This window comes from Mytilus galloprovincialis, chromosome 3 (genome assembly GCF_965363235.1).
Source record: "Mytilus galloprovincialis chromosome 3, xbMytGall1.hap1.1, whole genome shotgun sequence".
Classification (NCBI taxonomy): Eukaryota; Metazoa; Mollusca; class Bivalvia; order Mytilida; family Mytilidae; genus Mytilus; species Mytilus galloprovincialis.
In genome coordinates this window covers 31,715,393-31,775,326 of record NC_134840.1, presented here as the reverse complement: position 1 = coordinate 31,775,326, position 59,934 = coordinate 31,715,393, and the positions used below count along the sequence as shown (strand labels likewise).

The following is a 59,934-nucleotide window of genomic DNA, read 5'->3' as shown; positions in this document are numbered from 1 at the left end:
CTTTTTGTACTGTATTGAGTGCCCTTTTCTTTTCTTTCAGATTTCACACACCAAACTTGTTCGACAACTTTATTACATTTAGATTGCAATATTATGCTTTGAATAAATCCTACTTCTTTATATTTTCTTTTTGTAGATATAAGTATGAACAGTTGAGATGTATACTATGATGCATGATGTATGGACTTTAATATTCAATTGGTTTATTTTGAAAAAAAATTGTTAAATTAAAACTGTTTGTTGTGTATCTCCTGCCGTATTAGTCTTTGTTGTTTCTTTATATAGAATCAGAAATAATTTATGTTCCGACAAGCAAAGCGAGGTAGAAAATAAATTCATCTACATATTATGTCCTAATAAACTATGTTTTGGGAAATTCTGTTGTGTGGATCAGAGGAGTTATGATCTGTTGCAGTGGCATATTTAGGCCAAAACTTTGTAACCGGTATGTGGGGTATAAATATGTTAAGCTACAAAGCTATGAACATTCACTGTCCTTGATTTTGTTGATACCTGCATTGTGGCTTTGCACAAGATCATGTTTTTCTCAGAATTTTTACTGGATGTGCACTGATTGATATTTTAATTGGAAGTAATTGGCTTGAACTAACTTTCAGTAATTGTCAGTACTCTCAGATCCAATTTTTGTGTCTTTATAGTGTTCTTTTTTGTTGTTGTTCGTTTTTGTGCTTTATCTGATTAGTTTTTATAGTTTTTTCTTGGGCTCTTACAATACTGTTCCAGGTTTAGAGGTGTGTCAGGCACCCACAAACATGTTTATCGTAGCCACATTCTGTATGTGCTTGTCTCATGTTAGAAGTCTGTAATTAGTGGTTTCAGAATGAGTTTAGCTCATGGTTGAAGGCTGAACAGTGACCTCTAGGTGTTAACTTCTACATCATTTGATCTTTGGTGAGAATGAAATGTAATAATTCTATTGAAATGCAAAAGGTAGCAATATAGCTCAACTGGTACCATCATTAATTTTTTCCATCAAAAGTTAGTATGTCTTTTTAAAAATAGATGCAAATCTGAATAGAAACATCATACGGCTCAATTTCAAAATTTGGTTCAGACAGAACCACTCATGTGTGGGAAAGGAATTTTTCAATGTGTTTTTGCTTTGGTGAGCTCAGCAGATTTTTTTTTATGACTTTGATCATATGAATATAAGACATGCCTATCATGGTCAAAATCAACAAATTTCCCAAAGTTTTCATTAGTAGATGAACCATTACACAAAAGTATTACATAGGGATATGATCTGTACAAAAATGCTGTAATTTTTTCAGTCCTATCTTTAAATAATTTAATGTGTATTCAAAGTATACTAAAACTTTTTTCTGTGAAAGTTTTCATAAAAATTGTGAGCCACCTTGAGAAAATCTGCTGTCTAATTTCTGTGATTTTTTAATGATGGCTTTTCTCTGTGCATCATCAAATTTATTCACTTGTAGATCTGTTTCTCTGTCAAATGGTCTTCTTTCTGTTGGTTTGTCCTCAGTCTTTTTCTAGATAGAAATAAGATAAATGTAAAGAATAAGCAGCTGAAACTTGGACAACCTTATATAAAGGCAACAGTAGTATACCGCTGTTCAAAACTCATAAATCCATGGACAAAAAACAAAATCGGGGTAACAAACCAAAACCGAGCGAAACGCATTAAATATAAGAGGAGAACAACGACACAACATCGAAACGCAACACACACAGAAACAGACCAATCATCAGACAAAACACCACGAGAATAACAAATGTAACATGAAAACCAAATACATGAATTTGGGATAGACAAGTACCGTGCCACGTCTTATCTCAATATCTCAAAAATAAGAGAAAACACAAACGACTCAACGTTAAAATGCAACACAAAGAGAAACGAACAATATATAACAATGACCATCTTCCTGACTTGGTACAGGACACTTTTCAGTCCTATCTTTAAATAATTTAATGTGTATTCAAAGTATACTAAAACTCAATATAACATGTACAGACCATTGGATACAGATAGTTGCCCTCTGTAATCATTTTTTAATTTATTAGCGTAAATCAGGTCATTAGTTTTTCTCGTTTAATTGTTTCACATTTCGTCATCCTTGTGGCTTATATAACTTACTGTATGGTTTAAATTATGCTCATAGTCAAAGGTCATATGATAACCTGCAGTTGTTAAAATTCACTCCTTTGGTCTTGGAGGTCATTTGTCTCATTGACAATATAACATATAATATAATTTATATATTATGTAAGGTCTGTTAAAATTATCATTAATTGTCATGCTATCATTCAATATTTTCATACTTGTTCAATGTATAACAATTTTTCTTTAAACTGGACTCACATTCCATATTCTAATGTGAAGGTTACATTTAACTCATAAATTATATTTTTTCATTCAATGGTATAAATTGTAAAAAAAAAAATAATTAAAGAATTAACTAAAGTTAATGTGATATTTAAAATTGAACCTAAAAATGTAATAATCAAAGGATAATAAAAACTTATTAGTGACAAAATGTAGCTAGACTCGTTTGCATCTTTAAACAGTAACCAGCTATTGGTAATAAATAACAGGTTTCATAAAGTGGTATTACATTAAAAATAAAGTCAACTATACCTTGTTCTTCTTTAATTCTTTTTGATGCAATTCTAACAATGACTCTGGCCTATTTGACTTCTGTAAATTAAAACAATATTTGTAAAAAGTCATAATTCAGGATTTTACATATTTCCTTATCAAGAATAATTCATTGGAACTAGAATTTATACTGATTTTATCACTGGTTGGCCATGTATGCAAAAGTTATTTTAAATGATTGATGTCATCAAAACCATGTTGCATTGAATCAACTTGTATACTCCTTCATTAAAGCCTAAGACTAGGGAGTATGATTGGAACAATTTAAACAATTTTACAATATATACATATTGAATATTTTTAAAAATCTATCTGGCAAAAGAAATTAGTGTATTGCCCTTATGTTTTTTTAGACAATGGGACGTTATAGGTCTTTCAAAATATTGTATTTCTTTCTTCATGGTCAATTTTTTTCTTCTGAATTCACAAGTGAAATCAAAGAAAAGTGAAAAAAAAATGATGTCAAACTGAGACCATGAGAACTTGAAAACTTCTTCAGAAATGTATAAATCAGCTAAAAATTACAAAATAAGATTTACACATAAATAATTATCATATATATCTAAAATCATAATGAACTTTTAAAATATGCCTATCTTTGTTATGCGTACAAATAACAAGCATTACAAAAAGTTCTAGGTCTGCAAGTTACAGTATGAAGTTAAATATACAAACTGCATAGATTTGAGGCAAATCACATTAGTTTTAACAGCTTGTTATTATGATCATACTGTTGTTTAATTTCACAATACTGAATCCGAAACTAATTTCACAAATTGATTCATTTATGAAATTACAGTCTTTATGATAAATGACAAATTGTTCTACAAAAAATGTATTATGCATATATTTAAAAGTATATTCATGTGTTAAAGATCACAAAATCCATGGTATATGTAGGACCTCATAGAATAAATGAACCGGTAGTACAATTTTAAGAATCTTTAAATCAGTCACATCAATGAATGAAAGGATTGTCAAATATAAGTGTTTGACTTCTAACTTGCTGTTAGAGAGATGGGCGGTTTGTTTATATAGCTTACATTATATTTTTTTATTTCTTTAGACCTCTGTTGATCACTTTCTGACTGCCTTACATCTTCATGTGGACGTTTTCTACTTGCTTCTTCCTGGAAATGTACATGTAGTTATAAATTATCATAAAATGTTTCCCATGACTTTGTAGGAAGTGAGAAAAAAATCAACTAGTTATATATATTGAACGACACTTACTTACAGTACTGTCACTGCAAAATATTTTACTATATACATCACTATTAATAAAGCTTGTTACAGTGGGCCCGAGAACACAGTTATTTCGTAGTGCATTTCTTTTAGACAATAAATTCAAATTAAAACAATTGCACCTGCTCTTTCTTAAAAAGATTTTTACAGTGTAGTGTACTACCAGTGAGACAAATAATATCAAAATGGTAGAAACTTCTACCAGCTCTAACTCAAAATATTGATGATTCTGTGTTAAGGGGGTGTAAAATTCAGTTTGACAGCTTCAGACTGATAAAATTTGACCTTTTTACACTGGACCAAATCACTACTTAACATAAAGATTCAGCACCTAAATTTTTTTAACATGTAATTACATCCCCCTACTTAATATTTCATGCAATTAACATCAAGAAATAAATTGGAAAAGTGTATCAAATAAAATATGCAAGTTATAAAATTGAGAATGGAAATGGGGAATGTGCCAAAGAGACAACAACCCGACCATAGAGCAGACAACAGCAGAAGGTCACCAACAGGTCTCCAATGCAACGGGAAATTCTCACACCCGGAGGCGTCCTTCAGCTGGCCCCTAAACAAATATATACTGGTTCAGTGATAATGAACACCATACTAAACTCCAAATTGTACACAAGAAACTAAAAGTTAAAATAATACAAGACTAACAAAGGCCAGAGGCTCCTGACTTGGGACAGGCGCAAAAATGCGGCAGGGTTAAACATGTTTGTGAGATCTCAACCCTCCCCTATACCTCTAGCCAATGCAGAAAAGTAAACGCATAACAATACGCACATTAAAATTCTGTTCAAGAGAAGTCCGAGTCTGATGGCAGAAGATGTAACCAAAGAAAATAAATAAAATGACAATAATACATAAATAACATCAGACTACTAGCAGTTAACTGACATGCCAGCTCCGGACTTCAATTAAACTGATTGAAAAATTATGTCTTCATCATATGAACATCAGGCACAATCCTCCCCGTGAGGGGTTTAGTATCATACCATCATAACATATATGAGAAGAACATAACCCGTGTCATGCCAAATAAGTAAATAAGTTATACACTGTTTACACTAGGGACTATATTTGTAGACAATGAAAACCAAAGAACGATAACTGTGTCCTTGGACCAGTAATAGAAGAATATCATAAAATCTATTTATGTGTCTTAAAAACAAAATACTTGAAAATTTGTAAAATATCAATATTTAACATTTAGTTGTAAAAATGATTCAGCTGTGCTGCAAATATGGGTAAATATAATGAACATATTAGAGAAAATTTAAATGGGAGAACATGTATGTTTATAATAATTAGTATGGCTAGAAGATAACAAAATTTCACAACAAAGCCCCGCCATAAATTAACTCTTCAGAAGTAAAATATGACAGAGACATATATCTATATATACTACTTTTAAATAAATAATGTTACTTGTATCTTTTTTTACTTTTGCTTTCTTTTCCCTGTCTGCTGGAGTATCAGTCCATCCTGATCTATCCGACATATCTGGTCCAGCTTTTGCTCTGAAGGTACGAGCCTGTAAACCTAAACTCTGATTTAGCTCAGCAGACGGTAGCTCTGTCATCCAGGATTCTCGAGATACTTTTTCTTCTGTGTTATTCTAAATTTACAATATCATATGAAATGTCAGTATTTAGTTTAAAACAAACAAAAAAGAAAGTCTTTTCAATCAGTATTTTTTTAAACATTTTTACAATTTTTTGCTTGATAGTACATTGTATCACAGTAAAAAATATCATAATGGGTTAAACAACACCATGTGTCTCATAAAGCATAATGTAGACTGCCCAAAACTAAGTCCCTTTAGCAGCAAAATACTGAAAAAGTGAAAAAAATCAATCTTTTGTCATCAGATGCTATATCTTGGCATGAAGCTTCTGTTAAACATTGAAAAAAATTTGATTAAGTTTTGAAAAAAGTACTAATCTTTTTTCTTTGATTGTTTTGTCATCAATCATTTTCATGTTTGAAGTATTTCAAATTTTGTCTTGTCAGTATCTTTTAAAGCTGACCATATACAGTATGGATTTTGACCTATAGTTGCTCACATCCAATGAATTTGGATACATATTTGCTCATATCCAATTAATTTGGATACATGTAATCAAAGTCTCATTGGCAATAATATCCCATGTTCTTATGTATATATGTACATTGTAAAAGTAAGTTAACAAGGGTCTTGACTCTACCCAATTTCCCAAACTTAATTACAATTTATGTAACTATCACCATGAAAATAAATCAAAAAAGAAAATTCTAACCTTTCCTTCCAGTCTTTCCCTCATTTGTCTTGCTCTTGATTCTATTTCTGCTGCTGTACTTCTACTGGCATCTCCTCTTAACATTTCAGATGGCATTGGTCCGATAACATCTGTATCATCTTCAATATCAGAGTTATTTCCCTTTAAAATGTGTTGAGGACCAGTACTTTGTAATGTTTTGGGTGTTAAATGAGGTGGCAAGCAAGGCCCAATTACTGATAATTTATTTGGAGTATTTCCTTTATTTTTAAGTTGAAAAGGCACTTTTGGACCTATTGAGTCTTCATCCAAAGAGTCACTTTCAGGATTATCAATCTGTGGGGGCATTGCTGGTCCAATTATAACATCCTCATTATGTTGGTCTTTCATCAAATGAGGAGGTAAAGAAGGTCCAATAGGACCTGCCACTGCCTGTGGGAAGCTTGGCCCAATTTCATCTTTAAGATGTGGTGCCAGCTCAGGTCCAGCTACTCTCACACTGTCCTCAGACTTTTGTAATCCTGAAAAAAAATCAACAATATCAATAAATATAGGACTATTTTTTATGCTTACAATTGAGCACATTCTACATGACATCATGCAGAGCCTATTATCACAGCGTCTTGACTGTACAATGATACAGCTTGTCTTGTAAAGACTGGCATGGTACTTATTCCATGCCTATCTTGCTAATGTTTGTGTAGCTAGAACTAAGTTTTGATGATTATTTGGAAAAGTTAAAGCACAAATTAGACAGATTTAGAAAGTAGCTCTTCAATTGTTTCAGTACTTATAAATCCTAGGCTTTCAAATATTTTGCGTTAAGCGTTCCTGATGAAGGTAAATTCAGAAAAGCGCTTCTGGTGCTTGTAATTTTTATAACATGTTGTTTTTCATTTTTTTTTTAAATTGAAGCCAAAAAAAATAGTTTATTGCAGCAAGAAGTTCCTGGGAAAGATTTTCAGTTGTGAAGGGTTAAATTTCAATCCTGAAGCTGTTAGAAAATGGCCCATTCTATAGAGTAAGAACAACCTAGAGTTCTATTTTACAAATGTTTTTCAGTTTGATGACTTAACATCAGGCATGTCAGGACAGCGAGATTGTAAGACTGAAGAAACCTTATACTTGTCAAGAACAACACCAACCAGTAAATGATACATTAAACTAAAGAACAGTTTAATTGAAGCATTCATATTACACAATCCTGGATACAGACACTTCTTATGACACCATAGGAGTTGAACTTAGAAAAGTCCAAGACAAGGAAGAGAAAACACTAAGTTTTGCAAGTGAGGTACATGTACCAGCTCACAGTAAGGTAATACTGAAACTCAAAATAAAAGTCTTTCAAAGAAAGCGGGAACATAAAGCGTTACTAATTGTGTTGTTGCCATTAACCATAATACGTAGTGCATCTATGTAGAAATTTCAACTATGTTTATGCTTATCATATGTTTGAATAGAATATTTAACTGAAAAGTATTGTTTTCATGAAAATCAACCTAGTCTTTTTACAAAGTGAGGTACACGAATCAAAACCTAACATTGGTGCCATGACCAGGATGTCCAGGATTGTGGAAACGTCAAGTGTTTCTATATGTGCCGACACCACTAAAGATATGACATCACATTTCTATGTAGAAATTATAACTTTGTTTATGCTTATGTTTGAATAGAAATTAAAATGTACAGTAATATTTTCTTGTGAGTCAACCTAGTCTTTATATCCAGGTGTAATGATAAGTCGTTATCCTAAGGCTATTTTTTTCTTATTTTTTCTGTACACTTAGCTTTCATTTTTTATTACCATGCATTGTCAAGCTTGGTAACTCATAATTATTTGTCAGTAACTAAATGTACGATGCTGTCCCATACTGAACCTTCTGACCTTGTTTGTTTACATTTAAATTTCAATGGCGTCAAAATCACGTGATGTCAATTCGTTCTACCAAATCAAATTGCTCTACTGTCAATTAGGGGATTTTCCAGTCTACGGCAATTACGTTATTTCTTTGTGGGATATTGCTTCAAAATAGTTTGCAATAATTTTGGGTTTTATTCAACAGGAAAACTCTTTTTTTGCCATCCCTTTTGACATCAGTGGAATTCTGTATGAATATTTATCTACAGTCATGATGGTCAGAATATCGATCTTTTTATAATGAATAAAAAGAAAATTCTATGAAAAATAAATGTAAATTATTTTTCATTAACCTACTCTATATTCCTGTACAAAATTATGGCATGGGCATCGTTTTTTCAATTAGTTTTCCTTTCATTTTGGATGGGCTTTTTTCGCGGGAAAATCGCGAAAGACGTAAGGAGCATGTCATTTTAAAATTCCTAAAAATACGATTTGCTTGACCTGTATTGCCTGCCACAAGATTGATGACGCTGAATGGAATGTACACAAAGCAATGGAGGCCGGAAGTGGGATTTTGTGAAGTTCTAGAATGTTTTTAGACATTCGGAAGTCGGGATTGAAACGGGCATTAGAAATTTGGCATTTTTTAGCAATAATTGAGAACAACAATGAAAAGTTACCTTCAGAAATGTTTTTTTATTCAAAAGTTTAGAAAAAACGTATTCTACATTGTTTTTCTACGCCGGAAGTAGCGTAGTGACGTCAATGCGGAGTTTCCCCGTGTGTTAAGTTCAAACACAAATACCTAACGAACTGACAAGATGAACGATTTTAGACTACGGTAGGATATCACATTGCGAAGTACACAACACAAAACCCAACACAGTCTGAGGCCACCAACGGATCTCCAACACAGCAAGAAAATCCTGCATCATGAGGCAGACTTCATCTGGTCCCTAAACAAAAATGTTGACAAGTTAATGATCAGTGAAAATCTTTTTAAGCATTTGTATTTTTCTATTCTTATTTTTGGGGGCCTATTATTTTCTATTCTGTTTCTTTTTCTGTGGTATTATTCTCTATTTTGTAAATTCAGACTCTGATTTCCTGTACTTGCCTGGTGGTAAAGCTGGACCATATTCACCGCCTGACATTTCTTTATCTCTGGTTCTCTGATCTAGTTTCACTTTGCATCCATCTTGTAAATCAAACCAAGTTTTCTTTGTGTCACAATATTTGATTGGTCAACTGAAAACATTTATCCAATCATATTTTATCTTTCATGTGAATTAGACTTCCTGTTTTGATTTAACACACGTGTTTTGGAAACTGTAAACAAACAAAATATGCCAAAAAATAAAGGTGGCGGAGGAGGGAAGGGTGGTGGGAAAGGAGGAAAGGGGGCAGAAGGTGGTGGAGATGAAGGAAAATCAGCAAAAGGAGGAAACGCTGTCAAAGTATATACTGTTCAGCTTGGGACCAAATTATTCCAATTCCTTGCTTGGACTTAATTAACCGGATTATATTTTAATGTCCCAGAAGGAAGCCAGACAACTGGCGCACAATTACAACACACCTAATCGCCCCATTTTTTCACTAACTCGTTCAAATTTTGAGAAAATCGCCCACTTTTGTTACTTACTCGTCCCACAAAAATAAATCGTCCATACTGTTTAACCAATTCGTCCCACTTATGTAAATGGGTAAACTCCTGATGAATATATATTAAAGATCTAACAACTTGCCTCACTTTAGTCCAAATAATTATGACGTCTTGGAAGGCAATTTTAAATGTTGCTTTGACGCCTCCCTGCGATGAAAGGCGTCAAAGAAAAAATATAATAGCCTCTCATAATTATTTGGACTAGCCTCACTTATGAAAACTAGTACTTCGTTTTGTGTAATCATGCCAGTGCTTGTCATAATTGACTAATTGTGCAAACCTAGCATTTAAGAAAAAATTATATTAACACCATGAGTCTCAACTTCAAAGTTAATAGTCCATATGACTGAGGGGGCGGACCAAATAATCTGAGTCTCTATGGAAATTGAATGTGCCAATGCTACTGCAACTTCATACCTAATATCATTGACTACCACTAGTTTGTTCCCCAGAAACTCACCTAATCACAAACTAATACAGTGTTGACAAATCTGCCACCACTGCTGGAAACGGGATACCTACATGTATGTCATGCTTTTGGACTCCATCAATATGATTAAGGCAAGACAATAAATTGATGCAAATGGACATGAACATGCAATGGTCCTGCACTGAAAATGACTGATACATGACGTCATTGTCAAAAATTTTCGAATATCAAACCCTGTCCTTGATCTAAACAAATATTAGGCAGTAGAATAAAATACAATACTATATGGTATACAATTAGAAATGTAGATCTAAAATTTTCATAAGAAAAAACTCAAATAACAGTTCCATATATGATCTCAAATATATTTATAGCACTATGAAGAATTTCAATTCTAACAATTTAGTTTATCTGCAAAAATTAAGATGATGACCATAAAATGAAAAAGAGATTGATAATACTTGGGTAAAACAACCAGAAAAGTTAAATGTATGTCTGTGCATTTTTCTAAAATTCTGGAGTAAACTATAAATGGTAAAAACATAACATATAATACATCCCAAAACAAACACTTAATAAAGCAGGTAATACATTTGTATGTAACATTGGAATAGATTTATATACATGTATGCCTAAAGTAATGAAAGCCCTAATAATACATGTACATCTGAAAATATAACACAGCGTTATTGTGGTAGAAATTAGATTTTTTTTTGTTTTCTTTCAGGTTAGACACATTCTTTGTGAGAAACAGTCAAAATGTTTAGAGGCCATGGAAAAATTAAAGGGAGGAATGAAGTTCAATGAAGTAGCAGCTACATATAGTGAAGACAAAGCCAGATCTGGGGTAAATAACAAAATATTTTACACACATCAGGGGAAAATTTAGGGCTGGTCGTTCCTCACATATTTGTTGTGATTAACCTTGAATGTCACTCCTTTTTCAATAAAGATAATTTCACATGTTGTGATTACTTTTACTTCAAATCAACAGCAGATCATGTCTTATTTTATAATTCATCAAGGGTAGATACTTATTATAGTAAAACAAGACAAAAAATTTAAGAAAAATTAAAATGTCTACTTGGATACCACATCAATATCACTATTCATTTAGTTTTTGTTGTAGTTTTAGTGGACCCCTTTTCGTCATTTTCATTTTAGCAATGGTATTGTCAGATTTGTTTTTGGTTTAAACAGTATCTTATCCAAACAAATTTGAATTTTGACCCATCTGATTAAATCAGATTCTTTTTTAACTCAGAAATTTTTGGTACCACTACTGTACTAAAGGCAAAATAAAATATATTTTACCTGTTTGCATCTCATGTTTTTTCCTGCACCATTTTTATGCAAATTTTGTCTTAAGTACTAATTTCTCGTTTTAAGTCACAAAAATACAAAAGTACCATGGTGCATTAACAGTCTTATAGATTACAAGAAATGCACCATGACTATACCTTTTAAAAACAAATTCACCTCATAATTAATAGAAGTCTTTATCACCCCTAAAGGTTGGTTAATGTCTGATATATGTTATAAAAGATATCAAAAGATATTAACTGGAAATCAAATTGTCACAAAAACATTAGCCTACCTTATAACCTTTAAGTACCTTGAACTTTGACCAATCTGATTTAATCAGATCTTTTACTCTTACATTGAATGAAACATCAGATGAGTAAAAGTGGTGTAAGAGTTTCAGTTACCATGGTTATTCACAATATGTTTGTACATAAAAATATTTAATGTTTTACTGTTTCTTTTTTGAATATTTTCAGGGTGATTTAGGATGGATGATTAGAGGAAGTATGGTTGGTCCCTTTCAAGATGCAGCTTTCGCTCTTCCAATAAGCTCTCTGGGAAATCCTAATTACACAGACCCACCTGTAAAAACTAAATTTGGATATCATATAATAATGGTGGAAGGCAAGAAATAATGTATCAGTGATTTAGACAACATTCAGCATGAACTCACAATTTGATCTATAAATGTTAACAAATCTGTACCTCAAAATTTACACTTAGTATATCTGTAATTTGGATTAAATATGTTGAAAAATGCCACTTATTAGAATGCTTTTGCAAGTTATACCATTTTCTTGTTAAGAAAAGTTAAGATTATCTAACTATTTTATGTCTGTTATTGATGCATAGATAGCTGAAATGCAGCTCCTCCTCAAACTTTCACAATAAGCATACAACACCAGCAACATAGAAATATTTATTTAAGTGTTAAGTGTAAGAAGTGTAGAAAGGATTTATTGGGTCATACTAAAGTTGTATTTTCATTTAAACAAATCTTGGATACAAATTAAAGATTATTATAATGTATTGTGCAAAATCCTTGATTAAAATGTAGGATTTTGTCATATTGTTGTGTATGGTTGTATGTTCTTGGTTTGTATGTTTTCTATGTTAATACTTATTTGCTATGTATGCATAAATAAAACAGGAAAAATAAAATTGGAAAAACTTTTTTATGAATTATTATTGATTAATAGAGTTTTGTTTAAAAATAATAGACCACTTTCGAGTTCATCCGTCACCGGAAAAAACTCGTCAATTATACACGCCTTTATGACGTCATTTACCAGATAGAGGGGGGTCGCCTGTATCCCTGCACTATTTACGTTCATCAAGCGTCTTAGGGATCGTCATTGTGCAGGATAAACTAGAAATAATGGTTGTTCTGTAGGTACTTAATGACAATTCCCTAATGACAGCAGTGTTGATTTTCAATTTTGAGAACTTAATTTGCCAAATAATTTGTACAATATAGAGTTATAGTTTTCCAACCACTTACTCAACATTGGAATGGATGTGACGACGCCCCTAAACGCACAAATGACATTCACTAAAACCAGAGTTTTTGACGGAAATGCATCGAACTCGAAAGTTGTCTATTGCATTTTTGCCAAGAGTACCATTCTTGCTATAGTTCTATATGTTTTAGGGGTCAGGCCTTCTTTGATCAGATTTAAGGAAATTCCAAATCACATGTTATTGTGTGATTGCAATTTAGCTACTACATGTTAGTGTTTTTCACAAAAAAACTGAATATTGTATAAAACTAAAGGTTCCAAGAATCATGTCACTCAGTTGACTCTTTTTGTATAAAATTGATACAATGAGATACAAGAGTGCACATGCTGTAATGTCTTGCCTGTTGGTCCGATCAATGATTTTATGTTGAAACGTAAAAAAAGAGATAATGGTTCTATTACAAAAAGTCTACAAGTATCACAAACTAATCATATTTAAAGCTCCATAACAATGGGGTCAAGGTCAGATAAATCCTGTCTGACAGACACACCTTACAATTATTCTATATACAAAATATAGTTGACCTACTGTTAAAGTATTTCAAAAACAGACCAAAACAAAAAACTTAAGGGTACCCGCCAGTTGCAAATATACCTTACAATCATTCCATACACCAAATTTAGTAGATGATTGTCTTTAGTATTGAGAAACTGCTTTGACCACGAAAATTTAACCTAGTTCATGGATCCATAAAATGAGGTGGAGAACAAGTGAAATTTTTTGGACAGGCATAAGGACTTTGCAATGGACTTGACCATGAAAAGTTAACCTAGTTCACTGATCAATAAAATGAGGTCAAGGTCAAGAAATCATTTTCTGATCGACATTAGAACTTTACAAGCTACGCACATCCTAATATAGCTATCTTATTACTTATGATAAGAGAAAAATAACATTATAAAAAATTTGAACCTATTTTTTAATTTGTCACTGAATCATGAAAATGAAGTCAAGGACAAGTCATATGACAGACAGAAACTCCACAATCTAATTAAAAACCAATCTCTCATCGCTCCTGTTTCTGATATGTCGCGTGGGAGATCTAACGAAACCCGCTTTGAGGTCACATGTGAGTGACCTCGTAGGTGTGTCTTTTTCGACCAATGAAATTGAGTCTTCCACGATCTTGGAAGTTTAACGTAAGGCAAACGGATGTAACTCATTTTATTTATGACGAAATTGTCAGTCATAATAATTCATAAACTTTTTTGATTGGCTTATTAATAGGTCGTCAACTCATTTGCATATCTTTATAAATTCATGACTTTTAGTTCACTTACATGTGACCTCAAAGCCGGTTTCGTTAGATCTCCCACGCGACATATCAGAAACAGGAGCGATGAGAGATCGGTTTTTAATTAGATTGGAAACTCCACAACATAAGCCATCTATCAACAAAGTAAGAAATACCTATAGCAGGACAAAACATGCCATAGCATGACAAAACATGTCATAGCATAACAAAACATGGCATAGTAGGACAAAACATGTCATAGCAGGACAAAACATGTCATAGCATGACAAAACATGTCCTAGCAGGACAAAGCATGTCATAGCAGGACAAAATATGTCATAGAAGGACAAAACATGTCATAGCAGGACAAAACATGTCATAGCAGAACAAAATATGGCATAGTAGGACAAAAAATGTCATAGCAGGACAAAACATGTAATAGTAGGACAAAACATGTCATAGCAGGACAAAATGTCATAGCAAGACAAAACATGTCACATATCATAGGAGGACAAAACATGTCATAGGAGGACAACACGTAATAGCAGGACAAAAAATGTCATTAGAGGACAAAACATGTCATAGCAGGACAAAACATGTCATAGGAGGACGTAACATGTCAGAGGAGGACGAAACATGTCATAGCATGACAAAATATGGTACAGCAGGACAACACATGTCATAGTATGACAAAACAGGTCAAAGCAGGACAACACGTCATAGTATGACAAAACAGGTCAAAGCAGGACAACACGTCATAGTATGACAAAACAGGTCAAAGCAGGACAAAACATGTCATTGGAGGACAAAATATTGCATAGTAGGACAAAACATGTCATAGCAGGACAAACATAGCAGGACAAAACATGCTATAGCAGGACAAAACATGTCGTACGAGGACAAACATAGCAGGACAAAACATGTCATAGCAGGACAAAACATGCTATAGCAGGACAAACATAGCAGGACAAAACATGTTATAGCAGGACAACATATGTCATAGCAGGACAAAACATGACAAAACATGCTATAGCAGGACAAAACATGTCATAGCAGGACAAAACATGTCAAAGCAGGACAAAACATGTTATAGGACAAAACATGCCATTGGTTAATTTAGGTTATCCATATCCTTGTACATGGAAAATACATTGGTTAATTTATGTTATTCCTGTAACAGGACATTTAATGCTGCTGGCTGCTCCATTGTAGTTTGTAAGATTTTTATTTTTATTTCAAGGTTTGAATTATCTCCCCTTCATCTTTTCCAAAAGTTTACTTTAATATACAAGGAATTTTTTATACAACCCCATAATTGTTTTTAGTTTGCATATTTATAGAATAAATGAATAACTAATGGAAGAATTCAAATAGAGAAAATATTCAACAAGTGACCGAACAACACATTAATTCACAAATGCGCGAAGCGCATGAGTTAATTAGCAGTGTTGTTCGGTCACAAGTTGAATATTTTTCGATATTTCAATTCTTTAATTAGTTATTCTTTTTATTACATTGGCAAATGGTTTTTTTTTAAAAGAAATTAATGTAAAACATGTAAGAAACTATATCTTTTTTCTACGCATTCACAATTTGTTTTGATCCGACGTTATCTACGTCTTGACAACACCTATTGTTGTATGACATCAGAGAGTGAAATAACCACATTTATTTCACATGTGAAATTATCAGTTTTTATTTAACTGGGAAATCAATGTAATTCATTGCAACCCAATGTAATAAAAAAATTTAAATTTAGTTCAAAACTTTCATCTAAAACTCAACAATTAATCTTTTCACACATATGTAAAGTGACTGTGCAAGGCCTTCAAAAATTGGTCCCTGGAGACTTGTGAATGAGCAGTATATGAAGTTAAAAAGTAAATTTTCTATGTCCATGCATTTTAAAGACAACTTTTAAATGATTGACAATAAAACATTCAATAAGAGCAATGTCAATGAATGTAGTCGAAGAGAAATTCAATAAAAGGTAAGACCTTTTTTCAATCTTAAAGTAAACAAAAATTCTGAATGTCTATGGGATATAACTCTGTCTCCAGAATAATTTACATATTACAGTAAATAAGAAAGAGTACACAATCTTAGTTGACCTATTGCTAGCTTATTGTAATTGTAAAACATAACAAAACACTGAAAATGAACATTGACCAATGAACCATGAAAATGAGGTTATCTTCAGATGATACCTGCCAAACAGACGTACACCTTACACCTAGTTTTTGGTGGGGTTCGTGTTGTTAATTTTAGTTTTCTATGTTGTGTCATGTGTACTATTGTTTGTCCTTTTCATTTTTAGCCATGGCGTTATCAGTTTATTTTCGTTCTTCGTTCGATTTATGAGTTTGACTGTCCCTCTGGTATCTTTCGTCCCTCTTTTACAATTATTCAATACACCAAATATAAAATACCTATTGCTATTAGTATTTGACAAAAAGACAAAAATACAAAAACTTAACATTCACCAATGAACCTTGAAATGTAGATCTTGTCCTACTGATCATTTCTGCTATATTTTTGGTTTTTCTCTATTTACTGTCGTTTCTACAAAAAAAACACTTTCCTCCTTCACAGGCAATCACTCAATAAGGAGTCACCTGTCAATTTCAACCTTGTTAACCTATTAGTTGAATGTGTCCTAATGATTATATTTGCTTTCTTTTCCAGATTGATTATTCATTTTCATCTTTGTATTAGAATAGCTCACTTGAGCCTACAGGTAGACTATACTGTAACCTATAGCTGAGTACATCCACATGTTTTGGTCTCTGGTGGATGGTTGTCTCATTGGAAATCATATCACGTCTTTATTTTTATATATTTGAGAATAAGTAGAATCTGTTTCATTTAAATGGAAACAAACAGATCAGATGTGTGTCAAGCCAAAAGACAGAACAAGCATTCATATATTTTTTTATTAAAATATCTAAACAATAAAAATATAAAGAGAAAAACAACATAATTTTATACATTGCTATTTTTTTCAATATTTTCTGCATCAGGAGATTCAACTTTTTTAATTCCATGATCAAATTGTTTCAATGTCAGTTTTGCATTATTAATACAATCATTCACGCTAACTCCTTTATAAGAGCTTCCAACAAGACTTAAAGGTAAACCATTGTCTGATACACATTTGTCTATTGATTCCACAAGTTTACTATGTCCTACAAAGTACTGTGGTATGCAGTTCTACAAATAAAATCATTAAATTAAACATTTAAATTAAAAGTATTTAGGGTATACAATATATCAAACCAAATGACACAAAGAAAACCAATGCCTATTCTAAAGGTGATCACAAAGTTCAACAATATGCATGTGTCTATATAAAATATCAAGCTATAAATAGATAAGGTCTTTGCATCGGAACTAAACACATGTATTCTAAAAACAGTTGTTGGCATGACACGGGTTATGTTCTTCTCATATATGTTATGATGGTATGATACTAAACCCCTAACGGGAAGGATTGTGCCTGATGTTCATATGATGAAATCATAATCTTTCAGTCAGTTTAGTTGAAGTCTGGAGCTGGCATGTCAGTTAACTGCTAGTAGTCTGTTGTTATTTATGTATTATTGTCATTTTGTTTATTTTCTTTGGTTACATCTTCTGACATCAGACTCGGATTTCTCTTGAACTGAATTTTAATGTGCGTATTGTTATGCGTTTACTTTACTACATTGGTTAGAGGTATAGGGGGAGGGTTGAGATCTCACAAACATGTTTAACCCCGCCGCATTTTTGCGCCTGTCCCAAGTCAGAAGCCTCTGGCCTTTGTTAGTCTTGTATTATTTTAATTTTAGTTTCTTGTGTACAATTTGGAAATTAGTATGGCGTTCATTATCACTAGACTAGTATATATTTGTTTAGGGGCCAGCTGAAGGACGCCTCCGGGTGCAGGAATTTCTCGCTACATTGAAGACCTGTTGGTGACCCTCTGCTGTTGTTTTTTATTTGGGCGGGTTGTTGTCTCTTTGACACATTCCCCATTTCCATTCTCAATTTTACTTCATAAATAAATAATACAAAATACCCTATCACTGTTTCAGTCTTAATTGATTGGTTGTTTCACTTGTGTCATTTTTCAATTTTTAACAATTGAACACTTTTTAAGAAAATGATTTCATCTACTTATTTTCACTAGATGTGCCACACTTATCATCTTATAATGTTCATAATTGATACTGTTTATGTATAAAGTATATATTATAAAGCAGTTATAGTTTATAAAAGAAACCCAAGTATTCTGCTATTATAAAATGACACCAGTGTAGAAAGGGTGTATGTGTTTAAACTTATGGTATTTGAATTAGGTTGTCTTATGTATGTCTACCAACCTGTATTTGCTAGGGCAAGAAATGGATGAACAAGAAAAATTCTAAATATCTATCTGGCAGGTATGAAATTGCTTCTTTGTACATGAAGAGTAACTTTTTTCTCAACTTGAAAAAACTTTGAAGGTAATCTGGAGTGATTACATATTTAAAGTTAAAATCTTCATTTTTATGTTGTTTCTTTGTATTTTGACATACCTAATATAAGTTCATATTTTCAAAAGCAAGCACTATATCGTAATCATTTACCAGTACTGTGAATAAAATAGCTACTTTGAACTTTAAACTATTGTAACACAAAATCTATACAGGAATACTATTTCCTGAGATAAATCCTACCTTTTGTATGGTCACTACCACATTAGATGGCTCCGTCTTTATATCTAATTGTTCGCTTAAAACTTTGCATGCGTAATCCTGGATGGTTGATTCCTTTAAGTCACCTAATCTGTCAACAAGTTTATCATACCAAGCACCTCCTAACATCATCTACAAATACAAACTTATCTAATAAATGCATAAGATTTTCATGCCCCATCTACGATAGTACTCTTGTTCCCCATGATATGATCTTTCTAATTTTAATGCCAAATTAAAGTTTTTACCCAAATTTCAGGGTCCACTGAACATATAAAATGATAGTGGAAAGTTCAGGTTAAATTTGGTTAAAGTTTTGAGTCAAGGTAGTTTTCGATGAAGTTGGAAGTCATATCAACTTGAAACTTAGTACACATGTTCCCTATGATATGATCTTTCTAATTCCATATTAAAGTTTTGACCCCAATGACTCCAATGAACATAGAAAACGATAGTGTGAATGGGTCATCTGTGTTCTATGGACACATTCTTGTTTTTTCACTTTTCTTATTGTTTATGAGCATTATTGATATTCAATCCAAGAAATTGACAACCTGTAATTCAGTGGTTATCCTTTAGTGCAGTATATCATTTTTTTTTTCGTTCATTATTTTGTACATAATTCTAATCATAAGTTTTCTTTATTGAATTGTTTTACGTTTGTCATTTTGGGGTCTTAAATAGCTGACTATGCGGTATGGGTTTTACTCATTGTTGAAGGCTGGTGACCTAAAGTTGTTAATTTCTGTGTCATTTGGTCTTTGTGGAGAGTTGTCTCATAAGCAATCATTCCACATCTTGTTGTTTTTATAGGGGCCCTGTGGTCAAAGTAGTTCTTCTACTGTAATCACTAGCCAGTCAACACTGAGGTTGTGAGTTGGAACTAGTCTCCCATCTTAATTGACTAGGATTGTCAGTTTTTCTGTTGAAGGTCAGTGATTTTCTCTGGGCACTCTGGTTTCCTCAACCAATAAAACCCGGCCACCACAAAACAGCCAAAATGTGGCGCTTACAAGTATCGTTAAAACACCGACAATCAATCAATCCATAATATTTTATATATATATTTTATACAATTCTTGTTTACTCTTTGGTATGGTTTATGCAGATGTTCAATATGAGAAATACATATTATGTTACACATGTATACTACCTCATTCTTAAATGTTATGCACAAGCCATATAAAAGAATGAAGATTGTTATCATTGCATTAACTTATTGAAAATAATTATAATTAGACCTTATATATCATTAACTGAGTACTTACTGTATATCTACTAGATACATATTTTTCAGCATCATGTTGTCTGAATGTAGAAGAATCATAAATAACACCTAAAACACATGGATCCTCAGAAGATGGTAGTAAATGTCCAAAGCCCTGTAATGTCACAGTTTTTAAAACAGATATATGAAATATTTAAATGACTGCTATGTGGTGAAATAAACTGAGGTCATACTAATTAAGTACATTTCTTATTTAATAGAACTTTTAAAAGTAAAAGTAAGGCAGTTTACTGAAAATAAACAAGAATACTATATGTTGAAAAAGAACAAACAAAAAAAAACACTTTTTTTCAGAAAAAATTAGAAACACTTATTCTGTTGTTTGTGCATCATTAATAAAATAAAAACGGATAAAAAATAGGCAATGAAGTATAATCAAGACAAAATTGGTCCATTAACCACTGTAAGCATTCTCTAGGTCTTTAATCATCCATTTTGTCTTTCAAATTATAGTTGGGCCTATTTTGCAGACCATTTTTGCCTGACCATTAGTTCTTTAACCATATTTGTTAAATAAAAAGCTTCAGATATTTTGATGTACAAAACAGCTGAGTTATATAAATAAATAATTGAGATTCTCTTAAATAGTTTTCATTGAGACCGGTATTGTCATACTGAAATACTAGTACCTCTATATTAGACATATAATCTTTATATTCTACATTAACAACTATACATGAAACAGCTGTTATCTGATTAAGCAAGTTAGCTAGTTCTTTTTGGGGACTGCCTAGTAATTTGGAAAGATCTACAAAAAAATAAAAATGTTCATAACATTTCAATTGTACAAACAAAATAAATAAACATTTTCATAACATTTCAATTGTAGATAAAGGCAACAGTAGTATACCGCTGTTCAAACTCATAAATCCATGGACAAAAAACAAAATCGGGGTAACAAACTAAAACTGAGGGAAACGCATTAAATATAAGAGGAGAACAACGACACAACACTACAATGTAACACACACAGAAACGAACCAAGCATCAGACAAAATCCCAAAATAACAAAAAAGATGACAAATAGCTAAATCAAGTATTTTCATCCAAAATTATTATGACCTCCAACATGCCATCTGCGATTGGTATTGTATTTTATGGCACTATATACTATTATTTTTTTAGTAATTTCATATGTAAGGTTCTGTGGATTCATTTATATAATTTGATGGATACCAATTTATATGGATTTCATGGGTAAAGGTAAACAATGAAATAAAGTATTTAACAAAGAACAAATTGTTTATAGGCTTGTATGCAGACTTTGTCAAAACCATGTAGTCATAAGTCCATAGAAACACAATTTTTCCTCACTGGAGGAAAATTGGTACCCACAAACATAAATAAATATAATAGACAACTTTCGAGTTCAATGCATTTCCGTCAAAACTTTGGTTTTAGTGAACATTATTCAAGCGTTTAGGGGCGTCGTCACATCCGTTCCAATGCTGAGCAAGTGGTTGGAAAACTATTAAGCTATATTGCACGAATTATTCGGCTAACTGAATTCTCATAATTGTCTTTCAGCACTGTTGTCATTAGGGAATTGGGATTAAGTGTCTACGGAACAAATAGTATTTCTAGTTTATCCTGCACAATGACGATCACTAAGACGCTTGATGAACGTTTATAGTGCAGGGATACAGGCAATCCCCTGATTCTGGTAAATGACGTCAAAAAGGCGCGCATAATTGACCAGTTTTTTCCGGTGACTGACAAACTCAAAAGTGGTCTATTCAAACTAGGACATCTGAGTAACTATAATTTGTATTCGGAAAGTCTTTTTTGTGTAATCCTACAATTTTAAAAGAAAAATTGCAAGAAGAATGCAAAATTATGCAAAGCACTGCTTTCTTTATTTACCTTGAGAAAATATGGAGGATACAACATGATCAGCTGTTATGGATTCTGTATCTGTAATCACCTGTTTAAAATAACAAAGACATGTAGTTCTTAAAATTGTATAGCTTCTTCTATTCTGTTTCTTTTATATAGTTTAAGCCGTAAAATGCATTTAAAGAAGCCAAATGGAAGTTTTTAACGACCTTGACTGGCTATACAGCCCTTGCACGGTCAGTGTTTTAAAGAAGCTCTGGTGTCTTCCTCCATCTTTGATTTTGAAGTAGCTGATAACAGTTGGTCTAGATCTTTAATAAAATGTGCAAATTTTGAGAGTAGTGTGTATTTCAAGTGCAAGACTTTTTATTGTAAATATAGAAAATTGTGAGTTTTATCATATTTACGGCTATAATTTCTAAAAATCAAAACACCATCTTTGTGTTTGATTCAATTTTTTTCAACTTTGCCAAATAAGGGGAGATAAATCAGATAAAGTAATTTTATTACAGAAAGTGTTGTGAAATAACCAATTTTAATATGCAGCAAAAAAACAAAGTAAGGGACCTAAGTTTTTCTTTTTCTTATCTGAAATCATCTTGATTTTATACCCTGAATATTCTACAAATAATTGTTCAGTGGTATTCATTACCTTGACTTGATCACCATTAAATTCTAAACCTCTGCAAGGGGTAGATTTTCTAATTTCTACATTTCCTCGTCTTATTATTACATCTTCTAATCTTTCGGATAGCTGTTGCATTCCTTTCTGAAAGGACCATGTAGACCACCTTTCCTTTGTTGCTCTCATTATATCATTCATTGCATATACTTCATTATCATCATCTACAAAAAATATACTTATAAGTTAAATATCTACCCTTACTCTATAAGCTATAAGTTATTAAAATTAGAGTACAATGTCATACTTAATCTACCATAAGGATAACTAAGGTAGTTCAAGATACAATATGGCTAATAGGATTTATAGTCAGAAATCTCATCATTTTATCATTGTTTAAATCTGTTTTTAACCATTAAAGATTTAAAATGGTTTATTATTGTTCTGGATACTTAAAATTGAGAATGGAAATGGGGAATGTGCCAAAGAGAAAACAACCCGACCATGGAAAAAAACAACAGCAGAAGGTCACCAACAGGTCTTCAATGTAGCGAGAAATTCCTGCACCCGGAGGCGTCCTTCAACTGGCCCCTAAACAAATATATACTAGTTCAGTGATAATGAACGCCATACTAATTTCCAAATTGTACACAAGAAACTAAAATTAAAATAATACAAGACTAACAAAGGCCAGAGGCTCCTGACTTGGGACAGGCGCAAAAATGCGGCGGGGTTAAACATGTTTGTGAGATTTCAACCCTCCCCCTATACCTCTAGCCAATGTAGAAAAGTAAACTTGTATTTTTGTAGTCATTCATAAGGGTATTATAAATTAAGTGCTTTAATGGACTGAATTTTATTTATAAGGTCCTTTATGTTTCTATTATTGTTCCACTGATGCAGCTCAAAAGGATGCTGAGAGCACAAATAATAATGGAAAGGAGTAGGCCCAGTAAGACCTTGTTTTGGCCCCGAAATAGAGAAGTTTTCATTAAGTCATGCTAAATTACTGAAATCTTCAATATTTTAGCATTTTCCTTAATTTTAGACAATTTATTTCTGTCTGAAATAGAAGTGGTGGCACTTGTGTTCATTCTTAATATTTAAATGTAAGTTGTATTTGGTGATAAAACATAATTTATAAAAGGGTTGAGAATGAACAAGGATGCGGTCAGTTCATTTTTTTACAAAAAAACATCTGAAAAGTGACACATTATGGCATATTTGATACATTGTTCATATTTAAGCTTTAATTTGAGCATCTGTTAAGACTAAATCCATTCAAATCTTTCACATAAACTAATTGAATCAACTAAAGTAGACACTTAGTGTTTCAAAAAAGTCCAAAATCTTTCATTTGATAAACCTGAACTTTGAGGCCAGATTCGGCCCTTACCAGACCTACTCCTGTAATCCCTACAAATTTTTGTTTGCCCTTTCCAAGTTCGCCACTAAAAATGAATTTGGTGTTGACAGCGGACTTTTAATAAAATGATAAAGCTTGGTAAAAAGATATTGACAATTATGATGCTGAAACATGTTAAAATTTCTTAAATACAAAATACTTGTAGTACCTTTGTCTTTGCGTCTGATTACTCCTCTCATTAATGATTTGTATTCTTTTTCAACCTTTAAAACATCCATAGGCAGGCATGATTTGACACTTAGCTTAGATATATCACCAGCAAATATCCCACGAAAAACTGGATCAAGAAGATAGTCTGCTACCTAAAAGATTATATATAACTCAGTTTTATATTAAACAGATTTTTCTAGTTAATCCATCATTATATGAACATGCTAAAACATATACATTCAATGATAAAGTATAACATCAAAAATTGTCATTAAAAAGATTAATAAAATTGTTGAATCAATAATCAAGAATGCCTCTTTTTATTCTCATTGGCCCCACATGAAAATCTTTCATAAAAACCTTCTATATATCATTCTGATTCATAATGAGTTTGTCAGATATTCAATTTTGCCTAGTCTTGTAAATAATGAGAAAAAGGTAAAAAAAAAGTTGAATTTCTAAAGAGTTTCTCAGAGAATTGAGTGCCACCAATGCTGTCATGTTTTCCATCAGATCAACAATTTACAAGGATAGTTTATAGAGGGCCTTCAAACCATAAGTCAGGAAAAATGACAGAACCTTTTTTTTTTAAGTTAGCTTATTGGAAACAAAGGTTTCCTCTGGTAACCACTTTTTTCAAATCAGAACCTAATGAGAAACATAACACTCATGCCAAAGTTTGGTTGTAAATTGTCAATGTTGAGCCAGTGCAAATGTTGAAAATACAATTATCTCAGAGAGTTTTATTTTGAACCAATGAATCATGTTTGCCAACCAATCAACATTAAGTAAAGGATTTCCCTGTAAACTTTTTAAAACAATTTGTCTTGTAGTTTGAAATTGGACATTCAGAACCAAACATTGCCTCAGGAAACTTTTACCATTTCTTAGCATCCCCTCTCTTTTTTCCCAATTGTGACCTTCCAAATTACCCTTATCACTGGGTTTGAACTAACATGAGCAAATCAAAGGGAGCCACATGTGGTGCAGGATCTGCATACCCTTCTGGAGCACCTGAGATTGCCCCCAATTTTTGGTGGGGTTTGTGTTGCTCAGTCTATAGTTTTTTTTTATGTTATGTTTTGTGTATAGCTGGTTGTCTGTTTTTCTTTTAATTTTTTAGCCATGATGTTGTCATTTTATTTTTGACTTATGAGTTTGAATTTTCTTAGGTATCTTTTTCCCCTCTGTTAGCATCTAAAAATCTATAGTTCTGATTGTTTATCTGTTTGTGATGACTTCTTAAAGTTGAGAAATTCATGTTCTAATATGAAACTATTCTTTCACATTGTGAACTAAGCCATTTTCTTATTCCAAAAAACATTTGGTGCATGCTAATTAATTCTTAAATAAAAATTACCTCCTGTCCTATTCTTCTAGAGAAAAAACTGTGAATAGATTCATCCTCTACATCATTCACAGGTACTGGTGCTCGTAGCTCATTTATAACCATACTGAACACAGACTGTGAAAAGGGGGGCTGCGGGTAGAATGTATTTTTAAAACCTGTTGAGAAAAAAAGATTTGTTCTACATGTAAACAGTAAATCAATTCAACTGATTAGAAGCCTTAATAAAGTAATAATAATGCAAGTAGACAAAAGAAAGAATTGTTTACATCTAGTAGATGACAACAGCTACAGACATAATACTGTGTTTAACTCTGAGAGATAATTCTTAAGCCATTTCTTGGAAACCACTCACAGTTTTGTTTATCTTTCAGGCAATTATGTGCTTATAAAAAATAAAAGGAAGATTAGTAGTATAGACATTGAGATTGAGGGTTGAACGTTAACAAACATATCACATTTTTAGTTTAAATGTACTTTAATCATTCTAACCATTTACTGTACTTTATTTTGTAATTCATTTGATTGTATAGCTCACATTTTGTGCACCATGATTAGTTAAAATTATATAATCTTATCTATCACATTAGTGCACGTGCCTGTCCAAAGCTGTATGGTTGTCCTTTTTTTCTATCTGTAGTACTAAATAATAAAACTCTTGATTGCCAATTTCCATCCAACTGAGTCTAGATGAAGCAGATTTAAGCAACTACTAAGCCCATGTACAGAAACAGTTAAATGTAAATATATATCAGCCACTTACCACCCCCTATTGCAAGTCTGTTTAATTTTTTGTTCATATAGATATATCTGTTTTTCGTTGATGGATGGTTTCTAGTAACTGCAATGATGTCATTAGATAATCCAAGTTCTGTAGCCTGGTAAACAGAAATTGTCATTTGTTTATTTTTCTCATAACAAAAGTTCTATTCTGAATGATATCAACCTGATTCTATTCATGGCCAGAATTTCTGGTTTTTAAATTTGAAGTTTCATGGATTGAAGCTTCACTAAGCTAAGTAATGTAAATTTTGTATTCTGAGGAATATTTATTTGGTACTTTTCTGGTACTCACATAATTTATAAAAATTCAGTCATGAATGGAAATACTTTGTGCTTCATTCATATGTTTTTTCAGGTAACAAGTTTTTTTTATACAAATTTCCATGATGAATTATGATCATTTATTGCTAAAAAATATCCTTGGAGCCATCATACTCTTGATGCAAGATACATGTATGAGCAGATGAAGAACTTCAAGCAGCTGTCAATATAAAGAACAGTTATAAAACTGTTGATTCTTTAATTCATTGGCTAATTCTTTACAATTCATAGTATGAACAGTTTAATATACATAAACATCATATCATTTATTGCCAAATTTACAAAATCAAATATATCAAGGAAAACAAAAGCAAATGATTTCTATACAAACCAATGACAAAGTGTTTTTTCCTCCTTTTCCTGCTGGACGCAGACTTCTTGGACCATGCTCAAATATAGCACCATTATCAAGTCTGGATGTCTGTATCCAACCCCCAAGTCTATCACTGGCCTCTAATAATATAATCTAAAAATAATATCATAATATCATGAATATAGAGCATTTAATAAATTGTAATACCATTTCTGTTATTACACCATTTTGAATGATAGAGTGAACCAATTAAACAAAGGGAGATCACCCAATAATAGTTGGAAAATTGTAATGTGACAACCTAGTTCTTTTAGCTTCCTTTAATGTCATTATGTAAAGGATCTACATGATATTAGTCAATATATCTTTTTAATAATATTGTAATAACATGTTTGCAGTTTGTTCTTATGTTGTGTTGTAATAACACTGTGCCATGTTATTGGAATGTTGAGTGCTTTTAAACATGTTTAAGTAAAGGCAACAGTAGCATACCGCTGTTCAAAACTCATAAATCCATGGACAAAAAACAAAATCAGGGTAACAAACTAAAACCAAGGGAAACGCCTTAAATATAAGAGGAGAACAACGACACAACACTAAAATGTAACACACACAGAAACGGACCAAGCATCAGACAAAATCCCATGAGAATAACAAATATAACATCAAAACCAAATACATGAATTTGGGATAGACAAGTACCGTGACACATCTTATCGCAATGTGAATTTACACTCAAAAATAAGAGAAAACAAACGACGCAATGTTAAAATGTAACACACACAGAAACGAACAATAATATATCAATGGCCATATTCCTGACTTGGTACAGGACATTTTTAAAGGAAAAAATGGTGGGTTGAACCTGGTTTTGTGGCATGCCAAACCTCGCACTTTAATGGCAATGTTAAATATAACATTGAAATGACAACATAATATTACAGGACTACAATACAAATAAATAGGAGAACGTATTAGACAAAGAAACACCTGATTAATAGATAACAAAAAGCATCAGGTTTAAAATTCAATACGCCATAAACGCGCCTCGTCCACACAAGACTCACCAGTGACGCCCAGATATAAAAGATCGAAAGTGAAAAAAAAGTACAAAGTTGTACAGCACTGAAGATCAAAAGTTGAAAAAGGTTGTGTCAAATACGACTATGTTTTTATGCTTGGGATAAGAACATCCTTATTATTTAGAACAATTAATGCTATTGCAAACAGTAAATTTTATCAAATGAATATAAATGATATATAATTGAACTGAAGTATTAACTAATTACAGAAAACAAAACCCAAATACATAATGCAAAGACCAACACAGAATAGACACACCCAACTCAGTCCAGGCCTCAACGCAATAAATCATAAAAATGATGTCACATACGATGGTGAAAAGGCACAAAAATTACGTCACATTTGAAATTATGAAATTTCTGAAACAGCACAAAAATGACGTCACATATGAAAAACTATATATCTCAAAAGTAAGATAGAATTAGGATTGATTTAAGATTATAATAGAACTAAATACTGATATTACATTTAAACACAATGCATATTGAAATACTTATTAATAGCAATTAATAAGGCCACACCAATTTAATCCCTTGTTCGACACACCCGCCTGCACCTATTTTTTCAAAACAGAATTTTTTTATTTTTTTTATATTCCCGCTTCCCACATCCGGAAATGTAATCATGTCCATTTTTTTGTAAATATTATAAAAAGATATCAACATTTGTTCTTAAAATCACAGTCTAACCTGTATATAACGATTTTAAACCTATAAGCACCCCACCACACTGTGTAAATATCTGTGAGAGTATTTGTTTCAGCATGAAACCAATGTATCCTAAGTGGGAGTGCTCTGTAATAAATATATAACAGCGGAAATACCTGTACATAACCAAAACATTGGTGTCTTTCCCCCTTACTTATATTCCCTATCAAAAAAATGTTCGTTGTTAGAATAAAGTACAAAGAACTTCTGAAGGATTTGCCTTCAACTGCAATTATATTGTATGCTGGCGAAACGAAACTATCTATAGCCGCTGCAAGTTTATGCACTTGTCCTGATTGATTCAGGGGCCTGTTGTTCAGCAGTTATCGTTTGTTGATGTGGTTCATTGGTATTTTTCCGTTTGGATATGATGTATATATATAAATAAGATCGTTGGTTTTCCTGTTCAAATTGTGTACACTAATAATTTTGGGTCCCTTATAGCTTGCTGTTTGGTCTGGATCAAAGCCCTGTGTAAAAGGCTGTACTTTGACCTGTGTTTGTTATTATCAGGTTGGGAACAACCCTCCCTCAGACAAGGGGTCATTGTGTAGAAAAGAAAATAGAAATACCAAGGATTTGTATAGTGCTGCTATACAAAACCTTTGAAAACTTGGAATTTTGTACTCAAACAGAAGAGAAATGCACCATATCTTAAACAATTTTTCTAAAAGAGGGGTCCACTTATTTGGAATAATAAACTGTTATGGTAAATGTGTTAACATGGTTAAAGTCCAGGAATATTACAAAATTCTTGGACATGTTTTGACCATTTAATACCAGATAGATATATATTTCTTTAAGAAAACATGAGAGCCCTTTTGTATTAAAAAGGTTTTTTTTACAAACAAATATATTATAACTTATATTGACCCCTCATAAAAGGGATATTTACAACATAAAGGGGTTGTTCCAAACCTGATTATGACTTGGGTTGAGAATTGTCTCATTGTCAGTCACACATACCTAGACCAGATTTAATTATTCAATTATTTCTTGGTGAACAGGGAAAAAATACTTCATAAATTAAAGAAATGTGAAAGTACAAGTGATATATCAAGTTTTAATATTGTTAAAACCTACTGTTTTATGTTTACAAAAAAAAATTTAATCACTCGCCTTTACTTTTCAAGCTTCACCTCAAAAATTTGCAAATTAAATATTTTTTTATTAAAATTTTCAAATCGCTCGCTCGCCCAAATTTTTGGAGTCCAAAAATCCACAGAACAAGAAATTAAATTGGTGTGGCCTAACCCCCACCGCATTTTTGACATGTTCAATGTACATCTATATGCCTGTCCCATTAAAGTTAAAACCATGTTTTTAAGTGACATAGGAAGGCCTCACAGAAACAAATAAAAAATAGCCTTTTAAGACGTCATAATTATTTGGACTAGTAGAGAGTTGTCATCTTAGCAAACAAACCTCTACTTCTTTTATATGTAGATGGCAATTGTCAATCAAATTTCTGTATGTTTTTTAACCCATTCAAATAAGGCCGATGTAGGGTAGCTAGCCATTAACATAAGTTCTTAAGTTTTTCAAAATTAAATAAATAAAATAATTTTGATTCATATTACAATGGATTTTTAAAAAAAATTTTCTCCAATAATACGATTTTCTACATCTGCTTCCGCCACTTGGTGGCTGCCACAATTTCTAACTATTCTGACACTTAGTCCAGTCAGAGCTTATATTTAAAACTCATATGAGTAAAAATTTCAACAAAGCTCACTCGATCTTTGCTTCTCTGATGAGAATATTTAGTTGATACAGATATTTACTTTTAAAATTATGCTTTTTATCGCTTCCACATCACGACATACATGACAAATTATTACTTGAGACAGATACCACATATTAAATATCTGTTGATATGAACAGTAAATCAAGAAAAAATCAAAACATCTGTTGTTGTGCTCAATTTTGACATTGTGTGCAATACATCATCAGTTCTGGATAGTTGTGAATATATATAGTATGGTAAGCCTGTTTGATATTAATAAAAGATTTAAAATTACGCAAATTGAAAAAAAAGTATCAATTAACTACATGTATCATTTGTCTCTAGAAAACATATTTTTTTTTATGAATTTTAGTCTTATCGATCAATTAACAATTAAGGCATCTTTAACCGACATCATAGGAATTATCACTCAAAGACAAAAATATGTATTTGATATTAATTTTAGATGATTTTAAATTATTGAATTAATTCTTATACATGAATGTTATAAGATGTTGTCACAGCTGATATTAATATTTTACTGTCACAGTAACAATATTTAAGGGCATTTTTTCCGATAATTGAATTGAATCAAATTTTATAGTTCATAAGATATGGCCCAAACTGCGTTCCAATGAATTTTTTTCATAGCCACATCACACCACATCTTACAATTGTGTATTACGTATGTGAAAACGTGCTATTTAGGAAACGAGGGGATGAAGTTGGGGTTGTTTTGGGAATAAGGAAAAGTGGGTTAAAATCGGAAAATATTATTTTTACTATCGTAAAATGTCTGAAAACTTGAAATGTTGAAATAAATGCTTTTAATTATCCATTTTTAGATGGTGACGTTCCCTGTCACCATCTTATGGTGTTTATATATATATCTCAACTTGTACGATTCGCTCGTGTATGTAACAACGTATTAGATTTTAGCTAGAGAAATTTATGTTTTACTGAAAAATTCTTACACCAGGGTTTTCGATATCACAAACTGGTCAAAACATTTACTAAATTTTATCACCGGTATAAGGAAATAATTCGTAAATATAACTCAACATGCAGACATCTTATATGTTCAGGTATTTCACATCCAATCTTTTATGGTAATATTCTTTACAAAGCACAAAAATGTCAGTATTCACCTCAAAAGCTTACAAAACCTTTAAACAGACTTATTAAGAAGGGATATAGTTACGATACTGTTGTCAGTCATTAAAGATTGCATATTTTGGCTTTAATATTGATTCACTTATAGGGTCTTTGCATCGGAACTAAACACATTTATCTTTAAAAAAAAAACAGTTATTGGCATGACACGGGTTATGTTCTTCATATATTTATGATAGTATGATACTAAACCCCTAATGGGAGGGATTGTGCCTGATATTCATATGATGAAGACATAATCTTTCAATCAGGCCAACCTTAAAAATATGTTTGTTTGCAGTTTCCGACTGCACCTTCAGACTGAAGGGTCGGTAGGTAGGGAAAATATTTTATTTTAACAGCCAAAATACAGTTTAAACAAGCAGTTACACTAAACCAAGTTTCTTGTGAAGAAAAAAAAAACATTTTAAAACAACACTGGACATGCGGAAAACCAACATCAAATGAACAGGCATTTTCAGATAAAAAAACTTTTTAACCAAAACTGAAACTTTAACATAGTGTCATTATCCAATTTATGACATAAAATATGGTATAATTATTAAATACTGGAACACTTATAAACAAGGAATGTCATTATGACTAGAACTGTTTTAAAGAAATATATTCAGACATGTATGCTTCTTGACTAGAATGTTTTCATGAGTAGAGTATTTTCATCAGAAAAATGTAGATATTAAAGATTTATAAGACAATGTATTAAAGAGTGTATTTTTAATAAAAAAAAAATAACCATTGAATCTTCCTCAATTGAAAAAAAGGCAACTTGAAAAAAAAGTATTAAGACATTCGACTGTTTTCATATTTCTAACAATATTCAATTATATGTGATAAGGTTATATTTTTGCCAGGCTTTAATGAAAACCAAAGAAATCTAAATTTTGGGGTGAAATCCATAGCACCCCATTAAAAGTAAATGGTCTGTACTGAAATGTTTTTAATGCATAAAAAAAATTGGCAGCATAGCTCCTAAGGACATGTTTTAATTGAATTCACACATGCCACACAGTTTGGGTATATTTAATATTGTAAGAAAGAGAATAATTGCAATGAGTGGGGCAGCCCCCCTTATCCTAAAGGAGCATACTCATTGCAATCGAAGATAGATTTAATATAGAGAGAGTATATTTATTTTTCAAGCTAACCATTCATTTTCTCTACATCTTTGTGTAGTTAGGGTTGCTTCTTATTGATTTGGCATGATCTATATCCATTAAAATTTCAAATGAGCCCTTCCTCCGTACAGGCGTGTTTACAGATATCCATGAAGATTTAAGTCACGGAGGAGTGGTTTCATCTTTGTCGTCTTCACAACGATTTGTAGAAAATATGCCATACTTCAAGCTGCTGTCGAATTATTTAACCACTGAAATTGGTTCCATAAAGTCAGGCTCCACAGATTCTGTACCCGATTTGTTTGAGACAGAATGGTTATCGTGTCAGTTATGAATATCCGCTGCATCATCGTCGATGATATCATCACACATCATTACATGTGCCTGAATCTGTATAAACAGTTTACTAATAAACTTTTTTGTTTGTTATTTGTCTTAAAATTGACACGAGACGACAGCGTAAAGTACTCCTCCGTGACTTCATGGATACCTGTAACTAAACAATTTCCATGTGCTTTATCATTAAATTGTCACATGAACACTTGACGGGAAGCTACGAAAAACCGAACTTGAAATGCGTAATTTGACCCAGACTTTAAATCATTTCCGGAAAGGACCCAAAGTTCCGGATCGCGTCAAGAGAAGTAATATAAAAAATTTCTTCAAATATAAAGCAATAAAATTTTCACAGTCGGGAGGATTTTCAAGGGTCGGTCGGTAAACTGCAAACAAACAATATTTTAATTTAAGCCTCAGTTTAATTGAGGTCTGGAGCTGGCATGTCAGTTATCTGCTTAGTAGTCTGTTGTTATTTATGTATTATTGTCATTTTATTTATTTTCTTTTGTTACATATTTTTACATCAGACTCGGACTTCTCTTGAACTGAATTTTAATGTGCGTATTGTTATGCGTTTACTTTTCTACATTGGCTAGAGGTATAGGGGGAGGGTTGAGATCTCATAAACATGTTTAACCCGCCGCAATTTTGCGCCTGTCCCAAGTCAGGAGCCTCTGGCCTTTGTTAGTCTTGTTTGATTTTTAATTTTAGTTTCTTGTGTATAATTCGGAGTTTAGTATGACGTCCATTATCACTGTACAAGTATACATATTTTTAGGGGCCAGCTGAAGGACACTTACGGGTGCGGGAATTCTCGCTACATTGAAGACCCATTGGTGGCCTTCAACTGTTGTCTGCTTTATGGTCGGGTCATTGTCGCTTTGACACATTCCCCATTTCCTTTCTCAATTTTATTGCTTGAAGCGAGTTTTTAATCTGACCTTGAAATATCGACAAATAGAAAACGTGAGCTATTTCGGGAACAACTTTTATTTCAACCACGCTCATTGCTATCAAGAACTGATTACTATTGAGAATAATAAATAAATAAGCTTTATTTAGAGTCGGCATGGTATATAAAACATAGACAAACATAAGCTCTAATGAGCTTTTAACCGACAGATGACTACACGATACCCAATAATTTAAATATAATTATGATTATTATATAAGTAATTACTAGTAAGTCTATTGGGAGGATGTCGACAAATATCATCTATATTATATGCCACTACCCGCAATGCCGTACTTTTAATAATTCAAAGGAAACTACATGGGGCTTAGTGTGGCATATTCTGAGACTCAGTAACAAAATTATATAATTCTTTCAGATACGACAAGTTTTTTTCTATACGACCTTGATTTCACGTTCAAAGCATCTTGTGTATTTTTATAGCTGTACAAACCCTTTTAAATGGACTAGAGTTTCTGACCAGATAGTAAGCCGAGGCTAAACCACTGACACCACCACCTAAAATTACAGCTGTCATTCCTCCTCACATGTGTCGATTTTTATTTAGAATTATTTCCCCTTTCAATGTTCCTGTTTATTGACGTATGGCGGGAGATATAATAAGGTCTGTCTCCTTGGAGTGAAAACAATCTCAAATACAGCTACTACATGGTACATGTAATATAAATACAGATACATTGTATATTTTCCATTTATATGAAAGTTGAAACAACAGGTATTCGATTTATGACTATTTATTTGTAGAAGCAGAAAAGAGAAAAGGGGGAGGGTCTGGAAGCTTTTGAGACGTTTCGCCCTTTCGACGGTTTCGGCCACGGCACCAGTTCTTCCACAGACGTTTCGGCCACACAACCATTTCGGACACGGAACCAGTTCTTCCACAGACGTTTCGGCCTTTGTCAATCCAACCAGAGACAAATATATGTCTGATTCTGCCATATAATACATCATTTCTGGAATTATTTATGTCTTTCACCGGAAAACATCGTCAATTTTTCATGCCTTTATGATGTCATTTACCAGATTGAAGGCACATTTGTATTCTTGCTCTATTATACAACCGTCATCCATGTATTTTTACTCTGTTAGTTATTATACGACCCTCATTCATTAGGGTTGTCATGCCCTTGACCGTTAATCGTCAAACAGGCATTTTCAGATGTATACCTGTACTGTTAGCATCAAATTGGTTAAAAATTTACAGAGATTAGTCAAAATATACTTATCGTGATTTGTTTCTGAATTTACTTCTTTAACCCTCTTGCTGCCGGAGGGACACATATTTCCATGGTTAAATTTATGCAAGCTTCTCATCAATGCTGTATCTCTTTCAATTAATTAAAAGATCGAAGATTAAACAGTGTTATGCTTTTCTCCAATGGGGTTTCAACATGTCCAAATGTAACGGTCATTATGTCGTGACGTCATATATCAAATGATATTGTTGTTTGGCATGTTACATCACCGATATCGAGCTGTCATATTTTCCGCCATATGAAATGCAACCTTGACAATCAGTCAGCAGCAAGAGGGATAATGTCCCGAAAAAAGCTATCCATGACATCACATTGAACATGTTGAAAGAACTAGATTTTTTCAAATGATTGAAAAAATGATTATAAGTTTGCCAACATAATGTTTTTTAACACTCACAATCAGTAAATTAAAGTTTTTTTTTCAGTTTTTACCTATTCACTGCCATGATGAAAGATTTGAAATATCGTGTGGAGAGACCACAGTATTTACTTATGACATTGGAGGATTGTTCCATGTGCCTGACAAATTTTACCGACCCTGTGTTCTCATCAGTAGCAGTATCTCAAATACAAGCAGGTTTGTTCTACATGTATGATAGATTTCTTGTCAAGACTTTTTTCCATTTACATTCTTCACATTTTTACAACAGTCAAATGTCAAGTTTATGTATGTACCAAAATCACTATGAAATGATTTAGAAAGAACTTAACTTTTAACATGTTTAATTGAATGAACTAAGAAACTGATTTTTTAGATTGTGAAATAGAAGAATTGATGGATGTTCAGTGCAACCAGTTGGAGCTACCAGACTTTTGTCCCATTGAAACAGCCAGTCAGAGTGTGAAATTTGAAGATGCAGTTAAAAATCTGACAGATAGTATTTATTATAGTACTTTTTCGGGTTCTGGTAAAATTCAGTCCCCTAAAATAGAACAATGGTAGGATAAAACTATAGAATTAGAAAGAAATTGTAAGGATTTATACTGTAAACTAATGTTTTCCCTTTATAGTCATGATAGTGATTTTTACTTCAATATGTTAAAGTTTTAAAAAAATAGATACAGATAAAATGAAAATTGCCTTAATCATAATTCCCCCTCTACAAATAATGGAGTATACTGGTATTTCTCTCTCTGTAATACATTTCTATGCCATATTTTTCAGTTCATTATCCCATGCACATAATTTTATACAGATTTTTTCTGAGGAACTGCTAATCATATATGTAGCTTCTTCAAGTTCATGATGACATGACTTTCATCTACTTATGCCATCCTTTGTACACATTTTATTTCCATTGGTTTTACATCCTGCCTAAACTTTTAACTTCAAATTAATGCACACAAACTAGTAACTTTCATCACATTTAAAAAAACAAAAACAATAATGCACAGGGATATAATTTATTGGCAATAACTCGCAGTGCATCTTGTTTTCAACTTGTTTCAAAATTTCTCACCACAAATATTTATTGAATGACTGTAATATTTTTTCTGTCTATGAAGAAATAACATAAAAAATGTGGTGCACACTGAATAAGCGCGTAGCGGTTATTTAACAGTGTGCACCACATTTTTTATGTTATTTCGAAGAGAGAAAAAATAATACAGTCACCATGGTTATTCCTTATAATTTAATTCTAAATTCCATTTTAAAGCGTACAAAACCATGAAGAAACGTTGATGACGTCACGGTCACATGACTAAATTATGTCTATGGGATGATAACAAAATAACGTCAGCCAATCAGAAGATGTGTTACATCCAAAATTAAATTATTTAGAAATAACATGACATATGTCTTTTCTTTGACTGTGTTTACTTCCTTCCCAAAACTCTTGACAAAAGTCATTTATTCTGATTCCACCAATTGCAAGTATTGAATAAGTACTAAAACTGATTTTAAATTAAGGAAAAACACAGACAATGATTTATTCTACCTGTATTCCTTTTTTCAGAAATTCTAATTGAAGAATGATAAATTTGTCTATCAAACAGTATGAAATGTGATCATGATGTTGCTGCATATAACCTACAGTTGCTGTCACTATCATCTCTATGACTTATCATTATATGCTCCATATTACAGGAGATGATTGGGAGGCAAACTGCAATGACCTTGATAACTATCATTTGTCTGTTTTATTTGTCCATCTATCTAATATTGTTACATAAATATATATACTGTTGTAATCATCTTCTGTGAAAAGGGATGATTTGTCATTAGGTCTGTAGCTTTTTAATATTGTGTTATACAGAGTTAGCAATTTTCACATTTGAGGGGAAGTAATTATGTAAAATTGAAGAGTTATACAGAGTTAGCAATTTTCACATTTGAGGGGAAGTAATTTCCTGTTTCATAAAAGTAAATTTTTGTTTTCTAATTTTGTGCTATTTTCACATTTCTTGATTGGTGTGAGAAAAATATTTCTCCTCACTAGTTCAATATCTGTTCTCGGCAAATGATTGGTCTAAAATTTAAATGTGATGTCAAATTTTCTTGGTTTCTTCTGAATTTTCCTATTGTAATGTCATGAAAAAAAGGCAACCAAGCCTGATGACGTCACATAAAAGTACACATCTTTCTTCAAACCTTTGAAAAGAAAGGACAAAACTCATTAAAGAAACAGATTACACCACTATAATTTGTATTACGATAATTCTCCACTCTATATAGTTAAATTTATTTGATTTTTAATTTACATATGTTGATATAGTTGAGTAAAAATCATCACTCAGACAATTCTAAAATCTTACTATAAACACACACCTTGTTCAAAGTGAGATTCACATACATAGATATAGGGAGATGTGGTATGAGTGCCAATGAGACAATTCTCCATCCAAATAACAATTTATAAAAGTAAACCATTATTGGTCAAGGTAGGGCCTTCAACACGGAGCCTAGGCTCAAACCGAACAACAAGCTATAAAAGGGCCCAAATTTACTAGCGTAAAACCATTCAAATGGGAAAACCAACGGTCTAATCTATATAAAAAACGAGAAACACATATAAATTACATAAACAAACGACAACTATTGTACATCAGATTCCTGACTTAGGACAGGTGCAAAAATTTGCAGCAGGAATGATTAAACGTTTTAATGGTACCAAACCTTCTGCCTTTTTCTGACAATAGTATAACATCAGAACATAGAAAAACACATGTATATATGTATACACTAAGTCTTTTGTCTGTTTTGGGTGTTTCAAAATCTTTGTAAGATGTCATTAGCCATTAAAGTGTGAACACTTAGTATCAACATGATGGATTTGGTTTAAAGACTAAAGCAGTTATTCAGTCATTGCTTTTTATCTATTTTTAGGCTGTCTGATAATTTTAAAGAGCATGAAGATAAGAATGTTGCAAGAAGAGAAATGTACAACTACTACTGTGAATGTTGTAAGTTTCACAGAGAAACACCTTGTAACCAGGCTACTTTTGGAAAGATTGTCAGAGTTGTTTTTCCCGGAATAAAGACCAGAAGAATAGGGATCAGAGGTCATTCCAGGTACATGAATGTGTATATTTTTAAACCATGTCCTTCCTGCGATAGTTTCGTGAAGCATTTTGAAAATTGAAATATGGTAATCACATAATGCTTAGTACTAAGTATTTTAGTTCTATTGTTACCATCATCAACAAACAATTCATAACCATTGATAGAAAGGGAAGAAACACAAAATCAAGATCAAAATGCATTTGCAATTGATCCTTATGCACCAAGAAAACAGTAAATGCATTTGTAATTGGCTGTCAGAAAACCTCAAATCTTATTGTAAATTTCTTCAATAATGATGAACTGTAAGTGTTTGCTACTTTTATAGTTTAAAACAAAGCATTATGACGACATTTAAAGATAATTCTATTCTTTAAGTGATATTTTATTTTTATCTTTCACGACACAGGTACCATTATTTTGGTATAGGACCAGTCAATAACAAGGAAAAATTCTCTCCATTTATACCACACAGGTAGGAAAAATAAGCACTTTATTAATATTTTAAAGTGTATATATTTCAACAGTTTCAGAGAAAATACCAACCTAAAATATTTCAAGAACTGATATAAAATAAAGTAAAATGAGATATAGTAATAATGTTTGTTTAAACAATGCCATTTAGGCTACCTTGACATGTATAACTTACTAGTTTTGTTGCTGTTGGAACCTAATATTAACCATTATTGCCTTTTTGCAGAAGGTCTAAAGACCGATGATTTATCAGAAAGGACTTGATTTTGAAGAAACAATTAAATCCTCATGCACCTATACTTTTTTGTAAAACAGAATCAGTGTCTTGCATTTTTTTAAATATCTTTTTGGATTTGCTTTACTGTCATCGTGTATGGCAATTTTGTGTCGTTAAAATAGAGTGCACACATTATTTGTTCTACAGTTCTTTCAAGATCATGTAAAAATATGTGTTTGCTTGACTTTGGTATTGAAAATGAAAACAATTTGATTTAGCATTTCTCAATTTATTCAATTGGAAGTTTAATAGTTATTCCTTTTGCTCAGAATCTTCTATCTGCTGTAGGTCACGTAACAGACTTTGTTTATGAACTGATAGGTGCTCTCTTGCTTGTTTAAATATCAATGTACATTTGTTTATTTAATTGGAGTATCATATTGGTAAACCTTTCTGTATTTGTGATTTGCAACCAGTTGTTTATCTTAATGTGGTAGTTTGTGGTATTAAGACTGGGCTTGTTTACGATGCTCTTTTTTTAATATGGAAACAGCCAGTGTAAAAGAAACTCTAGATTTTAACATTTTCTTCTTCTGGAAGATATATGACAAATTTTTGCTTTACCAGCGCTATAATGCTTTGATTTGGAGGTGTTGTAATTTCAGAAATTATTGAATGCATTTATAATTGCGATTGTTTAAGAATAGACAAAAATGTGAGATTATTTATTGTGATAGTGCAGATAAATCATTAAATGTATCAGATATCAGAATACTATAGGGTTTATATTGCATGAATATTGGGGAATATTGTTCCGAGTAGAATTTTATATTGCACGAGCTTGTGAGTGCAATATATGTTCTACAAGGAACAATATTCCCCAATATTCATGCAATAACCCTTTTATTGTATAGCAATATAATATTTGAAAGTAAAAATTGGTTTAAACTAGATTTTGTCGTTGATGACGTCATGAATTTTGAAGATTTATTGCACTAGAGCAATATTAGAATTTATTGCATGCTAACTTTTGGTTACTTTCTGTATGGAATATTATATTGCTATACAATAAAAGTGCTTATTATTGCTATACTTACCCAGTCACATTATTTGCAACAATAAAAACTAATTTCAAAATTTTCATTATCAAATTTCAAAACAAATCAGATTTAAATTCTTCTGCAATAGTGCTGAAAATGATTTGTTTTTGTATGCAACATATAGATCTTCATATCTAAAATGGTCTTTTGCAAATCAATTATATCCTTTATCAATAAGTCATATAGTAACCTCATGATTTCTCTTATTTGGCAAGTTGACATTGCAGTTAAATGTCTGAAATATGTTTGATACAATAAATATTTGCTTGTGAAATTTGATACATTGTATACAATTATTTTAATTTCAGATCATACTTTAGACATGAAGCAGATGATCACAACCCAGCAGTGGTATGTTTAGGCAAGGGTGGAAAGTATGTTGTGATTGGTCAGCCCAAAAGGGGTTTTCCGATACATGAGTGTTGAGATTTATATATCACTTCAAAGCAAATATTTCTAAAAGCCAAGAGTTCATATAAAGCTTTAATCTAAATAATGAAGCTTGCAATGAATTTTATTTTTGATTAGGAAGAAAATGTATAAAAAAAAATCTTAATCAAGTTGGCCAATTAAAATCAAAGTAGGCGTGAACCTCCATAAAGATGTCCAACTAAACTGAGATTTATATACAGTCAATCCTGAGTAAACCAGACCCTGAATAAACCAGTCTCCTGTCCATTCTAGCTGAAATTAAAAATCCCGTTTTTTTCCCTTCAAAGTTTTTGTTAAAATACCCTTTGTTAACCGGACCCTGCATATTCCGAATTCTGGTGTCATGATGCAGTCCCAATACTTTTAATGTCATCAATTGTTACCTGTCAAAAACGGTTTGTCTAATTAATTTTAAATGATTGATATGCAATCAAAACATATTTGATTATACAATATGGCTTTTCAGGATACTCAATTATCCAGGTGAGGTGTTAAAATGTGAACTTACCATCGTGCAGCAGTGAGCTGTATTATGTAAACTAAACTAAAACACATGCCAAATATATCTCAGATTGAACTTGCATACTAACATGTATATTTTTTTTTCAAATCGCGGAGTAAGAAATTTACATCATGTTTTCGAAATTCTGGGTTCCCTATTATGAACCCCTGAACTAATGACCCTGAAAATGAAGAACACAGGAATGACAATGATCAATGGACAGTGTACACTGTAAGACAATGTTTGGATTGTGATGAAATTTCATTTAATGATATTCTGGCTTAAAATCGGCAATACCAACGTTGGAAATGAACAATTATGGAAGTAAAACAAAACTCTCATGTTACAATCCAAACAACGCGAGTTTTATGATGCAAATGAATAACAAAGTGATTGTGAAATTGACAAGTCAGAGACTGATGCTACCGAAGTCTATTTGACAATAGAGGATATGTAAAACATGGTTAAAATATTATTTTTAATTCGAGGAACAACCAGTTTTTAAAATTTTTATAGCCAGTGAAGATGAATATTCAAAACAACGATCATACGAAGTTATTACGTTATTGCGTTTTGTATTTTAATTTATAAGTCTATACATTTTTATGGCCCCACAACGAAGTTGTCAGTGCCATATAGTTTTACCCTTGTCCGAAATTCCGTCTTTCCATCATTACGTCATTCCACAACAAACCATTATACGGAGCTTTTTCTAAATGCCTTCAGATATTGGGCTGATTTTTGGTATGTGAGTTAACCATGATGAGTTACAGATCAAATTTAAGTTTCGTTCCGCTCAACTAATTTTTGCTGAAATTGCGGGCTTTGAACTTTGAGAAATTGTTGAAAATTACAGTTATACAGACTTTTTTCTATACACTTTCAGATATTAGGCTGATTTTTGGTATGCAAGTTAACCAGGATGAGTTACAGATCAAGTTTAAGTTTTGTTCTGCTCCACTTATTTTTCTGAAATTATGGGCTTTGGACTTTGATAAATTATTGAAAATCACAGTTATACAGATTTTTTCTCTATTCCCCTCCAGATTTTGAGCTGACTTTTTATATGTAAGGCTACCATCATGTTTGTGTCCAGATGTGTTTATATTGATTTTGCAGATTTTTCAACATTTCGGGACGGGGCCATTCGTGTCACTTTGACACGTCTAGTTTGTAATTAACAATCAGACAGAGCTTTTACATGCAATATCAAACGTCACAAGTCATTTACTTCCCTTCAAATCGGAAACCTAAATAAACCGGCTCAATGTCCAAACCGGCCCTTTTTCATAGTCTCTTAGGCGGCTGGTTTATACAGGTTTTACTGTATAATCATAATATAGACACATAGTATGCAGAATCAGTCTGTAATTGTCATTTATTCCAAGATGAGCCATACAGGTTATTTGGAATTAGTTTTAGCATACTTTATTTGTAGGTGCTACAGAGTCAAGACCGAGTGAGACCTAACGGATATCAAGATGTAGAGCTATTTTTGGCAGATTTTCCAACTATTGAAACCGTAGCTATTAAATGTAAACACAAGATTCTGGTATGTAGATACACATTTCATATAGTTACAGGAAAAAAAATAACTTGAAAGAAGAAATAAAATATAAGCTCACATGTTCCTCAGGACAACCTGAGCTGTAGTTATTTCTTTGCTTTCTTCATCCATCTGTTGTTATTTCATTTCATCATAATTGTCAAGAAACCAGGCAAGTTTGAATTGGACTTTGAAGGAACAAAAAATGGAAGGTCCTCATGAAAATGGCTCATATCATTCTGCTCACATTGTAACATGGCTGCAAATGTCAATATGTTATTCTGTTTTTATACGCCTGTCTTTTAGACGGGACGTATTATGGTATACCGTTGTCCGTCCCGTCTGTCCGTCCGTCTGTCCGTCCGTCGTCCACACTTCGGACAATAACTCAAAAACACTTTCACCAATTTCCATGAAACATAAGTGAATTGTTTATATCTATTGACGTAAGCTCCCTTTCGTTTTTTTTAAATTTCAGATTTTAAGTTTTGGATTTATGGGGCTTTATTCATAAAAAAGGGGGTCCGTCGTCCACACTTCGGACAATAACTCAATCACTTTCACCAATTTCCATGAAACTTAAGTGAATTGTTTATATCTATTGACATAAGCTCCCTTTCGCTTTTTTTTTTAATTCAGATTTTAAGTTTTGGATTTATGGGCTTTATTCATAAAAAAGGGGGTCCGTCGTCCACACTTCGGACAATAATTCAAAAAGGCTTTCACCAATGTCCATGAAACTTTGGTGAATTGTTTATATCTATTGATGTAAGCTCCCTTTCAATTTTTATAAATTTCAGATTTAAGTTTTGGATTTATGGGGCTTTATTCATAAAAAAAGGGGGATTTTTAACACTTCGGACAATAACTCAAAAAGGCTTTCACCAATGTCCATGAAACTTTGGTGAATTGTTTATATCTATTGATGTAAGCTCCCTTTCAATTTTTATAAATTTCAGATTTTACATTTCCGTGTTATGAATTTTTATGCTTAAAAAAGGGGGGATTTTCCAATTTTGGGACAATAACTAACACTTTCACAAAATTTTATGCAACTTTGATAAATTGTTTATATCTATTGACCTTAATAGTGCCAATTTTTTTGTGCATTTTTATTTATTATTGGGGGGGGGGGGGGGTTATTTGACAGGGCTCACACTATTTCTAGTTGATCATATAAATTCATTTAAAGCATAAAAGACAAGTTAAAAGAGCAACGGGCGTATCATGCGCAGCCCTTTATTTAATAATCTCTGGAATTACAAAAGTTAAAAATGTTTTGAAGCTTGAGGAGATTGATCGATGGAAGAGCAGGCAAATTAAGTGGCATTGGAGGCATATATTTGTAGATTTAATACTGTAAATTCGGAAGTAATTGTAAGGATTTTATTTATGTGAATAATGCCACTGGATGAGTATTGCAAAAATAAGTACCGATTATCAGGTTATCTGCATGTTGATATCGTAAAATATCAGCTGCGAGACATAATATGAAGCTTTTTGTCGAGTGAGCGTAGCGAACGAGATCAAAAAGCCTTCATATAATGTCAAGCAGCTGAGATTTTACGATATCAATATGCAGATAATCTGATAATCGATTTATCGGGCTATATTTGCGTGTTTCAGAAGTGTTTTCTTTGTTTCACTAGCACACAAAAGATGACTTGATAAGTTCGGGTCAAAGTTATTAACGTCGGTTCAAACATTATGACGTCGCTGATATGTCCGGGTCAAAGTTATTAAGGCCGGGTCAACGTATTTGACGTCACAAAGACATGATACGGAATAATATTAAGAGCTGAACAGAGTGATATAGACAGTGGGACGACCGATAAGGACTTTTATTCTGATATCCTTTACATATATCTGTCTGCAGCTTTTCCTGAAATCGCAATCATTTATCTATAATTTTTGTCTGCTCTCCTAAAGAGGCAATCATAAATGCATGCAATATTTTCTGATTTTACTGTACTGTTGATTCATAATTATTCATTGGATTTTTTAAGGTTAGGTGAACTAAGGAAATTTAGATATTCAATAAAGTATTTTCTATAGGCTTGTATGTAAACTTTGGCAAAACCTCAAAATCAAATATCCACAAAAACATATTTTTCTCAATCAATGAATAAACACCTCCTGGCATGTCACATGATAGAAATCTCATGAAAAAAATCAGAGTTTTTTGTCATATGCTGTCATGACTCCCCTTAAAGTAATTTGAACAGAAGAAAGGATTTAGAAGATTAAGTTAACTTTGCCAATATATAAATTAACATGTTTTAACATTCTTTTACAGGCATTCAAATTTTTACAGATGTACAAAGATCATGCTGTCACATTAATCAGTTCTATTGTTAATGCAGAATTTGACAAGGTATTGACTTCAAGTTTTTCTGTCTTCATTTGCTGAAATGATCTTTTGCTAGGCATAATAACCAGAAAGCGGTCGAACTTTTAAAAACAAAGGACACACAATACCAATCTTAGGAATACTCACAGTTATTGAAAGGTGGTTTAAAGCAAAATAAAATAAATCATTTTGTCTCCGACTAAAGTATGATTTAAGACACAGTTTAAAGATGTCATTAACAGTACCAGAAAAGCATTACCTTAATGAAGAATTGATTTGAGTGTAATTGCACAAAATATATATATATTATAATTGTTTCCTGTCTCCTGTCAGATAATATTGTGGACATCTAGGTAGGTAAAATAATGTTTATATAATGCCCCACCACATATTTGTCCTGGCCATATAGTTTTGCTGTTATCTGCCATTCCACAGCTAACATTTAAACAGACTTTTTCCTAAAAGCCTTCAACTATTGAGCTAATGAGACCACTATGATGAGACACATTTTGTTCCACTCCTCTGAATCTTAAAGATATTACAGGATTTGAACTTGTGAACTGGTCCATTTCTGTAGTTCCAACAGATCTATTTGAAAAATGTTTTACAAAGACCAATATAGGGAAATAATTTGGAATTGAACAGTGATTAACCTACAGTTTTCTTAAGGTGTTATAGTGTATGCATGAATATAAAGTAAAGTTATGATTCTATTTGTAGGCAATAAGATGTATATCTGAGTTCTGGACAGGCCTTCCTGTAAAGATGTATCCACTTCTTAACCAATCAGACTTTGTATCAGTTGTAGAACAATGTGATTTATTGGTGTACTTCGTTATAAATGATATTCTGGTACCAACAGTCCCCTATGTTGTCAACAAGGGGTATGTACTACTAGTTAAAACAGTGCTAAGTAAAAATAGTTGTACATGTATTCCATTAATAGGAGGATAGGCTTTTTTTTCAAAGACAACTCACTATTTTTACAAAAAGCATTCCACTCACTTTAAAAATCATAGTTGTTTTGGGCCATACTAATGCTTAAAGTTTTGAATTTTACTGATTTCTTCCTGTAGAAATTAATACTGTGTCATGCTTATTTCCCCCCTCTTGTCTTGGTTTCTTTCCAAGCTCTTGTCTTAGCTTCATAATACATACCAAACTTTTTATTATTTCAGGATAACAGAGTCAGTGTCTTCCTCCCCCTCTTGTTTCAGTGTCTTTCCCCCTCTTACCTTAGTTTAGTGATTCATACTAATTGTTTTATTATTTCAGGATAACAGAGTCAGTGTCTTCCTCCCCCTCTTGTTTCAGTGTCTTTCCCCCTCTTATCTTAGTTTAGTGATTCATAATAATTGTTTTATTATTTCAGGATAACAGAGTCAGTGTCTTCCTCCCCCTCTTGTTTCAGTGTCTTTCCCCCTCTTATCTTAGTTTAGTGATTCATAATAATTGTTTTATTATTTCAGGATAACAGAGTCAGTGTCTTCCTCCCCCTCTTGTTTCAGTGTCTTTCCCCCTCTTACCTTAGTTTAGTGATTCATACTAATTGTTTTATTATTTCAGGATAACAGAGTCAGTGTCTTCCTCCCCCTCTTGTTTCAGTGTCTTTCCCCCTCTTATCTTAGTTTAGTGATTCATAATAATTGTTTTATTATTTCAGGATAACAGAGTCAGTGTCTTCCTCCCCCTCTTGTTTCAGTGTCTTTCCCCCTCTTACCTTAGTTTAGTGATTCATACTAATTGTTTTATTATTTCAGGATAACAGAGTCAGTGGCTTCCTCCCCCTCTTGTTTCAGTGTCTTTCCCCCTCTTATCTTAGTTAAGTGATTCATTTTAATTGTTTTATTATCTCAGGATAACAGAGGCTGTGAAGAGTCTGCTACACTGTTTACCAGAATGTTTGACCAATAGCTTGATTCTGTTACCTGATTTACTAAGAACACAGAAATTAAAAGGTGAGATTAGTTTACTGACTCAATGGTGTAGTATTATATGTTATTCAGGTCTCAGACAGGGTATATACTGTGACATTTCCAGCTTAGAGTTTATATCCCCTGAGCAGAAGGCAAAGGGGATATAAGCCCTAAGCTGGGAATGTCACAGTATATACCCTTTATGAGACCTGAATTACACATATATTACGGATTACCCCTGACTTAATGTTATTTTTCAGTGCAGGTATTTGTTGACAACACATATATATTGAAAAACTTAACCTGATATGTTCGGCATACATGAAGGATTTTCTAATTTGCTGTGAACATAATTTTATCGTGTATGTTATAATTTATATGTATTTTTATGTATTAAAAATGTATTATTGACTGAAGCACATCATTATTTTCTTTCTGTGAGCCTCTGACAGTCTGATAGCTTATGACTACGTCACATAGTAACCGGTGTTATGATGACGTTTTTGAGGTTCCAATTGGGGATAAAAGCGTCGTATACACCCCATGAGTTTCCTGAATAAATACTGACATCTCTGTGTTGTTATCCAATCACAAACCTCGACACATTTGTAATCCGTAATATTTGACTATATTTACAACAATCTTGTATTTTATATTTATATTATATTTTATATTCAATATGCTAAAAAGGCTAATTTGAAAGTACAAAGGCCACCAACCACAAAGTCAGGAAGGTTCCAAAAAAATACATATACAAACATAGTCAAGGATGAACAACACCTGGTGAAGAAAGCCAGATTTAGTATATATGTGCGAAATGTGGGAAGGACTGTAAGTTATATGGTTCGCTAATGACCCCCTTCGATTTTATTCACCCTCTATGGATCTTTAGGGGGTCAGTAGTTAACCATATAACGAATTTATTGCACGCTGGACTTTTTTGCTGCGTTTTGTTGAAAGATAAACTATGAAACACACAAGGTTAATAGATGACATCACCATTAACATGTCATGAACCCCTATGAAATTTACTAACCCCCTACTATAAGTTATATGGTTCGCTACTGACCCCGTACAGATCCATAGAGGATTAGTAAAATCCATAGGGGGTGAGGCCGGAGGCCGAGTCCCCTATGAATTTTATTCACCCTCTATGGATCCGTAGGGGGTCAGTAGTTAACCGTATAACGAGTTTATCGGACGCTGAACTTTTTCTGCAGCGTTTTGTTGAAAAATAAACAATGAAACACAACAACATTAATAGATGACGTCGCCATTAACGCGTCATGAACCCCATATGAAACTTACTAACCCCATACGGTCTCATAGGGGGTCACCACGTGACGGCATTTAACCAATCACAACGTGATAATTCATCTGTGGTCCGATAAAGTCTCAGGGGGTCACCACGTGACAGCTTCAAACCAATCAAAACGTGATAATTTACCTGCGGTGCGATAAAGTTACATAGCACACCAATCACCAACTCAAATGCTTCTAAAAAAAAAATATATACAAATTAAGATAACGACGAACAACACATGGTCAGGAAAGCCTGACTTAGCACACACCAAATGTGGTAGCATTCAATATAACAAGTAGAAGATAGTATATATGTACTTTGATTCCTAATCAGGTGAACTATCATAAAGGTTTACTGTATGATTTGACTAAATAAGTCTATAATTATACCCCCGCTTTAAAAAAAGGGGGGTATACTGTTTTACCTCTGTCTGTCCGTCCGTCCGTCAGTCCGTCAGTCCGTCCATCAGTCCATCAGTCCGTCAGTCCGTCAGTCCGTCCGTCAGTCAGTCCGTCCCATGAAACTTTCGTCACATTTTTCTCAGGAACTACAATACAAGGATTTCTGAAATTTGGTTTCAGGATTTTTATAAGTCAGCTATACCGTGTGATGCGTTTTCAGATTCATCACTCGACAACTTCCTGTTTACCGAACACTTGCATATTTTTACACTATTAATATTATCCACTTGCGGCGGGGGTATCATCAGTGAGCAGTAGCTCGCAGTTTCACTTGTTTGCTTCAATTCATCTTTAATCCAGAATTTGTTTTGATAAGAAACTGTGGCCAACTTTACCCAAAAGGTCATATCGGTAGTCTATCCATTACCACTTGTATCCACATTTTGAACAACTGGGCCCTGATGTCAAACCTCATTTTTTAGCGTCAATTTCTGCAGTTAGCTTTAAACACACGAAAACTATTAGTGGGTCATTGTGTGATATCTGTGCTAGTGACAATGGGATATTCCTTGGTCTTTTGAGACTGTAACCTTTAACCTGCAGCTCTTATGAGTACTGTCAGTCAATGTGAGAGAATTTGCTATGAAAAAAATAGAGAATGGAGGGGTTTAATTAGTAGGGCTTATCTCAATCTTTATTTTCAGTTTACCAAGAATTTCAAAAGTGTATTCAGAAGCAACTACATATCAGTTGTATATACACTGTAGCATGTGTTGTACTGAAGAATCAGGATGTAGCAACTAAATTGCTTACTGACTGGAAACACATGGATAGCAATGAAGTATATGGGAGGATTTCTGCAGTTGTTCAACAAATTGACTTAAAAGATGTTCTTTTTTGTAAGTACTTGCTCAAATTAAAAGAAATGAATTAGCTGAATTAACTTTTGGCTATTAGGTTTTCTGCATACATAGCGAATTCATCAATCATGAGCAGTTGGTCAGTTTGTAAAGATATTTTTTGAAAGTAAACTAAAACCTTTTTGTCATTGATGAAAACTGATTTCAAACCAGTGATATCTATGAACTATTTTATGGTGGTGCAGTACAATAGTTTTTGTCGAGCCTGCAACTTTTGTTGCAGAAAGCTCGACATAGGGATAGTGATCCGGCGGCGGCGGCGGTGTTAGCTAACTTCTTAAAAGCTTTATATTTTAGAAGGTGGAAGACCTGGATGCTTCATACTTTGTATATAGATACCTCATGTTACGAAGTTTCCGTCAGTCACATGTCCAATGTCCTTGACCTCATTTTCATGGTTCAGTGACCACTTGAAAAAAAAGTTAAGATTTTTTGTAATGTTGAATTCTCTCTTATTATAAGTAATAGGATAACTATATTTGATATGTGCGTACCTTGAAAGGTCCTCATGTCTGTCAGACAGTTTTCACTTGACCTCGACCTCATTTCATGGATCAGTGAACAAGGTTAAGTTTTGGTGGTCAAGTCCATATCTCAGATACTACAAGCAATAGGGCTAGTATATTCGGTGTATGGAAGGACTGTAAGGTGTACATGTCCAACTGGCAGGTGTCATCTGACCTTGACCTCATTTTCATGGTTCAGTGGTTATAGTTAAATTTTTGTGTTTTGGTCTGTTTTTCTCATACTATATGCAATAGGTCTACTATATTTGTTGTATGGAATGATTGTAAGGTGTACCTATCTAGCGGGCAGATGTCATGTGACCTTGACCTCATTTTCATGGTTCAGTGGTCAAAGTTAAGTTTTTGAGTTTTGGTCTTTTTATCTAATACTATATGCCATAGGTCATCTATATTTGGTGTATGGAAATATTTTATGATCTTTATGTCAGTCGCGCAGGTTTTATTTGACCGTGACCTCATTTTCACGGTTCATTGCACAGTGTTAAGTTTCTGTGTTTTGGTCTATTTTTCTTAAACTATAAGTAATAGGTCAACTATATATGTTGTATAGAAGCATTGTTAGCTGTACATGTCTGCCTGGCATGGTTCATCTGACCTTGACCTCATTTTCAAGGTTCATTGGTCTTTGTTTAGTTATCTTTGTTAATGTTAAGTTTATGTGACAGTTGTATTAAAGCTTAGCTTTATACTTAGGACTATCAACATAATATCAATATAGAAGGCGAGACATTTCAGCGTGTGCACTCTTGTTATACTGCAATCAGCTATTTTACTATACAGATAAAGCTATACGTATAAATGTTAGCTTTATACGTCAATGAACTCAACTAATCTATAAGCCCAGCCTTCTTACCGGAACTACTATATTTCATCAACAACATCACGTCATAACCATGACAACGTGTAGTAACAATGGTAAAACTTTTATGAATTTAAACTTGTTATGTCTTCAAATTGGTAATTTATATACCATGTTTATTAAATGTTATTAATTAAGTTAATTTTTCCTTTCTTATTCCTTAAAATGTCAATGTCCTACCGCCTGGACTACGGTCATAGGGAAACACCCAAAAATGGTACCCCAAGAGGGAAATTCCAAACACTTTTTTTTTTTAACAATATTTGTTACATATTTTTTTATTTTTTATCTATTTCAGTATAAAAACAATATGGACCATAATTTGCTTTTGGGCTCGTTTCCTATAACGATAGAAAAGGGATAAAAATGTGTATTACTGTAAGAAAAGTTGTAACTACATCTAAAGATGCCTTTATTTTTATCAACATACAAGTGTATGCTACTCTCCCTAGAAGAAAAATTGAAATTAACAAATTTCAAAGATTATACGACTGTATTTTTGTGTTGTTTCTCGCGTTACTTTTCGCTTCCGAAGTGCATAACGCTGACTGATTTATAGATAATCGTCACCGGCAAATTCGTAACTTTTGCTTTCAAATAATAAAGAACATCGACCAATAAGAATAGTCAGAAGAAAATGCCGAGAACTATAAGTATTTCTGTAGCAGGTGTAAGAACACTAGCGTTACTTTGGTTTCCGATTTCGTAACGCAAATTTTAGATGAAGTAATCTGCTTTGTTGTAATAGAATTCTTTATAACAATATCATATGCAAATATGAACTCTCGCGAGATGTTCAAACAGGTAAATCAGAGATGATTTACATTCTAGTTTTGTTCTTCGTAATAATTAAGTTAGAAAATGACGTTATCGTTATGCGTTACATTTCACACGAAACAGAAGTCCAGTTATTTTCTTTTTTTTATTAAAATTGTTTTTGTCGTTAAGTTCTAATCATTTCCGGTCATACGTGAAACATGTGACTAACATGTGATCACGCCCTTACGGCCGGATATATGAAATACTAGGTCTAAACATTGGTTTTGTTTCCAACGGGATGTTAGCAAACATAATCTGTAGACTTGTTTCGTCTTGTTTAAAAAAGGAAAATACAATTTTCAAAGAGATTGCGCCGGGGGTCTATTATTTTTCCTATTTGCATAATGTTACATACGATCTTGTGTGAAAATAAATGCCCAATGACTTGACAAAATCAATTTCAGATTTGACCGACGTTATAACACATTTCGTTTCCGGATAACGATGTAAAGGATCCTTGGAAAAATTCAATCGACATTACGTCTCTTATCATTGTGCCGATGCTAGTTGGATTGATTTGCTTCAGCAGTAAATATTACTGGATATTTTAGGTGAATAAAGATAATTTAATAAAAAATACATTTTAATATACCGTTACACTTGGAATGTACAAAGTTGGTATCTTTGTCACAATTTTTAATTATTTTTTTTTATTCATGTTCTGCAAGCACTTTTCAGAAACGCAATAAACTTGTCAAAGGAGAAGTAAACTTTTACCATGCATGACTTGAAAGGAAGTACTTTATTGATTTTAGCCCACTAAAGTAGGTTAAAATGTGGAAACCATGTAGATGGTGTATACAGGTCACAAATATCACATGGTGCCTATTTTAAAGATTTTAATTACAAGTTAAAAGTTTTTTTCTTTACTGGATTTAAAGAATTTTACATTGCCAATGATTTTGAATAAATTGTATATAACTGGAATTTCAAAACCAAATATAAATACATTTTTTTGGCTAAAACATCAAGATACAACGATTATGGTATCCTGTATCAATGAAAAAAATATGGAAATTTCTGAATAAATTGTACTAATTGTTTTCAAAACAAGCACATATTTAGGAGTTTTATAATACTGTTACATTTAAGATGGATTTTAAGAAAAAGTATACTGTTCAGATTATTTTAAGCAGATTTTGCAATAAAATAAAACTAAAAAAATGCTTTCGGTTTCTTATGGTTTCCTGTCGCGTTTAAAAAAATCTTTAATTTAACATTGAAAATAGATTTTAAATATTAACATGAAGCAAGTAACACTAGTAATGGTGTTCATTTATGTCTTTTGAAATATATTGTGCAAAATAAAGAAAATAAAGATTGGTTTCCTGTTTGGTTTCCTGTCACGTAAACGGTGAATCAAAATGTATTAATTTTTTCTTGAAAAACTCAATTGTTCCATTAATACTATTCTAACACCAACACAACCCACAGAATAAAAGTTAAAGTTTTAGAACTTATAAAAAAGGATACAAAAAGAAACCAAAGGCCGAATACCAAATTATGGTCCATATACGTATAGTGTCTTGAAATATGAAATTTATTTGTATTCGGCACGAAACAGGGGAAAAGCTCGGTTGAACCTCATATTTCCCCCATCACTAAGCCTCATACAAATAAATTTCATATTTCAAGACACTATACGTTTTCCCCCGTCACTAAGCCTCATACAAATAAATTTCATATTTCAAGACACTATACGTATATTGTCCAAATAACCATCTTGTGGTATTCAAATAATATCCTTGTTGGTTAAAGGAGTAGGTCCAGTAAGGGCCGATTTTGGCCTCAAATTTTAGGTTCATCTGAAGAAAGATTTTGCTCACTTTTTAACCCTTTCCTCCATAATGATGCTTTTTGTCGCCACCCCCTTTACTCCATAATGACGCCTTTTGACGCCTGTGTAGCACCTCAGTTGAAAATGTCTGCATCAGACTTAAAAAAGTTTGTATCCAATATGAAAAGAATATTTATGAGGATATCTGACTTGAATTTCATTGATGAAATATTCGTTTTTCACAATGCATTAATGCTTTAAACCTGATGATTTTTTTTATTGAAAAAAATCCTATGCGAATCAAGTATGTGCAGAAAAAAAATCCATGGAGGAAAGGGTTAAACACTTAAGTGTCTATTTCAGTTGATTCAATTAGTTTATGGGAAAATTTTTAACTGATTTAGTCATTAAAAACCCTCAATTCAGGCCTAAATATGAAAAATCTATCAAATAGAAATGACGCTTTTCAGATGTTTTTTGTCAAAAATGAAAGTGGCCGCATCCATGTTTATCCTCAACCTTTATATATGTTATGTATTATCATCAAACACAACTTACATTTCAATATTAAGAATGAACACAAATGCAGCCACTTTCATTTAAGACGGTTTAAGACGGAAACCGTCTAAAACTTAACTAAAATTCTAAAATTGTGAAGATTTCAGTAATTTAGCATGACTTTATGATGCTCATACCCGATATATGTGCATTGTATTGCCAAACAAACAGCCCATATTTATGTATCAGAAGCATTCTACTTTCCAATAAACAACCCAAAGTTAACATTTTAACAATTTTGTAAAACTGCTAAATTTTGGGGCCAAAAAGGGGTCTTATTGAACCTACTCCTTTGACTGCCGCCTTGGTTCAGAAGTGTGTTACAAATTGAATCAGAAAAAATTTAAATGTTTGTAAGTATTGAGCTAACATATATACATTTAAACAAAGCAAAGATATTGACCAAATAGCTGAAAATCTAAAAGTTGCTTTTGTCAAGTTTTGTTTGTGTGGTTTTCATGGTAAAAATAACAGAATTATATATTAAAGGGACATTTATCATAAAGACGTTTGTAAATGGATAAGGTCAATTCCAGCTCTAACACACTGTGATGTGAGATTTTTTAACGCTGATCAGGGTGGTACAGGTGCATTAATATAAATCAGTACATGCTCAAAATGCTAAAAGCCATAAGGAAAGGGGAGAACTCTGGTTATTCAATATCTGGAAGGTTTTTTTTCTAAAAAAAATGTTTCTTTTGTACAGATATAAAGAAAATAGAAATGATATTAAATAGCAAGGAGGACATACCTAAACAGTTAACAAGACTTGTGCACACAGTGTTACAGACATATTGGAAGTCGGTAAGTGTATGACTATTCAAGAACTAAGTACAGAAAACCTTTAGTTTATAGAAGCCTTTTATTTCCCCTTCTTTCACATGGTTTAAAAGTAAAAGTTGAAAAATCAGTGATTTGAAGATTTTAAGCTCACCTGACCCTTGCCCCTAAAACTTTACACAAAATCAGAACAATACATATATCATAAGGATTTTAAACTTTTCCTAAAAATCACTGAGCCAATAGACCACTTTCAAGTTTGTCCGTCAATTATGCACGCCTTTATGACGTCATTTACCAGATAGAGGGGATTGCCTGTATCCCTGCACTCTAGTTTGTCAAGCGTCTTAGTGGTCGTCATTGTGCAGGATTAACTAGAAATAATGGTTGTTATGTAGGTACTTAATCACGTTTCCCTAATGACAGCAGTGCTGAAAGACAATTATAAGAATTCAATTTGCCGAATTATTCCTGCAATATAGCTTTATAGTTTTCCAACCACTTGCTCAACATTGGAGCGGAAGTGAGGACGCTCCTAAATGCACGAATGATGTTCACTAAAACAAAAGTTTTTAACGGAAATGCATCAAACTCGAAAGTTGTCTATTTCTTCATCATGTCAAAACAATTTATTAGAGGCATTTATCAAAAAATATATACCACTGCATAGAGTATGATACAATATTTCTTTTCTTGAGACAATTCAATTTTATAAAATGTAACATTGAGAGAGGAAATATCAAATTTTGCAAGGTATGCAGTTATGAAATCTGTTTCTCGTATGACTTTTGTCTCCTCTTGACTAAATCCAAAAAGGAGACTTAGGAATGCTGTTTCTGGTATCAGTGTTGGTTGTGGCATACACAGTGTCAGCCATTTCTTACACCTTTTGAATACTTCAATTTCAGGGGAACCACTAACATGACTAATGATAAATGAATGAAATTTGATTTATGCAGTTGAATAGTTATTGGCACATCTTATTTCCATAAGGTATTTTGGCCCCACCTCCTCAGTCATGGTTTATTGACTTTAAAACAATTACTTAGTTTAAATTTGAACGTTTAAGTTATAAAAATTATATGTCAAAGATATTATTTTTTAAAGCATTGACACATCAACTTCCATTGAAATTATTCTATCCCCTCCTAAAAGTAATGGTTCATTGACTCTCAAACTTGAGTACAGATCACATACTGAAAATTTTGTGATTAAGTCAATTTCTGTATGCTTGATATATATCATGTCTAAAACCGTAAATTTAAACCCATCTGAAAATAAAATATAATTTCCAAATGTATAAAAGATATTCATACAGTAATACACTTGAAATTAAAACATGTTCATTACCCTAACAAGATTACATACAGGCAGCACATGTGTAAACATTTTATTTATAAATGTAAGAGGTAACATTTCGCTTCATTCTTTTAAGTATGGGACATGTATTGTACTCATGTCTTTTAAATGTTGACTACTAGTTAAAATAGATGTAGATATTTTTTTGTATGAACAAAGGATGCCCAGTGTATGGTATAGATGTCAGGTGAACAATACAGGCTTATTCTGGTTTTCCATTGGTATAGATGTCAGGTAAACAATACAGGCTTATTCTGGTTTTCCATTAACTATTCTGATTGATGAATGTTTACTCTTACAGACTGACAGACAGAAACCACAAATTCAGTTGTTTGTCCTACAATGGTCATACATCAGTGGACAAATCATACAACTTCTTGCTGAAGAACATTCCTCAGTTACAGGTAAGCTAATTTACTGCATAGACTTTTCTTGTGCAAATATGTCCACAGGGCAAGTGAGAGCTTTTTTAGCTCACCTGGCCCAAAGGGCCAAGTGAGCTTTTCTCATCACTTGGCGTCCGGCGTCGTCGTCGTCCGTCGTCGTCGTCCTGCGTTAACTTTTACAAAAATATTCTCTGAAACTACTGGGCCAAATTTAACCAAACTTGGCCACAATCATCATTGGGGTATCTAGTTTAAAAAATGTGTCCGGTGACCAGGCCAACCAACCAAGATGGCCGCCATGGCTAAAAATAAAACATAGGGGTAAAATGCAGTTTTTGGCTTATAACTCAAAAACCAAAGCATTTAGAGCAAATCTGACATGGGGGTAATATTGTTCATCAGGTCAAGATCTATCTGCCCTGAAATTTTCAGATGAATCGGACATTTCGTTGTTGGGTTGCTGCCCCTGAAATGGTAATTTTAAGGAAATTTTGCTGTTTTTGGTTATTATCTTGAATATTATTATAGATAGAGATAAACTGTAAGCAGCAATAATGTTCAGCAAAGTAAGATCTACAAATAAGTCAACATGACCAAAATGGTCAGTTGACCACTCTAGGAGTTATTGCCCTTTATAGTCAATTTTTAACCATTTTTCGTAAATCTTAGTAATCTTTTAGAAAAATCTTCTCCTCTGAAACTACTGGGCCAAATTTAACCAAACTTGGCCATAATCATAATTGGAGTATCTAGTTTAAAAAATTTGTCTGGTGCCCCGGCCAACCAACCAAGATGGCTGCCATGGCTAAAAATAGAACATAGGGGTAAAATGCAGTTTTTGGCTTATAACTCAAAAACCAAAGCATTTAGAGCAAATCTGGCAGGGGTAGAATTGTTCATCAGGTCAAGATCTATCTGCCCTGAAATTTTCAGATGAATCGGACATTCCGTTGTGGGGTTACTGCCCCTGAAATGGTAATTTTAAGGAAATTTTGCGATTTTTGGTTATTATCTTGAATATTATTATAGATAGAGATAAACTGTAAACAGCAATAATGTTCAGCAAAGTAAGATCTACAAATAAGTCAACATGACCAAAATGGTCAGTTGACCACTTTAGGAGTTATTGCCCTTTATAGTCAATTTTTAACTATTTTTCGTAAATCTTAGTAATCTTTTAGAAAAATCTTCTCCTCTGAAACTACTGGGCCAAATTTAACCAAACTTGGCCATAATCATCATTGGGGTATCTAGTTTCCACAGAAAGTACTGTTATAGATAGAGATAATTGTAAGCAGCAAGAATGTTTAGTAAAGTAAGATCTACAAACATCACCATCACCAAAACACAATTTTGTCATGAATCCATCTGTGTCCATTGTTTAATATTCACATAGACCGAGGTGAGCGACACAGGCTCTTTAGAGCCTCTAGTTTCATTCATTTTCAACCAGCTTATACTTATTTAACTTTTTTCTCCAAAGCACTGACTAGTGCAATTGAGGTAAAAACTTAGTCAAAATTGTTCAAAATTGGATGGCATTAATATTAAAGAACTGTCTATTAGGAAATCAGTACACATAACTATATAAAATTAATTTTCACATTGGGGGGGGGGGGAGGGGGGCAGGACTTGTTTTCGGGACGTCATGATCATTTGTTTTTAAGCTTGGGATTTCGGAATGAATCTTTTCAGGATCTGGGATTTTTTTTTCAAATTTCAGGATGTTGGGATTTAAATTTCTTTCTATTCAGGAACTCGGTATTTCGTGTTTTTAAGCACAAGATTTTCGGGATCAGGACACCTCTGACACCCCACTAATTGAAAGCTGTTTTCCTAAGTTTACATTATCAACATACTATATTTACAAAATATAAATCAAAGTGAAACAAAAGATTAAGATGTATGGTAAATATAAAATAGAATCAATAAATATGTATATTTATATACTGATTCCATATTTTTCAGGACTATTTTTGCTGTTAGAAGTGCTGTGTAAAGACTACTTAATGTTCCTGATTGAAAAGCATGTAGAGATTTAAGAAGCAATGTGATAGTTGCAAATTTGAAGCTATTTATCATTCTGTGTGCAAATAATGCTGACATTTAATTTTTCTATTTGTTTGAATAAAGCTGTTACAACAAAACATGTGAAAATCTGAATATTTGTATAGAGTTGTGAACAGGCAATATTTGACAAATTAACAATAAAGAAGTTATACATGTGTTTCAATTGAATGCTCATATCATACGATTCTGAAATGATTTGAAAAGAAAGTACCGGTATGATGGGATAGATGTCAGTAAGGTCAAATTTTAGATTAAGAGGGCTCCTGGGTATAAATCAATTTTTTTTTCTAATATAGGATTTCGCTATATTTTTTTTATAAATGAACTTTATCATATACTTAAAAGAAAAATGAAATTAAAAAATGGGGTCACCGTTCATTTAAGCTCACAATCTGCCTCCGGAAGAAGCATACATTTTTGTTAATGTCCTTTTTTTCGGTTGAACTAATAGGAGAAATAGAGGTAATATCGAAATAAAAAAATAACCTAATTACAGAAATCGCTTAAATTTTACAATTATTTAGTTTATTTACAGCTTATATGAAAACAATAATAAAAAATAAAAGTCACCGATGAGTTAAAAAACATATTTCAAATTTAATGCCAAAAAATGGCATTTTTGCACCAAAGGGAGATAATTTGGAGCTTTTTCAATGATATAAACATTTTAAAAGTCATCTGGAGCCAAACCAAATCGATTTTTTGGGTTGATTTTTTTTACCATATCATAAAGTAATAACTAATAAATAGTGTTATAAATAAAATTTGCAATGAAAAAATAAAGGTTCAATT

The 59,934-nt window shown here is 32.5% G+C and overlaps 4 protein-coding genes across 5 annotated transcripts; 2 read left to right on the top strand and 2 right to left on the bottom strand.

The window, feature by feature from the left end:
- Nucleotides 1-1,200: 1,200 nt before the first annotated feature.
- LOC143067710 (GPALPP motifs-containing protein 1-like) lies at nucleotides 1,201-9,283 on the bottom strand. Its single transcript, XM_076241183.1, has 6 exons — nucleotides 9,135-9,283; nucleotides 6,175-6,674; nucleotides 5,340-5,513; nucleotides 3,685-3,771; nucleotides 2,621-2,680; nucleotides 1,201-1,511 (listed from the first exon to the last, which is right to left on the bottom strand). The coding sequence occupies exons 1-6, from the start codon at nucleotides 9,169-9,171 to the stop codon at nucleotides 1,356-1,358; spliced, it is 1,014 nt and encodes a 337-aa protein (XP_076097298.1). The 5' UTR covers nucleotides 9,172-9,283; the 3' UTR covers nucleotides 1,201-1,355.
- A 22-nt stretch (nucleotides 9,284-9,305) lies between these two features.
- Nucleotides 9,306-12,589, top strand: LOC143067711 (peptidyl-prolyl cis-trans isomerase NIMA-interacting 4-like). Its single transcript, XM_076241184.1, has 3 exons — nucleotides 9,306-9,474; nucleotides 10,838-10,957; nucleotides 11,892-12,589. Exons 1-3 carry the CDS (start codon nucleotides 9,364-9,366, stop codon nucleotides 12,048-12,050), a joined length of 390 nt encoding a protein of 129 aa, XP_076097299.1. The 5' UTR covers nucleotides 9,306-9,363; the 3' UTR covers nucleotides 12,051-12,589.
- A 4,495-nt stretch (nucleotides 12,590-17,084) lies between these two features.
- LOC143067709 (protoporphyrinogen oxidase-like) lies at nucleotides 17,085-34,675 on the bottom strand. The gene is made up of 11 exons (XM_076241182.1): nucleotides 34,522-34,675; nucleotides 26,991-27,125; nucleotides 26,319-26,433; nucleotides 25,568-25,713; nucleotides 24,206-24,359; nucleotides 22,662-22,855; nucleotides 22,037-22,097; nucleotides 20,803-20,921; nucleotides 20,154-20,267; nucleotides 18,868-19,017; nucleotides 17,085-17,380 (listed from the first exon to the last, which is right to left on the bottom strand). Exons 1-11 carry the CDS (start codon nucleotides 34,603-34,605, stop codon nucleotides 17,153-17,155), a joined length of 1,500 nt encoding a protein of 499 aa, XP_076097297.1. The 5' UTR covers nucleotides 34,606-34,675; the 3' UTR covers nucleotides 17,085-17,152.
- LOC143067708 (transcription factor RFX4-like) lies at nucleotides 34,640-59,299 on the top strand. Of its 2 annotated transcripts, none has more exons than XM_076241181.1 (14): nucleotides 34,640-34,739; nucleotides 35,770-35,921; nucleotides 36,100-36,283; nucleotides 38,673-38,858; nucleotides 39,256-39,321; nucleotides 40,946-40,988; nucleotides 43,010-43,123; nucleotides 45,414-45,491; nucleotides 46,188-46,351; nucleotides 47,325-47,425; nucleotides 49,792-49,986; nucleotides 55,254-55,351; nucleotides 56,988-57,090; nucleotides 59,041-59,299. In XM_076241181.1, exons 2-14 carry the CDS (start codon nucleotides 35,789-35,791, stop codon nucleotides 59,112-59,114), a joined length of 1,539 nt encoding a protein of 512 aa, XP_076097296.1. In that variant the 5' UTR covers nucleotides 34,640-34,739; nucleotides 35,770-35,788; the 3' UTR covers nucleotides 59,115-59,299. The 2 variants fall into 2 exon arrangements, with proteins under 2 accessions (XP_076097296.1, XP_076097295.1); XM_076241180.1 differs by having other exon boundaries at nucleotides 34,666-34,803.
- Nucleotides 59,300-59,934: the final 635 nt, after the last annotated feature.

What these genes read in the sequence shown, in the direction of transcription:
- LOC143067710 (XM_076241183.1), bottom strand. Translation starts at nt 9,171, where the DNA reads ATGTCAGGCGGTGAATATGGTCCAGCTTTACCACCAG. An exon ending in ACAGGGAAAAGAAAGCAAAA is followed by an intron (nt 3,772 to 5,339) that starts GTAAAAAAAGAT and finishes GTACATTTCCAG; the next exon opens with GAAGAAGCAAGTAGAAAACG. An exon ending in AAGAAATAAAAAAATATAAT is followed by an intron (nt 2,681 to 3,684) that starts GTAAGCTATATA and finishes TTTAATTTACAG; the next exon opens with AAGTCAAATAGGCCAGAGTC.
- LOC143067711 (XM_076241184.1), top strand. Translation starts at nt 9,364, where the DNA reads ATGCCAAAAAATAAAGGTGGCGGAGGAGGGAAGGGTGGTGGGAAAGGA. An exon ending in AAGGAGGAAACGCTGTCAAA is followed by an intron (nt 9,475 to 10,837) that starts GTATATACTGTT and finishes GTTTTCTTTCAG; the next exon opens with GTTAGACACATTCTTTGTGA. An exon ending in AAGACAAAGCCAGATCTGGG is followed by an intron (nt 10,958 to 11,891) that starts GTAAATAACAAA and finishes GAATATTTTCAG; the next exon opens with GGTGATTTAGGATGGATGAT.
- LOC143067709 (XM_076241182.1), bottom strand. Translation starts at nt 34,605, where the DNA reads ATGACAGCTGTAATTTTAGGTGGTGGTGTCAGTGGTTTAGCCTCGGCT. An exon ending in AATCAGACGCAAAGACAAAG is followed by an intron (nt 22,856 to 24,205) that starts GTACTACAAGTA and finishes TATTTTTTGTAG; the next exon opens with ATGATGATAATGAAGTATAT. An exon ending in TGGTAGTGACCATACAAAAG is followed by an intron (nt 17,381 to 18,867) that starts GTAGGATTTATC and finishes TTTTATTTGTAG; the next exon opens with AACTGCATACCACAGTACTT.
- LOC143067708 (XM_076241181.1), top strand. Translation starts at nt 35,789, where the DNA reads ATGATGAAAGATTTGAAATATCGTGTGGAGAGACCACAGTATTTACTT. An exon ending in ATGATCACAACCCAGCAGTG is followed by an intron (nt 40,989 to 43,009) that starts GTATGTTTAGGC and finishes CTTTATTTGTAG; the next exon opens with GTGCTACAGAGTCAAGACCG. An exon ending in AATGTAAACACAAGATTCTG is followed by an intron (nt 43,124 to 45,413) that starts GTATGTAGATAC and finishes ATTCTTTTACAG; the next exon opens with GCATTCAAATTTTTACAGAT.